Here is a 71792-nt window from a genome sequence, read left to right on the forward strand (position 1 = left end):
GGATCAAACTTGGGACATATTTTGGTTGACAAGAGGAGGAACAAGCTTCACATCAGCATAATAAATGGGATTAGTAGATCATTTACACAAGTCTTAGTCTTATACCACTTTCTTATTTTAGCAATTTGTAGTGCCAACTTAAGGCATCATATGAGACTTAGGTTGGTCCTTAGAGTAATTCTTGCATTTTTATTAGCCATTTTGGCAATCTTTGTAAAGACTCCTTAATTGTTGTTTTCTTAAAAATTTATAAAATTAGCCCTAGGCCCACAAGCCTAGTGGAATTAAAAAAAAAAAAAAAAAAACTCCATTAACACAAACCAAACCAAATTCAGATTGCAACTCTCGAACCTCATAGATTAACTCTGATCACTTTGGCCTAACAACTACTCAACTGTTGCAAGCCCCTTCAGTTAACTCAAACTTAGCTTAAAGGAAATTGTTCTCAAAAGAATACCTTACAAAGTACTTTTGAATTAAGCAGAATAAGGTTATATATCGGTTTCTAAAGCAGTGAAATTAAACTAGACTCAACTAACTTGACAGCTTTGAAAAGGAAAAGGTAGTCAACCTGTTTCTGGGCATGAATAGTACCTACAGGAGTCCATTGTGAACAATTAGAATCCTTCTAGAACTCACCATAAAACTATTTCATCAATGCGAGCATAAATTAATCCTAAGCTTATACGAGTCCATAGTGAATCACCAGATTTTCCACGACAACGAAACACGTTCTTCACTTGTTCTACTTATTACATTACAAGTATGTTTGTTAATCATCAAAACTCAAATAACTCAACAGAAGGAATGACGGTGATCGATACTTTTTCTTTCTTCCTAATTATATTAATATTCACAGTCGTATAACAATGGAAATTTCATTTAATTTATACATTGTACAAGAAAGATCAATGAGAAGTTACAAACAGTACCAAAAGTTGATATGAAACGTTATTGTTTCACAATTTATTTATATCACAATACATATATAAGGATTCTACTCAACTGGCTCAAAGAGCACTTTGGATATATGAAAATTGAGTACTTCCTCTGTGACATGTGCAGTATAGTAGAAGGTCTTTGCAACTGCAAGAAATGTTTTCTTTATTTCTTTATTTATGCAGCACGAGGAATTATCGAACACTAATTTTACAAGTTCTTTCATGTCCGATTCAACCTCATTCGTGTGAGGGCTCCCATTGTGATTCCCGTTGCAGTTGATACTAGACACCTGAGATTTATCATATTTGACACAAAAGTATTAATAATCCCCTATCAATTTAGAAAAAATAAAGAAAAAAAGAAGTAAAAAGAGGCCATATAGGTTAATATCGCACATGGTCACTAAATTTTGTAATGTTTGTCGCACTCAAAAACATCTCCTGGATAAGCTTTATGGTTGGGCGGTCTTCATACTAGAAGAAATATATGGCGATAAGCTTGTGCTTGTTTGGAGGGATTATGACAAATGATTAAAGTTAGTCTTTCATGATACATAAAATATTCGGACAGAGTTGTTCCCGTATAACAAGCATGATATTCACTACAACATTAGGCATTTGTAGCTACGGATTCTCAGCTATGAATTTGAAAATTGTGGCTAATACTTAACAATAGCCACAAAAACAAAAATTTCATGTCTAATTACAATTTCGTAAAATTTCTTAGCTACAAAACTCACATGGCAAAGCTAATTCCTCATTTTTGCTATAGTTTCCAACCATCGTGGCAATAATTACCCAAGTAGCTACGAATCTATTGCTACAATAGAGCGTCGTAGCTAAATCACATGTTTTTGCCACGCGTTTGAAATTACTGTAGCAATAACAATCTTATAGCCACAAAAAATTACTTGAAACAAAATATTATAGCTAAATAGATATTTTTGCTTCAAGTTATAAAAATTCGTGGCAATAATTACCCAAATAGCTTCAAATTTATTGCTACAATAAAACATCGTAGCTAAATAGTATGTTTTTGCCACGTGTTTGAAGTTACTGAAGCAATAGTAATCTTATAGCCACAAAAATTACTTGAAACAAAATATTATAGCTAAAAAGATATATTTTTGCTTCAAGTTATAAAAATAAGTGGCAATAATTACCCAAATAGCTACAAATTTATATTGCTATAATAAAACGTCATAGCCAAATCATATGTTTTTGCCACGCGTTTGAAGTTACTGTAGCAATATAATCTTATAGCCACAAAAAATACTTGAAAAAAATTATTATAGCTAAAAAGATATTTTTTTATTTAAGCTACAAAAATACATGGCAATAACTATCCTAATAGCTACAAACTTATTGCTACAATAAATTTTCATAACAAATAATATATTTTTGCCACGTATTTGAAGTTACTGTAGCAACAGTAAGTTTTTAGCTACAAATATTTACTTGAAATAAAATAATACAGTTAAATTGATATTTTTGCTTCAAGTTGTAAAGATCAGTGGCAATAATTAGCTTAATAGCTACAAACTTCTTCATAAAACTTTATAGCTAAATATAAGTTTTTGTTACGCTTTTAAAGTTATTATTGCTAAATATGTTTACGTCATGTTATAAAAAAGTAGAAATAGTTGGATAACAGCTACAATTATTTTGTATGACAAAATGATATATCCACAAAATCATAAAGACAATAAGTTTTCATGGCAAGTATAACTTTCCTTCGTGCACTTGAAGTTACTATCATATCATATCATATCATATTATTTTAATCATAATAAATTAATTGAACAAATATTTTTGCTTTGGTTATATTATGACAACAATTTATCCACCAACAATGGTTGCGGTGTAGTGGTTGGTATTGCTCCATCTTCAACCAAGTTCTCGAGTTCGAGTCCCCTTGAGTACGTAAAATGAAATTTGTCGCCAATTTTGGCGCTAACAATTACCATGAGATCTCCTTGCTAACAATACCATAATATTTCAAATTATATATATATGTGTGTGTGTGTTTTCTAATTATGTAGAAAATAAGAATATATTTTGCTTATATCTTGTTGCACTAAAAATTAAGACTTTAATACGGTTAATATTTAAGTCCATGACCAAAAAAAAAAAAAAATTGTTGTACAGTAATTTTTTATTAAGTTACCTATGAGTTAAAATCACAATTAAAAGAACAATTGAATTATATCTAATTAATGTGCAAATAAATAATTATATAAAATTTAAACACCTATAAGCTCGTGTTTGATTACATGCAAAATTAGTTACATTTATTTAATATAGACAAATAAAAAAAAATTACAATGGGCTTGGTCCTTTTCAAGTTTAATAATTTATTCATTATCATATAACTCATAGCCCATTTATTAGATCATAACTATTACATCATAATTTATATCAAATAGAGTATTACTTGTAAGATTCAACCTAATTTAAGTAACTATTTAAATTTATTTAATTAAATTTGAATATCTTATTATATCACATTTAAACAAATATGTGCTTGTATCTAATTATATTCAATTTAAATAAGCATACAAGTTATTGAGGTATAATATATTATGATTTTAATAAATTGATACACAACAACAACGTACCAAGTGTAGTTCCATAAGTGGAATTTGGGAGGGTAGAGTGTACGCAGACAGTACCTATACCGTGGTAGGTACAGAACCTGTTTCCGATAGACCCTCGGCTAAAAGAAAGCATATCAATTTCAATAACTTGATAATTATGATAAATCTAAGCAAATATTAAAATTACTAATTTAATATAATTAATCTAGGAGAATATGACCCAGCAAACGATATTATTCAGTATAAAAAATATTACATGTTAGTTTTAATATTAATTAATTTAAATAATTATATAATTATAATTTTTTTTTTCATGAATTATATAATTATAATCATCCCTAAATTCGCGAATTTAATCTTTGTTAATATTTTATTGGATTATGTGATACTTGAAAGATATATTTTAGAATGTCATTTTTCATGAAAAGAGTTAATTTATTCTATTCTATTTATTGTAACTTATACTTTTACAATTCTTTGTTGAGTTAATTATATTAAACACTCCTATAATATGATTGGGTTTCAGATTCATTCCTTCTATTTTAAATCAAAAATTTATACCCCTTATATTATATAAATACTACACTTACACTCCCTATGAGGTATATCTGAACCTAAATATTTGAATATAATTATCAAAAATTAAATTAAATTTACAAATAAGAAGTATTTATGTATTTATTTTTTAAGAAATTTAATAGAGAAGATAAGACTTCTTTTTAATATCTTTATTCAAGCATTTGATTAAATAGAGAACTACACATATATATTCTGAAACATGTATCTTTCGAACTTATAAATAAGAAAAGAACACTGATTACTTAATACGATATTCGACTAATACTAATAACTTTCCTACACTTTAAACATGTAACTTATTTTCATTTATTTTAATTATAATATTTTATTATATAGGAATTTCTCATCTTTATTTTAGTTTATTTATTTATTTATTCTTCCACTTCAAAATATCTTAAAATTACATAAAAAAAATCATTTATAATTCTAATTAGTCTTTGAATAATTATATTTTATTATGCTTAGTTTTGGATAAACCACATAATGAGTGCAAGTGTAGAATTTTCGTGATCTAGCGAGTCTAAGTATTTTATTTTAAAATACCAAAAGTATATTTGAAATGAATTGTATCACATGAGAGTTTAGTGTAATTAACCCTTCCTCCTTTTTAATAGGCTTTTTTTTAAAAAAAAAAAAAAAAAAAAACTATATCTGTTATTACATTTATAGTGTTGTATCCAAAAAGTTAAACAATAATAATATAAAACCAGAATAGGGTGCAAGGCCAAGCGGCCAATTCCAATCCCCAAAACCTAAATCCTTTTTCATCCCCAGCCGTCACACCTCCCACCCGCTTCCCCCTTTGCTTTGTCAATCAAAATATCTAATTTGTAGTTGTTCACAAGTATTTTACTTTCTTCTTTAAGTTGCGGTAACAGTAGACATTGAAACAATTTTCTTATTTATTTATTTATTTATTTATTTATTTATTTATTTATTTATATAGATTGGTTCTCATCGATTTAAGGTGAGCAATGGTGATTCCATTTATATTGAGAGTGAAGTCATGTGAAGTCGACAACACAGTAAGTTGAGATTTTGCTTTTTGAATGTTGTGGACAAAGTTGATATTTTTTTTTGGGGGGGTTATACATACTCTAACAGAAGCTAAGTTAGTCTATGGTTGTGTCGTATAAATATTTATGTTTCAGAAGTTGTTTGACAGTTATAATGTAATTAAAATCAAATGCTTATTATTATTGTAAATGTTAATATCTGTTCGGAAGGTTTTCTTGTTATGGATCTATAATTCTTCCGTGAAGGATAATGTAGTGTTGTATATATGCTTGTTCCTTGATTAATAGTACTTTGTTAAAAAACGCTTTTAGTGCAAACGATTGAATTGCTTGGAGCTTGCGATCCATTTTAAGATTATTGAGTTTCATTGTCTTACAAAAACTGGTCATATAGGAATGTTAAGAGGATTTTAGTAACGATAATGCTTTTCTATAAATTATATGATTATATTTACCTGTTAAAGTTTTTTTTTTTTTTTTGGAACATCTACATGTTAAAGTTATATAGTGCATGATATAATTATTTTTATGCTTTTTGGTATTAATTTGCTTTATTGAAATTGATAGGCAAATTTGTGGAATTATTGGAGCAACAATGATAAGTGATCGATATTGATCAAGCTACTATACAATTGGAGACAATGAAAAAAAGGAGAAGACTATGCAGCTTGTATCTCAAGCATGACACTTCCATTGTAATTGTTGTCATAGAAAAATTATGTATTGTGAATATTTTAAAATTTAACTATGTAATTATGTGTAACTCGAAACCCATTTCAAATCTAACTTTTTTGATTTCTCGCCCGCATTATCAAAATTCTTGAGTTAAATATGCTTATGGCGTATTCTTCAATTTGTGGCAATGGAGTTTGTGTTATCATGACTAAACCTATATATAATTGCTAAAATTATGGTTATACGTTCTCACCATTCGTAGCAAAACTAAAAAGAATTGGCTATAATTTTATGTACTTTGTGGCAAAAAGTATAAATTCTTAGCTATGTACAAAAATGTTTGTGGCAAATACTTCAACTCATTAGCTACGAATTTTGAACTTGTAGCTAAATATAAATATTATTGCCACGAGACTAAAATATAAAATAGCTACAAAGTTTGAATTTTCATAGCAAACAAATTAAGTGATTTGACACGATGAATTTTCATAGCAAGCAAATTAAGTCTTTTGCCACAATAGAATATATTGTGGCTACAATATAAAGATTGCTACAAATTTTATTTGCCGTGACAAAAGAGTAAAACTATTTGCTACAAGTATATATTTCGTGGCAAGAATGATTTACTATCATAGCTACAACACAAAAAAAATTCGTAGCAATAAGTACTAGTCCTTAGCCACGGATCATGTAAAGTTTGTAGCTAACTTTTAGCTACGCTACTTCCAGCTACGAATGCTACGGCAAAAAATTTTTTTAGCTAAAGTGTTTAGCCACGAAAATTTTCATATTTAGCTATAGTGTGTTTCGTAGCTATATGTACTATGTGTTGTAGTGATTGTAATATATATGGGATATCTGACGTTCCTAGCTTAGCCTACCCATTTTAACAGTGAAGTTGTATTATTTTAGGTAACATTAAAGTAATTGAACCGTATGTAAATCCAACGACCATAAGGGCGAATTTCAGGCTCAGAAAATACAATTTAGATTACAGATTAAAACGTGTAAATTTCTAATTACCTTTCCACTTTGAAGCTTGTAACAGACTTTATTGGTAATGTTGGATATATATTTGTAGTCTATACTGGATATTATCTCATCATCTACCACATGGCCAGCACAAAGATTAATTGTGCGGACTAACAACTCGGCTTCTTCTTGGCGTGCAGTTTTCTCCTCTCCAACAGACATCAACCACGTCCCCCACTGCATTAACAAAAATAAAAACAGTGAATGCATATATAACTTCAAGAAATTAAGCTACATTATTTAAAGATAACAATTAGTTACATATCTTCCTCATATTAATTAGTTGATATATCTGTTTGCTTTGTGTGATGCAAAGGAATTGAATACTAAAGCAGCAATATATACAAGGATACTAATTTAACTTTACAATTCAAAAATTAATTTGCTCGATGCGTGAAAAGAAATACAAAACATACTGTTATTAAGTTATGAAATTCATTGCTAATCGATTTGTCCCTATAATAGCTCGTAGGTAAAATTTATTTTTTCATAATTCGTCGCTAATCCATTGTTAAATAAGATAAGCGAAAAACTTTTATTATTTAGGGACAGATTTTGTTGTTTAGCGACAAAAAGTATTCGTCGCTAATTTCTGTTTTTTTTTTTTTTGTGTGTGTGTTTTGTAGTTAAGTCATAAGCTATTCAATAAAGCATAATTAGTGTTAGATACTTACTGCAGAGTGTAATTGGAGGTGGATGTCTTTGCCTAAGGTCTCTCATAAGTCTCTTCTGAAATTTGGTGCAAAAACTGAAGAAGATTGTTGAGAAGTATCTGTCTTGTTTCATTACTGCAACAAAAGAGGGGGGAAGGAGCGGGGGGGGGGGGGGGGGGGGGGGGGGGCATAAATTAAAGTTGTCAAATACTTCAATCTTTTCAATTTTTCAATTTCTTTTAATTTTTCACATCGTTTGCTCTTTTTAGGGTAAAGTTAAGTGTAACAAAAAAACCACTTGCAGGTACTCCCTCTATCCCATAATAAGTGTCATCTTAGCCAAAAAAAATTGTTCCTTAATAAGTGTCACCTTAGGAAACCAAGACATAAATTGCTAGTTTTTTCTAGTTCTACCCTTAGACAATAAAGTAACATCTAAATGATGATTGGAAAAGGCACATATAACTTGGTATTGTTGGATTCCCAATGTCAAAAGGTTTACTTCTTATGCATGCTCTAATCAAAAGGTAAAAGTAGTTTAATTTTATTATATAAGGGTAATTTAGTAAATTTCACAATGCATTATTGGTTTCTTAATATGTGTGTTTTTGGCTAAGGTGACACTTATTATGAGACCGAGGGAGTAATTATGAGCAAAATCGATATAAAGTTGTTTAAAAGATATCTATGACCAATGAAAAATAAATACGTATGCCTATCAAATAGTAACAAATTCGATAGACATATATATAGCACAAACCTGTTTTTAGAAGAAGTGGTAGGTTCTTCAGTGAAGTAAGATGTAATCATCTTACACATTATAAGAGATTTAGCCCATGCAAGTCTTTCCGTTGACCTCTCTACTTCAAATAAACTTGCTGCACCTAAGAAATAACCTTCCAATAGCTCCTTTTTGCTTATTCCAAAGTGTTCAAAATTGCACAGGGTAAACCAGCTATTCACAGAAAAAAGAAAGAAGAAAAATTAGAAAAAGGGGACTTGAACTTTGTCTTTTTCCCACACTTCTAAATTAATAATTGAAGGAACTTGAATAATCGTCCATTCAAATTGATGTTGACTTTGGCACTTGTTGTAATCTAATTTTGCGGCCTCAAGATACACATTATTGCTCACTTCGGGCATTCTACATTAAAAATTACAAAGATTAAGACTGCATGCTGTAGTTCAAGAAGAATTCAAAGTATATGTACTCAGGCAAATATTGAGAATTTTTTTCTATATATAGAAAGGATATAATGCACCAAACTTTTGCTTGCCAAATAAGGCAGGGCATGGTGATAATGACATATAGTGAGAGAAAGACATTATTGTTGATGTCGGACATTCTACATTGAAAATTCCAAAGATTAAGACTGCATACTAATCGGAAATTGAGTTCTTTTTTCTAGATACAGAAATTTAAAGAAAATAAATGCACCAAACGTTTGCATGCCAAAAAAGGCAGGGCATGGTGATAATGTCATGTATTGAGATCTAGAAAGAATAGTTAACAACTCTTGTACCATGTTAAATCAATTGACCTTCTTCTCTAAAAGTTTAAATTGTTTGAGAGAATTCATATTAGATAATTATCTTTTCAAAGCGCTAAAGATACCTGTATAACGTCTTGCCAATCCAAATATCATTTGATCCGCCATATTGTTCTATGTATAACCGAGCTTCCACCCTGGGTAGGCTAGCATACCATGGAATATCCAATGCATATCGTATCTGTAACCAAATATATATCCGATAATATGATCTTAATTTGGAAATGTCGTTAATTTCTATACACGGAAAGCATATATAAAAAGAATATTATTAGATCACCTAAAAGATAACTGCACTGCAGATAACCAATTATTTACTTTTCAATAGTTATAAATGTACCTCTCCAGGTAGATCCTTAGCTATTAACCATTTGTCTAAGGATTGATTGTTTAACAAACATTCTTGCAAGAAATTGTAGGTAAACTTGTTTGCATCATCAAGAATCTTCTCTCCCGGGAACGAAACTTGAGAGCATCTATAGAGATTGTACATAGCTGTTGGTGACTTGTCCGTTTCACCCTTTAGGCAAAAAAAATTATCACCATCTTTGAATTTGTTGAGCACATCTGTGGCAGATAAAACATTGGTTAAATCAATTTTGTAGGAAGTTCTTAGTACTTAAGCATATAATTTATTTCTATTGACTTGCCTGGATTAACATTATATCCATGTAATCTTAGCAGTCTAATAGCCATGCATGTGTCATCAATGTCACATACGTTTGAATTCCTTCCGCTAAAAATTCCAATCTCTTCATTCCAGTATCTGTAATTAGTTTTAAAAATGATCAGTATATGTAGTATCATCGGAAGAGAAAACAATATGAGATATTAATGTACATCATTAATACCTTTGCACATGATCTAACATGTCTTTGAATTCTTCTTCAAAGTAATCTGAAATTCCAAGGTGTTGTAATCGATCAATCGCCCATAGTAGTGCTTGCATATCGACTGGGCAGCTATGTGGAGCTGAAAGTGTGATGAAATAATTTGAAACATATGGATACATGTTAGAATGAAATTAACCTCAATTTGCAACTATGATCATAGGAATTTTGCATCTGGTTTGCTCTAGTGAAGTTGATCTTTCATATAACTGTATATTTTTCCTTATTATGTAAAAGAATTTAACTTATAATTGTGACAACTCACCCCCTTCTTTTAAGTTTTTATGCTCCAAATTGTGTTATGATACCTTGTATAAGTCAACATTACTATTTGGGACTTGTTGGCATCGATTGGATTGGGATCCGAAAAGCTCAGGGTGAATTTCAGCACATTTGGAGCAACTTGAAAGTTGCGAACTAGAGCTAGTCATATGAATTCATCTTGCATTCAGGGGCGGCTCAAGCACATTACGGGCCTAAAGCCATAATTTAATGGAAGGCCTTGATTTTTTATTTTTTTTAAAAAAAAACTTTAATATATATTTTCATTTAAAGTCTATTCTTCTAGTTTTTAGAGATGCAAAAATATTAATATTCTCTTTATAATCAATTCATTCTAATAATTCTTTTTTAATTAATAACATAGCCAATCCATTAAATCTTTATGAGGCACTATTGAACTTAGGTAAGATCATCGATTGTAATTTTGAAAAACATATTTCCGCCGAGGCAACTATTACAAAATTATTAACATTATTCTATAAGCAATATAAGCATTTGAAAAGAAGCAAATCTTTTTATTTGATCGAGTTTATCAATTAGAATATTATCTTGTAATTGTATGATTTCTCTTTAACATTTTTAATTCAGAAAATGTGATTACTATGTTTTATAAAACATCCAAGGTTAAGGCAATATTTTAAAATTCTTGTCATCTAATGATCTCAATTTTTTACCGCCATACAATTTTTTTTTATGGTAAACTTTTGCAAACTAAATTAACAAAAAATAATATCTCGTACTAAATAGCCATACCGAATAAAAACTCAAAATTTTTGATTTCGTATGTTGCTAAACAATTAGTTTTTGGTTCCTCACTAACTTATACAGTACTAATTTCAATAAAAGCATCTCTTATTGGTGGAGTTTAAAATGATACTTCCTCCGTTTCAATTTATGTGAACCCATTTGACTGGGCACGACATTTAAGAAAGGGTGAAGACTTTTGAAACTTATGGTTCAAAATAAGTTTTGAGTATTTGTGTGGCTGTAAATCATTTCATAAAGTGAATTTGTTTCCAAATTAGGAAAGAGGTCATTCATTTTGGCACAGACTAAAAAGGAAATAGGTTCACATAAATTGAAACAGAGGGAATATTACTTTAATACTTTAATTACGACTTTTCCGACATGTTTATGGAAATGATTTAAGAATTAGAACGAACACGCTATTGACAATCGAAAAAATTATATTCACGGTCAAAAATTAACTTTTCTTTTATATAAAACTTTTTTAAAGAAAACTTATAAACCTACCATCACTAAAAATGGGGCCCCCAAAAATTGGGGGCCTAAAGCACCTGCTTCGTTAGCTTTACCTTAGAGCCGGCCATGCTTGCATCTAGTCCGCTCTAATGATGGAGAATATTTTTGCCTTCTATAATTAATTAGCAATGAAATTGCTCTTTCATGACACTATCAAACACTATAGAACTACATATACTACGTTATTATACAAAATAAATTCACGGTATCGATATATTTTAACATATTCTCGCAAGTAACCTGTCTTACTTCTTAGGTTAATAATTTCACTTATTATGATTGTTAATATTGGAATTATCTTTTAGTTAATCTGATAGTTTAAAAATTACTTTTACATGTCAGTGTATAGCGGTTAAATTCTACACAAAATGAGAAACAGTAGTCTTCAACTAAAAAATATTATACTCCATATTAACAAAGGGAGAAAAGAATTACCTCCTCCGTTATACTTTTGAACAACCCTTTGAAGATATCTCAAACAATTTTCATCATTTGTTTCCATAAATGCAAAGGCAGTGGAGGCAATGGATGTTAAGAATGAGCCATCTGGCATTTGAAGCTTCAGAAGCCTTTCCCAATCCAAGTCACGAAATCCTTCTAGTGAAAACAATAGCGTTGTTGGAATTGTATGCACAAGATCTTTAGGAATTCTGTAAAATTAAAATGTATTATCATGTAATTAGTAATTGGTTAACCATTGTAATTAAGTGCCAAACAGAAAATTAAAGTAGTGACTTAATTACCTCTTAAATTTCATCTCTCTCCATGCACATATATTCTTCAAGACTGGAGCATCGTAGGGAATATCAATGTCCAAAGGTTGAGCTTTCTCGAGGAGAGCAGGAAATACAATTTCAAATCCACAAGTCATGTTTTCAACATTCCCTGTTTCTAACTTGGATATGTTTTCCTTTATAAACGATACACCTAATATTTAACAAAAGAAAATCAGCATGAGATTGAAAAAATGCAATATTGATAATGCCATTTATTAACAATAACTACGCTTCAATATTGAACTAATCGGGGTCGGATCGACTATATAAATCCTAATTGACCATACTTCTTCAATTAAATTCCTCTCAAACTCTCTGTATCGTGAGAATCATCAAGGGTTAATTAGTTCTACGACGATAAGAAATTGACTCTGGACCTAACTCAACCCCAAAAGTAGGCTCAAGAAGTGAGATTATCCAAGATCATATAAGAAATCTAATATATTCAATCCCACCTGATGTAGAAAACTCAACAACCCCCCTCCCCCCCCCCCCCCCCCCCCCCCCCCCCCCCCCCCCTCCCCCTCCCAGATACTAAAGACTGACATCTGTTGCGTGTAAAACATAATACAGCAACCCAACATGAGGTAAACTAACTATTGGGATGAATCTAGCTCTAATATGTGGTATGATAAAAAAAGGGTCATTGAGCCTAACTCAACTCTAAAAGATAACTCAAATAGTAAGGATAGTCCAAAATCATAGGAGCCTAATATATTTAATTCTACTGTGAAAAACTCGATATCTATTGATTGTCAACCTACTGCAACTCTCTTCCTTTATCTAGTTAGTTCGGCTTATCTGACAAGCTTGTTAAAGGAAAAAAATAGTCTTAATTATTACCCAACGAGCTTGCTGATAAAAGTCTTTTAAGATGCATATATGGGTATTATCTTTTGAAGAAACAAAACCTTTTAAGTCAACTTTTCAATATGTACGGAGATGTCAACTCAAAGTGTTTACCTTTGTTTCTCTTCTCAATGCCTGTGTTCCAGGTTGTTAATGCAACAACAGATGCAAGTGTGTTCAATAGGCGGTCGTAAATGTTGAACAAAGACTCCTCTCCCCATGAACCATCAGAAAGTTGATTGTTTACTATCCATTGAAGACAAGATGGAAATTGTGGCCTATCACTTCCATTTGTATCTCTAATTAGGGCAACCCATGCTGTGTCATAGGGTGACACACTTGAACTTCCATCTTTCATGCTACTCAACATATGTTTGATCTTCTCTACCAACTTCCTTTTCTTGATTGTTGTAGTTACCTATGGGGAAAAATTGTTAATTACACGTACGAATCAGATTACTCATTAGTTACAAGTAAATCTCTATGATAAGATCTAATCAGTAATTATCTGATCTTGTTGAGACATAATGAAATTAAGTAATTAAAGAGTTTTGTTTTGATAAAAGTTTTAGTTTTTAGATACCAGAGCAGATAAAGATCCTAGGTTCAATTCTCCGCCACTCAAAAATCAATAAAATATTTCCACGTGTTTGACCCATGAAAATGAAGTATCTATAACTTAAATCTTTAACCAAAAGCAAGACTTAGCTTGCTCAGAGTATGATTTATTAAACACAGAGAATGTAAAATGATTGATCACTTTATAACGAATTAAAGATAATTAACTTCACACTTCTATACAAGTGTATAATTTTTATTGAGGTTTTCTTTATTACTACATTCAAATCAATAAGCTGGTAAACACAATTAAATGAAGTTGAAGCAAAAAAATAGAGAATTATTTTGTAACCTGAATGCTTTCCCCATCTAGGTATTTCGTATCCTCAATTTGCAACTCATCAGTGTAACCTGCGAAAAATGTATACATCATGAGTCCAAGTTTAGAATTCGAACACACATCTACTCTATTTATTGGGTTCGAAAATCTATTATTATATTGAATTTTCTATACATGTACAAAGGCTGATCCAATAATTATTGAGTTTGGATGAACCCATAACATATATATTAACTACATCCGCCTTTGTCTATTAACTTGTCAAAATGCATTATGATATATTGTTTTTTGTAAATAATTTGTATCTTCATTGTCCAATACTTATAGCAAAACTTATCGATCGAATGTTCATACCTAGGGAATTTCCAGCATTAGGCACATGTCTGCAGCAAATTTTCTTATAAACAACTGAGCCTTCAGTTTGGAATTGGCAATTTGCTGAAATGTTAACAACAGAAAAATATTATCAGTATTTACTATTTTAGTGGTTTAAGAGTAGAGGGGTTGTGGGGTCTAAAAATAAATATTAATTGACTTTATTTTTTGTGGAAAGAAATACTCTTTGGGGAATGCGGGAGGTTAAAATTTAAGCCTGTCAATTGGGCCAGGTCGGCCCGGGAGTGGCCCACCTAACCCGGCCCATAACCGACCCAGCCCCCCAATCTGGTAAGAGGGTGGTGGGCTAGGCTAGTGAAAAAAATTAGGGGGCTGGGCCGGACATGCCATTTAGCCCGGTATCCCGGCCCACCAACAGCTCTGGTTCTGGCCCACCGAGGGCCCGGCCCGGCCCACTTCGAATTAATTTTTTTTTAAAATAAATTATTTAAGTGGTATATTTGTGTATATCTTGTATATGTTAATGGTATATTTGTGTATATCTTGTATATGTTAATGGTATATTTGTGTATATCTTGAATATGTTGTTGGAATGAAGACTCCCAACGGCTATTTAAGTGCTAAAAATTATAAAAAGTTGAGAATGTGATACAAGACTACATAAGTAATTTAAAATAAAACTTCAAACTTAAATTGATAACATTGCAAATTCAAAACATACAAACCTGAGCGGTTAACTTATTACAAATGAAAAGTTCAAAACGCTAGCATCGATGGAGAAATTTAAAGAAGAAATAAACTTCAAAGTTCAATTTTGTGCCTTTTGTCCAAGTGCCTACATAATGGACCGGTACCCCCAAAAACCGGTTCGGACTTATGGAGATATATTTGACCACAATGTTGACATTTAACATGTTCCTCGTCTACTCGCTCAAAATGTAACCACACCGGACTTGAAATTGATCTTTAGACTGGAGGAGGAGGTGGAGGATTATCATTATCCATTAAATTTAAATTTTGAAATTTGAACTTGGAAGTTGGAAGAGCGAGAGAGATTTAGATGAGTAGGAAATTTAGGGAAAGAGGAGAGTAGGGAATTGTGAGACAATATGGAGAAGAATGAATGGTATTTATAGATTGAAAATAGGGCCAAAGTATAATTTAAGGAACTTGATGGTTAAAATAAAGTTGACAACAAATAGACTTTAAAGTATCAAACTTAATAAATTTTAGTATTATAATTTTTTTTTAAAATAATTAAAATCCTGCCCGGCCCACTAAAACCCGATCCGGCCCACTTAGCCCACTATGTACCCTACCCGGGTAAGGGGCTGGGCCGGACACCCCTTTCCCTCCTCCAATCCGGCCCACTAACTATGGCCCGGCCCGGCCCACTTGACAGACTTAGGTTAAATTGAGGGTGTACCATATATGTTATTGATTTACTATTATACTATTAAAATATTTAATTTGGTATTACGAAAAATAGAAAAAACTAAATTATTCTTAACATTAGAGAAGTTCATACCTGACATTTATTTATTTTTTGAAATTCTCTTGTGAGAACATTTGTCTTCACCATGAGAGTGATGTAATCGTTCTAAGCGATTTATAAGTTAATTTTCACCTTTTTCCTTTTAATTTTTTGCTATAAAATGTGGTCCTGATAAGAGAGACTAGTGGATCCTACTTAGCCCTAGTAACTGAGAATTAAACTATTGTGATTAGACGCATCCTGCAAATTGGAATACTTTGTAAAATTCTCAATAATAGTCACACTAAAATATTATCCAATAATATTTTATAAAAATATATTATGTATAAAATAAAATTTTAAAATATTTATGGTAATCATCATTAATGTGATGCACATAATAAATTTCAAAAAACAGCGGATGCAAAAGATGAAAACGAAAGTGTTCATGAAGATCCTCAAACTACTGCTATTTGAGATGAATAAGATGAATCAATGTTAAGCTCTTAGAAAAATTTCAAGGGAAAGCTATTGAATTCCTTTTTGCTGAAAGTTTAGACAAAATTTTCGTCAATTCAATCGTTATGTTATCACTGAGAGACTGAAATTTACGTAACAACCTACAATTGTAGAATTCTTACGTCAAACTTGAAATATTTAAATTCTCAATTAATTTAATGCATATGTGCTTTAGATTTTAATTCTTTATCGATACGATACAACTAGTTATGGATTTTCATTAATTTTTAATTAATGAGGTATCAAAATCAATTGAGATTTTAAAATTAACAAGTATATTGTTTTCGCTTATAATATAAAAGGTACATAAAATTCACTGTTTGCGTACTTTTGTTTATAACAGCCAAATGAGATCTAAATATCAAATGTTAGTATACATACATAACAACATCTCACTATTGCAGCCATGAAATTTCTGGACACTGCCATTATAGAGAGGTTTGACTGTACATTATTGGAAAGTGATAGACAAGTCGACGATACTCTATTTTTAATTAAAAAATGAAAAAAATAATTCTACCTGTTCACAAGCTAAGCTAAGTAGTAAGAATCTAGTAACTTTTGTTCATACCCTATACTTTTATTAAGATATTGACAAAATATTGTATAAACGGTTGTTTGCGAACCCAATTAGTATTATTTTATGTGAACTTAATATCATAATTGTAAGAACCCATAAACTTTAATATTTGGATCCACCTCTGGCCGAGAGATACTAGATATGTAAAAATAAGTGCTCTATGTAAATAATACTCTTTCTGCTTCAATTTGTTTGCCTTACTTTTTTTTTTAGTTCATCTAAAAAAGAATGCTCTTTCCTTTTTTGACAACGCTTTAATTCAAACTTTCCACATGATATGTCTGAAATCACAAGATTAAAGGGCATTTTGTTATATATTATATATCTTTAATTTAAAACCAAAAGATTCAAAAGTCTTTTTTACCTTTTTAACTTGGTGTCAAACTAAAACCAGACAAAGAAATTGAAATGGAGGGAGTAATTAGGAAGAAAACTAAAACTACTCACTTGTTACATGTTTGCAAAATAGACGGACGTTGGGCGCAGACAATAAGGTTTGGACATTGATTGCTGGAAGATGGCAGGGAGATTTGAGGTTGGATAGGGCATGCATTTTCTTTTAGTGAAGAGGGATCGGTGAAGTTAAGAACATAGCTATCAGTGGGAATATTTTCTTAGCTCCCTACTACTCCAGATGAGACAACTTATATATAGCGCATCCTGCTGAACAATTTTCTCTCTCTTATACTTTTAAACCTAATGTTATCTTACGTGTATACTGGATTATAATTAACTAATATTATTGCAAAAGAATTCTGCCTACAGTTGTCCTTCACAACGCAACTTCGATCTCTAAAAAATAAAATGCCGGCCTCCATTTTAATTCAAAGTCTTGTGTTCTCCTCGACAGTCAATCTAGCCAAAGTATGGAGATAAGGAAATTAAATTTGTTCTTTCTTTTAACTCTCAAATTATATTTTAATAAGAGTATAATTTTTTTTTTTTTTGATACACTGGAATTATATTACTACACTATAACGCCCATAAGGGAGGGTGGACTAGTGAAGCCGACCGGTGGGTCAAGATAAGCCTGTCAATTGGGCCGGGTCAGCCCTGGCTCACCTAACCCGGCCCATAACCGACCCGGCCCCCCAACCCGGTAAGAGGGTGGTGGGCTGGGCTAGAGGAAAAAATTAGGGGGTTGGGCCGGACATGCCATTTAGCCCGGTAGCCCAGCCCACCAATAGCCCGGGTTCTGGCCCACTTCAAATTATTTTTTTTTAATTTTTTTTAAATTTAAGTGGTATATTTGTGTATATCTTGTATATGTTAATGGTATATTTGTGTATTTCTTGAATTTGTTGTTGGAATGAAGACTCCCAACGGCTATATAAGTGCTAAAAATTATAAAAAGTTGAGAATGTGATACAAGACTACATAAGTAATTTAAAATAAAACTTCAAACTTAAATTGATAACATTGCAAATTCAAAACGTACAAACTTGAACGGTTAACTTATTACAAATGAAAAGTTCAAAACGCTCACATCGATGGAGAAATTTAAAGAAGATATAAACTTCAAAGTTCAATTTTGTGCCTTTTGTCCAAGTGCCTACGTAACAGACCGGTACCCTCAAAAACCGGTTCGGACTTATGGAGATATATTTGACCACAATGTTGACATTTAACATGTTCCTCGTCTACTCGCTCAAAATGCAACCACACGGACTTGAAATTGATCTTCGGACTGTAGGAGGAGGTGGAGGATTATTATTATCCATTAAATTTAAATTTTGAAATTTGAACTTGGAAGTTGAAAGAGAGAGAGAGAGAGAGAGAGAGAGAGAGAAATTTAGATGAGTAGGAAATTTAGAGAAAGAGGAGAGTAGGGAATTGTGAGACAATATGGAGAAGAATGAATGGTATGTATAGATTGAAAATAGGGCCAAAGTATAATTTAAGAAACTTCATGGTTAAAATAAAGTTGACAACACTAGATTTTAAAGTATCAAACTTAATAAATTTTAATATTATATATATATATTTTTAAATAATTAAAATTCGACCCGACCCACTTAGCCCATTATGTACCCCTATCCGGATAGGGGGTTGGGCCGGGCACCCCTTAGGCCCACTAACTATGGCCCGCCCTGGCCCACTTGACAGACTTAGGTCAAGAGGGGAACATATAGACTTCTAGCCTATGGTGTTTCCAGGAATATGACATTAATTTTAGACAAATTCTACATTGAAAATAGATGTAAAAATAAAGTGTTATACTATAAGACAAAACAAAAGTTTAAATGGTAAGCATATTTTGGGCTCGATTTGACGTAAACAAAGAAGAGAAATCTCTGTGATCTCTTGGCTCAAGCGGACAGTATGTGTGTTATGGATTTGAACAGTAGAAAATATAGTATTAGAGCTAGACTCCTGTTGTGACATAGTGGGGCGATCCTTAGTAAGGATATGTTGACGTCCATGACAAGAGCGGATTGACGAACGGGATGCATGAGATATTTTGAGCAAATCTCACGTCAAAAATTAAGGGAGAGAAATAGTTAAATAATATAATAATTAAAACATGCAATAACTTTAACATGGTACACGCGTTTTTTGCCTCAACAGTGTGATCCCACAATTGGGGTCTAGGAAGGGTGGGGTGTACGTAGACCTTAGAGACGCATTGTTTCCGATAGATCCTCGGCTCAAGAATTTTGCCTCAATATAATCCAGAGGGACGAAGCTAAAATGAATAAATGAAATATAGCACAAGTGTTTTATGAGCTTAAAGTATGTCATGACTAAATACACTTTTGATATGTCAATCTTCATTACCTATTATGTTACCTAGGTTAACTTGCAGGAACCAAAAAAACTTGTATTTCAAATTATTATAAGAATCATTTAAATAAGGGATTATTAATTAATTAAAGATACGTTGTCGTCTACTCAAAATTGTCACTTAGCTGGACAAACTTCTCAACAAGCTAATTAGTAAAGAAATACAACATTGGACAAAATAATGCACGATATGTAGTCTAGTCAAGCAGCCACTTTTGAAAGTACTTATAATGCGATAGCAAGTTTTGACTGTAGTTTTTGTGGCAGGAAAATTTGGTTTTTGGTGGTGAAAAGGGCATGAATTATTTTTCTTTTACTTTCTTTATGTGTAAGTTTTGCCTAAACTTTGGTCTCATCTGGAATTCATCCACTTGAAACAAAGTGTGGAGAAAATAATGCTATGCTAATTATTTCTTTAAAGTTATCCTTTTGCTCTTGGAAAATGTCGTACAAGACTTTTAGCTTTTTGTGTATTTGCGTTTGTGTATTTATTTATTCTCGTTTTCCAATTACCACGAAGATCATATTTTGAGAAGAAACGTGAAAGTTTTGCGTTAGTCTCAAATCTCAATATCAAAAACAAAAAAAATCAATTTTATTCCACCTAGGCTGCAGTTGTTAAAAGAAACGTTATTTGTGAAAACTATTTACAGCAGTTTCTCTTTTTAATCAATTTTTAGTATTTTATCACGCACAGAGATAAATCTTTTTTCTGCCGTACTAAACATATTTTGAAATTATATGTGTAGTTTTCAAAGATAAATTTTTTTGTGCCCTAAATATATTTAATTTCTCATTTAGTAGTATAGTGAACATAAAATATATCTCCAGCTGGGCTAGCCATATGGCAAACGGAAAAAGGCCTAAATGTCCTCGAACTATGGGATTTGCTGTAAAAATGGGAAAAGGACACTGTGTGCCCACTCAGCCAAACTAATCTTACATTTAATCATTGTTTGGGTTTAATTCCACAAGGTCTCCGTTCGGCCCAAAATAATGCCAAAAAATGACCAATCGGCCCAAAATAATGTCAAGGCTGACCGGCCCAACAGCCCAGACGCTTAGAAAAAAAAGACTTTTTGTGCCGACTAAGTCGCCACTAAAGGGCTGCTACAGCATAAATACATATGTTGGAATTATATATACATTTTATATACAAGAATTATATAGTTTATATGCATATGCTGGAATTAATCATACATTTATTTTACATAAATTATACGTTAATTATACACATATTATACAATAATGGTATTATATTTTTTTTTTTTTACATATACAATAGTGATACATGTTATATACCACAATGATACGGTTTCTATTATACATTTTTTTATACGTGTGATACACTTTCTATACAAGACTGATATAATTTATATACACATGCTGGAATTATATATACACTTTATATACAAAAAATGATACATATTATATAAAAAATGATACAATGTTCTATTCTATACAGGGCAGTTTCACTGTGCTAATACACATTATTTACACAAATGATACATATTATATACAAAAATGATACATAACTTAGTGATTCATATTTTATACAGTTTCTATACATTAGAGATAGGTACTGATACATATTTTATACACAAATGACACATATTATATATAAAAATCGCCTCAAACATTTTTGTGTTTGGGTTTTTATTTGAAAATTGTCTTATTTAAGTTTTGGCTAATGGATGGGATTAGTTTGGTGGGTATAATTTGGGTTTGGGAAAAATTTGGTTAGAGAGTGGGATTAGTTTCACCCCCACCGGCCATTTGTGTCCTTTTCCCTATAAAAATGTCATCCGTTTACCTTTGCGCTCTAAAATGCCCCTGCCGTCAACCTATTGGGCCTAAATTGCCCTTATTTTTAACGGTGGGGGCATTTTTGACCCAATAGATGGACGGAGGGCAATATTGTACCAAATCCCATAGTTCAGGGGCATTTTAGGCCCTTTTTCGAAAAAATAATTAAATTTATTATTTATTACGTGGCAAACATAGTTTACCATATAAATATCATTTTAGCTTTAATCTAACACTAGAAGAAACTATAGAACATTTTAAAAAATGTGAGCATAGAACATATAATTGGGGATACAGAGCAGAGAGTATGTCACAAAAGAAATCAGACAATTTTGATAAAATTCTAGCTGAAATGCAAGACAGTGATGAAGAAACAGAACTAGACTCAATAATAAGCCAAAAAGAATTAATGGAATCCACTTCAACTAGTTCTAGCCCATTCCAAAGAACAACTGAGCAACAATTTACAGTAGATACTAGCACAGGAAATGTACCAAGACGAAGAGTTTTTAGAGTAGGAGAAGTACCTACAGAAAATATAAGACCTTCAGGAAAAAGAATGCCTATAGAAGAACCAATTAAGTTACAAGAAGGAGGTAGTAAAGGAAAAATACTAAATATAGCAGCCCACGATTCACAAATGTAGAACTCAGTAATAGACATATGGAAAGGTATAGTAGTAGCAGATTATATAAAAAGCTATACAGATACAGACACAGAAATAATGTATAAATATTTAGAGACTTTCTTAGGAGAATCAACAAAAGGATTATGGGAAGCCTATAAGTCAGAATTCCCTCATGAATTTCAAGCCTTAATTGCCATGGGAGCAAACCCCTATAATTTTACAAACAAGATACATACTGTAATTACAGGAGAAGACCCAAATAACGGATTAGTTATATTACAAAGAAATGCACTAATAAAATTAGAACAATTAAGTATAAGTAGTTGGTTTCATATTAAGAAATTCTTAAATGATTATTTCTATTATTGTACTATTAGTGGAAATGCTTTTGATCAAGACTTAGGTAAAAAATTATTTAACAAATTACCAGGAGCTTTAGGAAGAGAAATCGAAGATAGATGGTATAAACGAGAAGGAGTAATACAACATCCTAATGCAAGATGGTCCATAGGACATAAAATACAACATATAATGGAAATATTACAAGAAAAGTGTACGCATATACTAATACAAAAACAGTTAAAACAAAATGAAATGAGTTTTTGCAAAAATGTAATATACACAACTCAAAGTTATGATAAGGATAATTATAGAAAGAAAAAATATAGAAAGCATAGACCACAATACAATAGAGGCTATAATAAAAAGAAATATTATCTTAGAAAGTCATCAGCAAGAAAGCCATATTTAGATAGAAATAGACATGTTAGAAAATATAGAACAGAAAGAAATTACAAAAATAGACTAGAATGTTTTACTTGTGGAAGTGTAGAACATTTAGCTAATACATGTCCAAAAAGAATAAATACTAAGACAAGAAATTCACAGTTAATAGAAGATTTTCAGGAAACCTTAATAAATGTAGATTAATATATGTCGAATAATGAAAGTATTTATTCTATAGTAAGTGTAGACGCCGAAGAAAAAGCTAAAACAGACTCATCAAACTCAGAAGAAGAAGAACTAATAAATGATTTAGGATTAGAAAAATTAGATTTAGAAGCCATCCAAGCAAGCACGTTAGCAAATATATCTGAAAACTGTAATCATGACTTTCAAAGAAATAAAGGATTAGATAGTAACGCATGTTTATTTTGTAAATGGTACCCTAGTAAGGATAAAAGAGTTAAATGTAAAAAATGTTATGTAGAAGGATGTATTATGTGTATAGAAAAAGAATATAATACAAAGGTAAATAAAGAAGAAAAACGTAAAGAAATAAATGATCCTACCATAAATCTAAGAGTAATGACATTAGAAACAAGAATAAATGAATTAGAAAAAAGATTACAAAATTAGAAAAAGGAAAACAAATAGAAGAATGTGAAGAAACTGAAGAAATAGTTTCATCTGACACAAGACCAATAATTAGACCTCTTAATCCAATACCAGAAAACTATCAAGAAGAATTAATGAGTATAGAAGATTATGAGGCACTAGTATGTAATGAAGATAAGAAATTAGGAACAATAAAAATACTCACAAGAATAAAAATAGATGACTATGAAATAGAAAAGCTAGCATTAGTAGTTTCGGGGTGTACAAGTGTATAATAAATAAAAGAGTAGTCCCACCAAACTTAATAAAAATCTTAGAAAAACCAGTTGCAGCCATGCAAATGCATGAAACACATAATATATATAGACATTATGTTCATAAAGCATACATTTGCTTTGTAAATACATGCTCAGAATTTTACAAGCCTAGCAACAAAATGGATAAATTATGGGTAAGAGATTAATATATAAATGTAGACTTTGTCATAGGATTAGATTTCATGTTACATAATAATGGTAGTTGTATGATTACAAAAGATGGAGTGATTTTCTTGAAAAATATCACTCATACACCAGTACAAACTAATAAAGCTGAAACTAGAATATGACATAAGAAAATCCAGATTGCAGATCAAGTAAACCTGCAAAAGAAAAAAGATAGTTGCTGTAAAGAATGTGAAGGAACTAATACATGTTTTAAAGAAAAGATAAAGCCAAAAAATTTAATTCTAGAAGAAAACGAAGATAATGATTTATTAGAAAATAGAGATCTATTAGAAAAATACTACACTTTAATTTATGTAGAAACAGAATTATATAATTTCAAGACAGGAATAGAAAGAATAGGAGTTATAAAAAATCAAAAAGATCTAGATAATATAGTAAAAATATTAGATGAGATAGAAATAATATGATAAAAACCTTTAAAACATTGGGAAAATAACAAAGTTGTATGTAGGCTAGATATAATAAACCCAGAATATGTAATTAAAACAGCCTCAATAGAAGCCACTAATCAAGACTTAGAAGATTTCAAAATACAGAGATTAAAGAATTAATAAATATAGGAGTAATAAGAAGATCTACTTCTAAACATAGATCAACAACATTTATGGTAAGAAATCATAGTGAGATAGTAAGAGGAAAAGCTAGAATGGTAATAAATTATCAAAGACTTAATGATAGTACTAGAACTAATGGATATAAATTACCAAATAAAACAGAATTAATAAATAGAATACAAGGAAAGAAAGTATTTAGAGCCTGTTTGGATGGGCTTAAAAAAAAAAAACAGCTTATAAGCCAAAAAAAAAAAAAAATTGGGGTAGCCCAATTTTTTTTTTTGTAATTTTTACTTGGCATAACTTACTATGTTACATATTTATGTAACATAACTATACTTTTTAATAATTAAGTTTAGTAGCTATAATATTATATTTTTGCAACTTATAGCTACCCACTTTTCTACCATTAACTTACCACTCCCCACACCCCTATTTTTTAGCTGCACACTTTCTCTCTCCCCCCTTTTCCTAAATATACACGTTTCTAACTCCCCATCTCCCCTAATTTCGTGCTTTTTAAATCAGTTTCTGATTTCTTTCACTTCCTTTTTTTACTCTACATTAACTGCTCATTAATTTCAACCTTTTACCCCCAAAATTCAACTCTATTTCCTAAAATATGTAAGATTCTCTGTTATTTTTGCGTTTTAAACGACGAATATATATTTGAATTCATCTGTTGAAATATCGAATTCAAGTTGAGTTCATAATTGAGGTAACAACGTTTTCACTGCAACTTTTTTTTTCTGAAATTTTGAAAAATATAGTCAAAATATATGAAAAATATATCTGAAATATAGTCAACAGAAACCAGAATAAGTAATATTGAACATATTAATCAAAATATAATTAAAAAATATGGCCAAAATATAGTCATAATTGAGTTCATAATTGAGGTAACAATGTTTTCACTGCAACTTTTTTTTTCTGAATTTTTTCTAAATATAGTCAAAATATATGAAAAATGTATCTTAAATATAGTCAACAGAAACCAAAATAAGTAATATTGAACATAATAATCAAAATAAAATTAAAAATATAGCCAAAATATATATATATGAAAAACAACTAAAAAGTTCAGAAAAATATAAAAAATAAAAAAGTTGCAATTACATGGTGAAACGTGTAATTCAGTTGATGAACAAATCAAGCTTTGCATGATTTATGGAACATTAAAAAGAGATTTTTTTTAGTTATATTTTGGGAAAAAATATGAAGAGAGTTTTTGAATTCAAATTTTATGTGAATGATTAGATGTTGAATGAGATATGTGATTAGATATGGAAGAGAATACGATTTGCGTGATTTATGGAACATTAAAAACAGATTTCTGTTTAGTTTGAAAAAAATTTCTTTTCCTTAAATAGAGGCATTATATGCTCAACAGTTCCGTGTATTTAGTCTATATTTTAGCTATATTTATGCGACGCGTCCAGGACCAAAATATAGGAAAAACTAGCTACGAATTATAAATAATGAACTCGTAGTTATAGCTTGTTAGAAGCAGCTTAAAGGTAGCTATTTGTGAAAATTTAACTTTTTTTTTTTAGCTTATTGGCTGCTTTAGATAAGCTAAGTCAAACAGGCTCAATTATTTTTTTAGGCTTATTTGAAGCACAAAATGACTTTAAGCTAGCCAGCCAAACACTCAAAAAAGCTGAAAACAGCTTATAAGCCAATCCAAACGGGCTCTTAGTAAGTTTGACTGTAAATCAGGATACTGGCAAGTAAGAATGCATGAAGATAGTATAGACTGGACTGCATTCACCTGTCCTGAAGGACATTTCGAATGGTTAGTAATGCAATTTGAATTAAAAACAGCTCCACCAATTTTTCAACGAAAAATGGATAGTATATTTGGAGAATGCAAAAGGTTTGTATTAGTTTATGTAGATGACATATTAGTATTTAGTAGAGATATAAAAGAACATTTAGGACATCTGTAGACGGTATTTAGACTATTTGTAGAAAATGGAATAATAATTAGTAAGAAGAAGATGTAATTATGTAAAAATTATATAAATTTCTTAGGAGTAGTACTAGGAGATGGTAAAATTAAATTACAACCCCATATTCCTAAAAAAAGCCTTAGAAATGCCAAACAAACTAGATAATACTAAAGAACTACAAAAATTCTTAGGAATAGTAAATTATGCTAGAAATTTTATTAAAGACTTAGGAAAAATAGCAGGACCTTTATACTCTAAGACAGGTTCTAAAGGACAAAAACATTTTAATACAGAAGATATCAAATTAGTACAGAAAATTAAAGAAAAAATAAAGAATATCCCTGACCTAAATATGCCATTGGAAACAGATTATTTAATTATAGAAACAGATGGTAGTTTTGAAGGATGGAGAGCAGTGTTAAAAGCAAAACCTAATAAATATAGTAGTAAAAATGAAGAAAAAATATGTGCTTACCAAAGTGGAAAGTACAAAGAAAAAGGTAATATGAGTAGCATAGACGCAAAAATTTTAGCTGTAATATACGGATTAAATAGTTTCAAATTATATATTTTAAATAAAATGGAAATATTAATTAGAACAGATTGTGAAGCCATAGTTAAATTCCATCAAAAGATAAATGATAAAAATAGTAGTCGAAGAAGACGGTTAAATTTTATAGATACTATTTCAATATAAAATTTAATTTTTGAACATATTAAAGGAAAGGATAATAACCTAGCAGACCAATTAAGTAGGTTAAAATCACTGTCAACTAATAACATTGTTTCATTATTGACAGCATGAGACCAACAATCCCAAAGACTGCAGACAAGGGAAAGGGCATTCAAGCCTCACCCCCAGACATTTACAGACAGACAGTATTAGGTAATCTTCATTTTAGACCACAAGCTTCACTAGGAAGTAATGTTTTAGAAAGAATACAGTTCGGGACAAAGCATAATTTAATATCTTTTCCACCGTCAAACATGACATTTAGAAAATTACCAGAATGTATAATAGATAGACCACAAACATGCTTGGTAGACAATCTATGGATATCATACAATAAAAAAGACACAGCATTTTATAGCAACCTTAAATGCTTTATGTCAATATTTTACAGACAAAAATCAAGACAAAAAATTTAAATATTATGTTGTAATGCATGGCAAGACAAATGGTATTTTTCAAACTTGGCCTGAAGTTATCGATTCAATAAAAGATATGGAAAAACCATTTTTCAAAGGTTTTCATGATTTTACTGAAGTATTAGACTATGCTAGAGGAATATTGGGTCCAAATTACTATATTTCTCCGGCACTTACACAAAATCCAGAAAAAAATTCCTCAATACAATATCCAAAAAGATACAGATAAAGTAATTTTTTGTGACCATTGTTCTTCCATGACTGAGGCATTCAAAAGACTAAACCAGAAAAATGAGACATTGATCAAAGCAAAAGCAAGACTCATGGAACAAGTGAGAGTGCTAGAACACAGACTTCAAGTGGTCAAATTCGAATTGGTTCAATCACAGAGTTTTCCATCTCAAGACAAAATGGATGAGACGGGTGTGCATTCCTCAATGAATGCAGTAAATCCACTGTGTCGGATAAGGATACAGCTAATCCGGTTGAAACGGTAGCCGGTAATGACTTATCAAATCCGATAATGACTGTCACTTTGCCAAAAAGTGAAGATGAAGGTTGTTCATCACTCCAGACAAGGCAAAGACTCCCAAAAAACTTAACAATAGGAGACAATTCAAAAAAGAAAAATGTATTGTCAAAAAAGAAAAAAATGAGAAAATAGAAGATATAGTAAAACAAACATTAGAAAAAAAATTCCAAGACAAAGAAAATCAAGACAAAAACATAATAAAAAATCCTAGTCCGGAACTATCTCCAAGTCCAGAAATGTCTCCAGTACCTAGTTTAGACCTTGAAAGAGATATGGTAGATTTTCAGAATAGTGCATTTCAAGATTCACAAGATCCAAACAACGTAGATTCAGGGATGAGTTTTGACTCGGTTGCACTACACAATCTAGACACGTAAAAATGACTGATAGACATAATATAATCATAACAACAAAGACAAAGCAAAAGCAGATTCTTTGAAGAAAGCAACAAAGACGGATAAGACAACTTTTGTTTGTCTTGGTACGGAGGAAATGGCAGTGCTATATTTACGATTTATTTGCTTTGGTATTAACTGTTACGCCCTATTTTGAACTGGGTCCAAGATAGTTTGCAACTTCCCGGTTCTTCTAACTGGTTTAAAAGGGTTAGAGTCGCTACCTAATTTTTAAGGGAAATCAGGAAACCTATATGTATTTATGTGTCTACTCAATTTTTAGTCCATGAAACCTATGAGATTCTAGATAAGGGTTTTATTTACCCCAAGGGGAAGGTATCAAGCATCCCTCAGAGCCTGTCCGAAGACAGTCCTTAAACTTAGTTTAACTGAACACTAGAGGGGGTTATCTATCTGTTTATCATTATTATTATATGTTTTCAAAATGTTATGACTTCATGAAAAACTACACTAGGTGATAATATACTAAGTATATACAGTGTATAAAAAATATAGTTATATCAAGTATCAAGTATTCATAAAGAATGTATAGTAAAAAAGAATATATAAAAGAGTATAAAGAGAATGGACCTCGTAAGTATAAAAGTATATCTGTTAGTACAAAGAGTGTATATATATGTTAGTGTAAAGAATGTGTAACTACATTAAGAATATAACAAAAATGTAAGACTAAAAAAAGAAATGGTATCAAGGATATAAAGAATGTGCGTCTATGTAATGTGCGTTTATGTATATAAAAAGAATGTATGTTTATTAAACATATAAAGAACATATTTCAAGTGTAAAAGAGTGTACGTCAAACCTAAAATGTACAAAGAATTGTATAACTAGGTAAATTAGTGCATAAAGAATGTAAAAAAATAAATTACGAATATTCATTGGTGTAAAGATTTTATATAACGAAATTATTCAAAAAAGTGAAGTTTATTTGACTTGTTCCTACCGTTTAGTTAAAAAGAGTGTTTGTTTAATGAATATCCTATCAAAAGAATAAGGAAGAAAAAAATTGTAAAAAGTATTGGTAAAAAATAAGTATAAGGAATTGTGGATAAAAAATGATTGAAAATAAGTAATGCCACTAGAGAATAAAAGATTTGTAAATAGACGACTTAATATTTGCCTAGCGTCAAAATGTGGATTTAACTTAATTAAAATGTGTATTAGTGTACACGAAACAATATAAAATGTAAGTTGTATTAAGAGTGTATAAAGAATATAAAATAAAGGATGGACTAATATTTTTGCCTAAACGTCAAAAGTGTGAATTTATTTAACAAAGTATTTATACCAAGTCAATTTAATCTAGTTATAAAAGTATTGAAGGCCTAAGTCTTACCTAAAGCGAATGACAATTTTAAGTTTAACAAACAAGGCGACAAGTAAATAAATATATCAACCCGTCATTCCAAAAATAAAGTTTCCACTATACTATGAGTTTATGTTTTGTACAGTTATATAAAAAAAATGCGGAAAGTAAATACAAACAGTGATTCGATGAAGTCTTCGGGTTCCTTCTGAGTGTCGTCTTCGGGACGTATCTCTGGGTACCTGTATAAACACTTAGTAAAAGTGTTAGTAAGAGAATAAATAACTATCGAATGAATTAAAGAAATAATGAATAAACTTAAAATAAAATAAAAACCCATCTTTTGTACATGGGAGGCCTTGGAAATCGACAGAAATTTCTTCATCGGCCATTTGGGTTTAGTATTCGCCCAAATGAATTTAACTAAATGCGATAAAAAAGTTAACAGTACCATTGATCGCCAAAAATATTTTTTTCGGGCACAAAGCCAATATTTATTTAGTAATAGAAATGTAAAATCAGTCCGACTGCAACGTAACAGGGATGAATGTAGTACAAAACCAATAGCAAAATTAGCTATAGCTAGATTACAACAGCAGCAATAACTAAAAAAAAAAATGAACTTGCAGAATACGCCCGACAAATGCAAAGACAGCGCCAATGATTTTCCAAAACAGTTAAGGCAACACAAAAATTATTAAAAGACAATAATAAACATAGCAATGGTTTAATGTAACATAGCAGTGATAGCAAACGTAGTAAAAAACGGGCAGCCATGGTCGTCGGAGCACGACAACTCCGTCCAGATCTGAACTTAGCGCACACACACACACACAAAAATCGTTAGAGGAGGAAGGAAGGTAGCAGCGACTGGTGGTGGTGTCGTTTGGCTGTTGGCTGCTCCGGTTCACCGGAGCAGCGAAGGAGACGAGGACGAGAGGGAGGGTTTGGCAGTGATGATGTTGTGGAGATAGAGCAGTAGTCGCTGGGGATGGTGGTGGTGATTTGGTTGGAGTTCACCGGAGATGAAAGAAAGGGGCAGTGGTGTTGTGGCTGGACGGGGCTGGGGTGGTGGTCGGCGGCGATGGGAAGGGAGAGAGGGAGACGAAGTGGGGCAGCGGGGGTGGTTTGGAGGTGTTGTCGTGGTGGTGTGGTTGGGAGACGAAGAAGGAGATGTGGGGGTGGTTTGGTGCGTCGCCGGAGCTCGGAGCTCCGGCGTGGTGGCGGCAGCGGCGGCTGGAAAGAGGAGTGAGGGGAGAGAAAAAAAATGTTTAGAGAGAGGAAGGCAAAAATCTGAAAATTCAAGTGTTGTGTGGAATAAAATGCCCCTCCCTTTTCTTTATAGTATATAATAACACCTACTATTGTCCAAAATAAAAGAATGCACCCCTTTGTCCCTTTTAAAAATGTATTAACCAATGGATCAATAACCCAACCCATCACCTCAAATGTCAACTTTTAAAATGGTGACGAGACCTTGACTTGATCGAATTTTTGCTCTGCATTTAAAAATTAATTGCTCCGGTTTTCTCTGCACTGACGGACTGTACTAAAATGTAGTTAATTAATACATGTATAAATAATAATGTAAGTGTAAAATATAAATATTAATGTATAAGATATAAAAATTAACAAATAATTATTGATTGCACAAAATGGTAGTATTCGCTGTACATGTGCAAAAATAATGATTCTTGAAAAATGACAATAAATTGATAAAATTCCTAAAATAAGGATAATCATCAATAAATTATCGAAAAATGTAAAAATGTGTAAAAAAAAAATGTATTTCGCGCTCTTTAACGAATCAGAGCCCCCCAAAACGTTAATTTTAAGCACGTCGAGCCAAAATTAGGTGTCATCAGCTTGTCCCTCTTCGACCGGAGACGATGAAAGAGTTTTCGGATGAAGACGTTGACGTGTAGCCTATTTTGGCTCAGCAGAGAATCACTAAAAGGATATGTACGGAGAAATGAGCCAAACGTTGATAGAACTTTGACAATACTCTCAGTCTGTCGGCAGGGTTGTGATAAAAAGAAGAATGATAAAAAGGGAAGGATTGTTCAGGGCCGAAAAATATTCGCGTACCCACGTTGTCGCTTCCAAAATTTCCCCAGTGTCGAGCTACGAGACACTGGGAGGGTGCAAGATTGTATACTTGCTGGGGAAAGAATGATTCTCTCCCCGATGTGACTGAACTCTGCATAGACCTTCCTACATATCTCGTCAATCACGAGAATCAGGTCAATGTAGTTCGAAAGGTGGTAACTAATGGATGTTGTGGCAAATTTTGATCGTCCAATCAAAATTTTGCCCCAGTGTTGTTAGAATGGTCCTAGCAAGTGTAGGACGAAGAACGGTCGTGCTCGAATTTGAGCTAGCTACATATCCCTGAGACGGGAGTCAGACCGATTGTAGTTCGGGAAAACTTGTTGGGGAGGAAAATGATTCAGTGCTAGAGGGGCGACCGAACTCAGAGCCATGGATTGAAATGGACTACAAAGTTGCATGTCGGGACCCTGATGAAAACATCGGGTGGTATGCCGAAACTTTGAATGGGGAGGAGTCCTGGATCGTGTGTGAGGACCTTAATACATACTCCGGTTTGTGTGCCGGAGCCTTGAAATGAAATGAAATCTTATGTTGTGTGTCGAGATCCTGATGCATACTCTGCTTTGTGTACCAGAGCTTTGAAATGGAATACCCGCATTTGAAGGTGGGCGCCTGACTGAAATTAAAATGCCCGCATTAGAAGGTGGACGCCAGACTGAAATTAAAATACCCGCATTAGAAGGTGGGTGCCTTGACTAAAATTAAAATACCTGCAATAGAAGGTCGGTGCCTTGACTGAAATTAAAATATCCGCATTAGAAGGTGGGCGCCTGACTGAAATTAAAATACCTGCATTAGAAGGTGGGTGCTTGAACTGAAATTTAAAATACCCGCATTAGAAGGTGGGAGCCTGGCTAAAATTAATAATACCCGCATTAGAAGGTGGGCGCCTGAACTGAAATTTAAAATACCTGCATTAGAAGGTGGGCGCCTGAACTGAAATTAAAATACCCGCATTAGAAGGTGGGTGCCTAACTGAAATTAAAATACCCGTATTAGAAGGTGGGTGCATGACTGAAATTAAAATACCCGCATTAGAAGGTGGGAGCCTGAACTGGAATTTAAAATACTCGCATTAGAAGGAGGGCGCCTGAACAGAAATTAAAATTTTCGCATTAGAAGGTGGGTGCCTGACTGAAATTAAAATACTCGCATTAGAAGGTGGGCGCCTGGACTGAAATTTAAAATACTCGCATTAGAAGGTGGGCGCCTGAACTGAAATTTAAAATACCCGCATTAGAAGGTGGGCGCCTATAATTTTATTTTATTTTTGTAAAGAATATTTGAAAATGAAAAAGTGAATAGAATCATGTCTGGACTTCAGTTGATACCAACAATTAGTTTTGCGCATAAGAATTCTATCAATTTCTTCCCAGCTAACCGAGATTGACTTCGGGATAATTCCTAAAGCTTCAAGTGGTACCTCAGACATACCTAAGTATTGACAAGATTTGTTCATCTTTCTTTAAGCAAAGGTTTTGAACTATACCTATTCTCATGTTTCAAGTGCCCTCACCAGAAAGAAAGTCCCATTTTCACACATATTCAGTCTTTTTTTAACTTTAGGACTTCTAGAGAAGTACACTCATACTCAGAAAGATGTTCAATGCATGCAATTGCAATACCATAAGCTTGGCCGTCATGTAAGTATCCACTAATGTGAGAACCCTTGGCCTAGGATCACTTAGGACTTGTTATCGGGTTGTAATGTAGGCTTGGGAAAAGGGTAGGATATTATTTGGGTAAGGAGTGACTAATCCTTCCCTGAGCGTTGCACTATGTCTGTGCTTGGTATTTGTGTGCTCTGACGCTGATCTGCTTCATTTAGTTGTCCCTTTCTTTTGTACTTGTGCGACTTCTTTTGCAAGTTGGAGCCCTTTTTTTTTTTTTTGGAGTTTGGGTTGTATGCTGAGACTCTTCGGGGATTAAGAGAATGAACCTGGGTTGTATGCCCGAAGTCCTGATGTTAATTCCGGGTTGTATGCCGGAATGTGAAAAATAAAGAGGAATGACGGGTTGTATGCCCGAGATCCTGAATGATGTCTGTTTTTTTTTTTTTTGGCTCTTCTTGCTTTGGAGGTCATTGTTCGTCTTTGTTTTTATGGGAATTTTGTATGTTTTCGTCGTTGGCAACTTCAGCTTGGATCTTTATCCACGGTTGCACGTTTATAGTACACTCAGGGAGGTTGGGCCAAGAGAGGGATAGTGCATGTAAGCACTCATAAATGGTATAGGCTTATGATGTGATTGTTAAAGAAAAGGCTTTAGGCTCGAAGGGGCAATGCTAGAGATAATGTCATTTGGTAGGCTAGAAAGGATCAAACGGGTCAAAGAAGGCCCACGATCCTTTCCTATACCAAGTGTTACTCATAATTTCGCCTCAACAGACATCAGGCCAAGTTCTAGATCACAATGCAATGCAATTGAACGTTGTCTAAAGCTCACCACACAATGCACATGAAACAATGAGGTTGGTTTTGTTCTTGTCTTACAAGCATGCAAGAGAATTTTTCAAGTGTCACTTAAGGTGTGAATGAGAGGTGGCAAAAGAATCTATGGTTTACCACGAAGTCAGTCCTCTCCATCATATCGATTGTCACTTGTTTCTTTCCTATGCACATTCCTAAATGTGTTGGTACCAACCAAGTCAAAGATATGAATCTAAATTTTTATTTTTATTTTGTATTTTCTAAATAAGGGGTACCGAACCCGAGAAGGGTTGCCTACGTATCTCATCTTTGATGAGAATCAGGTGCGCGTAGTTCTTTCGGAGAGGTAAGAACAAAGATTTTTTTTTATTTTCAAATAATTTTCGGACTTTTTTTTCTATTGTTTTTAATAATGAATACCGAACCCAAAAGGACTGCCTACGTATCCTATCAAAGAAGAGAATCAGGTGTGCGTAGTTCTTGCAGAGAGGTAAAAACAAAGAATATTTTTTTTTTGTGATTTACAAATAATTTTCAGACTTCTCTTTTTTTTTTTGTTTTTTTTTTGAATAATGAATACCGAATCCAAAAGGGTTGCCTACGTATCTCATCAAAAAAGAGAATCAGGTGTGCGTAATTCTTGCAAATAAGATATAAGAAGAGGTGTCAATTGAAGGCGGAGTTTTGCAAGTACTCCGACAGACGGCAGAAGGGTGTGTCCATCGTAGGCACAGGCCTTTGAAAATTATCCAGGAAGGGATCAATCATAGGCTCAGAGCTTGGACAGTACTATAGTAGGCGGTCAGAAAAATGAGCCGATCGCAGCCAGAGTATTGAAAATACTCTAACAGGCAGCCGAGAAGAAGGAGGTCAACTGTAGATGGAGCCTTGACATTACTCCAGTACGTTGACAAGATTGTGATGGAGGAAAAGGTTGGACGTTGTGATAACGTCCAAATACACTCCTCAAAGAGAAAGTGTACACGGTCGTATGCAATATATTTACCCAACTATGAGTCGGGGTCGATCCTATAGGGAACAATATGCTAGGCGATTAAGAAAGTAAGGAACTTTCACCAACTAAGCTAAAGCCAAACGATAGATAATATTTTGGGTTTTTGTTTGAGAAAATTATGACTAATGCGGAAATGTAAACTAACCTAGAAAGCAAGTAAAATGATCAATGGCCACAAGCATGGATACAAAGGAAATTACACTCAAGTAACGATCCAATATATTTCATGATTTTACAACTAAGAGCGGGTTTATGTCAATAGATAATGATTTCTAAATTCTCATTGAAAGTCTTCCAACCAAATCAATGAATTTCACTCTAAGCTTTTCCAAGCCTTAGAGTGTGATATTAGGCACAATCAATTTAACCTCAAGTAACTATCCTCTTCCGAGCTCAAGTTATTAGATAGATTTAATGACCCAAATTCTTGTTAATTAATCTTTCCCAACCTAGATTTCCTCTTCCGAGCTCAATCTAAGTAAATGGGTGAGCCCTAGGGTTAGCTAATCCCTTTGGAAACATTCAAGAACGAGATTAATTAAATCAACAATAACCCACTTCATTAGAAATAAAAATCATTCAATACATAAGCAAAACAAGAGTTTCAATCCAAACTTTAATCCTAGAATACTTCCATAAACAAGGTTCAAGTATAGAAATGAAATACTACTACACACTAAAATATTCAATACAAAACAAGGAATTGAAGAAAGGTTTAAGATTTATCTCATTAAAGTGCTCCAATCTTCTCCTCCAATGGTGTAGGTGAAACCCTAGCCTCCAAAACTTGCAAAATGACCAAAGATGTTAATGTTTTGCCCTAAGCCTCTTTTGTAGCTCCTCTAATTCTTCCAAATTCAAAAGAATGTCAAAATCTGCCCCCATATTTCTGTTTTTGCAAAACTTTCCACTTTTGACAGTAGTGGACAGTTTTGCAAATCTGTCCCGTTTTTGCAAAACTGTCCAGTTTTGACAGTTTTGCAAAAATGTCCAGTTTGACCTCTTTTTGACTTTCTTTTCACTTGGTTTCTTCCGATCACTCATTTCAGCTACTTGGCTTGTTTTGCTCTATTTTGTTCCATTTTGGTCCATTTTGATCCATTTTGCTCTTTTATGCTCTCCGGGCATCTTTCCTACAAAACAACATAAAAACACAAAAAGTAACAACAAAAGTGCTTAAAGAGTCGCAAAAACTTAAGGAATTAGCATCGAATATCGCGTAATTTCACGACTCATCAACACCCCCAACTTAAAGTCTTTGCTTGTCCTCAAGCAAATCAAAACAAAAATCTCAATGAGGAACCACTTTAAGCACAAAAACATGACTTTGGTTGGTACCAACAATTAGGCTACAAGCATGTGAAGCTTCAACCAAATAACTCCCTCATTCAAAATACAATTTCAAGAATGCAATAGAGATATAAAACTATCAAGCAACAACACTCAAGTCTCAATAAGTGACTCAAAACCACTAGTTTACTAGATATGCTCAATTGACTCAACTTGGAATTTTTGAACATCACTACTCTATCATAATTCATATGCCCTCACAAGAAAGAAAGTCCCAAAATCACTATATTCACAACAACGACACAAGGGACAAATACACAAAGTCACTCACACTCAACAAAGAAATTCTAGTGCTAACAAATATCACACCATAAGCTTGCCCTTATTTTCAATCATCGCTAACTCAAGAACATTCAGTTGGAGATCACATAGGGACTTTTTAAGCTTGTAATGTAGGCTTAGGGAAGGGTAGGATAAGTATTTGGGATACAAGTGACTACGCCCTCCTTGAACACTACACAAAACCTTTCGTCCACTTTCCTCTTCATTTCAAAACAACACTTCTTCCTTTGCATACTAGTTTCCCCAATTATTCCAACTTCCTTTATAAAGTTCCAAAATATAATGTGCTAGCACATGCCACCCCCAACTATAAATGTTGCAGTGTCCTCGCTGCACATAATCAAAACAAAACATAAAAATAGAAAAGGAAAGCGAGTCGCAGGTGATGTCACCTGCCAATTTTTTTTTTTTTTTTTTTTTTTTTTTTTTTTACAAAGATACATTTGTTTTTGCACAAAAAAGTTTGCAACCTTTTTGTATTTTTCAAATTTTCTTCCTTTCTTTTGACTTTTTCACAACACCAACCTTCACCACTCTCAAGCAACACTAACACCCCAACTTAGGCTTTTGGCCTTAAATTCACAATTTCATGTTTAAGGAGGGAAACGTTCAAAAGAGAGACTTTTCATCAAACATGGTAAAGGCTTGTAATGTGGCAATCAAAGAAAAGGTCATAAGCTCAAATGGGGTTACTAGTGATATTATTTATGCAATGGTAGGCTAGAAAGGCTAAAGAGGCTTTTCAAACATCACAAAGATAGCCCAAGGTCATCTCTCCAACCAATATGATCAAAATTAATATTGAAAGACTAACCGGGCAAGTTCTACATGATAAAAGTAAACACAAGATTTATTCAACAAACACTCACACACATGGCATATGAACTAGTCAAGATGGATTAATTTCACTTCCCAAGCAAGAACAACTAGTGTAATATCTCATAATCCAAAGTCAACACACTAGTAGGTAAAGAGTCACAAAATGAGCCAAAAAGTTATCACAAAATTTTTTTTTCCCATGCACCTTGCTTTTTAACTTTCACAACAATTTGGAGAGGTATTCACATTTCAATTTCACATGCAAGAGACTAACTCTATTAGTACCAAACAAGCCAAGAGTTTTCACATTTTTCCTCAAAGGAGAACCTACACCTAAACTTACAAGACTAATGAAAGAAAATAAAATAATAAGAGTGACTAATCCACAACATGTCAAAAGAACAAAATTTTCAGAAATTTTGAACAAGTTTCAAAATATAATGCGCTACCACGTGCCACCCCCAACTATAAACATTGCAGTGTCCTCGCTGCACGTAATCAAAACAAAACATAAAAATAGAAAAGGAAAAAATTTTTTTTTTTTTTTTACTCGCTGTCATCACATGCGACGCGACATGCGATTCGCATGTATGACATGCGAGTCGCATGTGATGTCACCCGTAATTTTTTTTTAAAAAAAAAAAACTCTCTGTCACCACATGCGACGCGACATACGAATCGCATGTTATGACACCAGAAAATATTTTTTTGCAGCTTTTACTGGTTTTGGGGGCTGTCCGGGTATCCGATATGCTCAAAATAACTCCAAAATTTTTGACACTTTGCAGATTAGTCAAAAACCATAAACTAAACTATTCTAAAAAATAAAATTTCAAAAAAAGATTTAAATTTTTTTTAAAACGATGGGTTACCTCCCACTAAGCGCTTGATTTAACATCGCTGCACGACGGTTACCTTTACCACTTTTCCTTCCATTTGGAAGATATGAATTTGCGCCCCAACTTTGAATCAAGATCATGATGATGCTCATGGGGCGGTGGTAGAAAAACAAGGAGGCCAACTCTCGGGTGTCGCATTTTGCACTTCTTGGCCCTTAAGTGAGGCATGTCATTTTGTCTTCTTGGCATAGCAAACTTCAAAATGAAAACGCTTTCTTCTTCATTTCCACAATTCTCCATAGGCTCGGTTAGTTCAACTTCCATATCATCAACCAAGCACAATGTTGAAAAATGGTTGGAATGTGGTCCAATGCGCTTCAATTTCAAATTTGCTTCATTTTTGACATCCTTGCCCAAAAATGAACTAGAATCTTCAAAAATTATTTCATGAACTTTTTTATGCAACTCTAGTATCATTTCTTCAAACTCGGCATCTTGCATTATTTTTGGATTGGTCAGTTGGCAATTCATCATTAGCTCTTGAAAATCAATGTTGACCACTTTTTCATTGGAAACCAACTCAAAACTACAATCCATGGCCCTTTGATATTGAGCATCACATGCCTCAATCTTTGCATTCAATTTGGCCTCCAATTTTTGGATAGTAATTTCAAGTAGCTCCACTTCTTGACTTTGCTCAACATGTATTTTTAGAAATTCTTCCATCATCCATGAAATGCCTTCACGGTGATTTCCATAGGCTTCAAGTTGTTGAGCTTGATTCATTAGCCAATCTTGGCTCAAAATTTCCATTTTGTCAAGGCTTTCTTCAAGTTGAGGGTCATTCAAAGCTTGTACAAATCCACCCTTGGAGACATTCATGTTTTGGCCCCTTTCTTGTCTACTTTCAACACCCTCAAGTTGTTGAGCATTATGAGTATGAACCAATGATTTCATTTGATCCTCCAAGATGTGAATAGCTTTGTCATTGCAATTAATTGCTTGCCTCAAGTCATCAAGTGGTTGCCTCAAGTCCTTAACCGCTAAGTCCTGTTTTTCAACTTTTTCAAGGATGGTCTCCAACATGAGCATTATCCTCTCATTTTGAGCATTTGAGGCTTCTTCCATTTCCATATCCCTACTATCATCAAAATCAAAACTAGAATAGTCATAGTGGGGGTTCGGGGAAAGGAAGGACAAATAAGCACAATTATCCCAATGACCATTTTGACCACCACACCTATCACAAATACTCCACTCATAGGTTTGGGATTGTGCGCACAATCCGCCCCCGGGAGAATTCAAACAGTTTTGCCATGAGTGTGGTCCTCCACAATAAAGACAAGGGTCATCAAAGTATGAACAACTACCAGCCGACCAATTATCATTATATGATGCCATTTTTTTTTTTAGAACTGGACAGTTTCTGCAGAAGCAAAAACTGGACAGTTTTTCAGAACTGGACAGTTTCTGCAGAAATAAAAACTGGACAGTTTTTCAGAACTGGACAGTTTCTGCAAAAGCAAAAACTGAGCAGTTTTTCAGAATTGGACAGTTTTGCAAAAACTGGTCAGTTTTTTTTTTTTTTTTTTATATATAAAAATAAAATCAAGCAAAGAAAACAACTACACTAATATTTACGAATTTTGACCAAAGCAAGCAAGCTTAAATCCCAAACTAACCTAAATACGCCAAATTGTTCCCCGGCAATGGCGCCATTTTTGATAACGTCCAAATACACTCCTCAAAGAGAAAGTGTATGATAACGTCCAAATACACACCTCAAAGAGAAAGTGTACACGGTCGTATGCAATATATTTACCCAACTATGAGTCGGGGTCGATCCCACAGGGAACAATATGCTAGGCGATTAAGAAAGTAAGGAACTTTCACCAACTACGCTAAAGCCAAACGATGGATAATATTTTGGGTTTTTGAGAAAATTATGACTAATGCGGAAATGTAAACTAACCTAGAAAGTAAGTAAAATGATCAATGGCCACAAGTTTGGATACAAAGGAAATTACACTCAAGTAACGATCCAATGTATTTCACGATTTTACAACTAAGAACGGGTTTATGTCAATAGATAATGATATCTAAAATCTCATTGAAAGTCTTCCAACCAAATCAATGAATTTCACTCTAAGCTTTTCCAAGCCTTAGAGTGTGATATTAGACACAATCAATTTAACCTCAAGTAACTATCCTCTTCCGAGCTCAAGTTATTAGATGAGTTTAATGACCCAAATTCTTGTTAATTAATCTTTCCCAACCTAGATTTCCTTTTCCAAGCTCAATCTAAGTAAATGGGTGAGTCCTAGGGTTAGCTAATCCCTTTGGAAACATTCAAGAACGAGATTAATTAAATCAACAAAGACCCACTTCAATAGCAATAAGAATCATTCAATACATAAGCATAACAAGAGTTTCAAACCAAACTTTAATCAAGAATACTTTCATAAACGAGATTCAAGTCTAGAAATGAAATACTACACACTAAAATATTCAATACAAAACAAGGAATTGAAGAAAGGTTTAAGAATTATCTCATTAAAGTGCTCCAATCTTCTCTTCCAATTGTGTAGGTGAAACCCTAGCCTCCAAAACTTGCAAAATGACCAAAGATGAAAATGATATGCCCCAAATCTCTCTTTTGTAGCTGCCCTCTATTTTTCCAAGTCCAAAAAATGTCAAAATCTGTCCCCATATTTCTGTTTTTGCAATTCTGCCCGTTTTTGCAAAACTGTCCACTTTTGACAGTTTTGCAAATCTGTCCCGTTTTTGCAAAACTGTCCAGTTTTGACAGTTTTGCAAAATGGTCCAGTTTGGTCTCTTTTTGACTTTCTTTTTACTTGGTTTCTTCCGATCACTCATTTCAGCTACTTGGCTTGTTTTGCTCTATTTTGTTCCATTTTGGTCAATTTTGATCCATTTTGCTCTTTTATGCTCTCTGGGCATCTTTTCTTACAAAACAACATAAAAACACAAAAAGTAACAACAAAAGTGCTTAAGGAGTCACAAAAGCTTAAGGAATTAGCGTCGAATATCGCGTAATTTCACGACTCATCAACACCCCCAACTTAAAGTCTTTGCTTGTCCTCAAGCAAACTAAAACAAAAAATCTCAATGAGGATCCATTTTAAGCACAAAAACATGACTTTGGTTGGTACCAATAATTAGGCTACAAGCATGTGAAGCTTCAACGAAATAACTCCCTCGTTTCAAAATACAATTTCAAGAATGCATTAGAGATTTAAAATAATCAAGCAACAACACTCAAGTCTCAATAAGTGACTCAAAACCACTAGTTTGCTAGATATGCTCAATTGACTCAACTTGGAATTTTTGAACATCACCACTCTATCGTAATCCATATGCCCTCACAAGAAAGAAAGTCCCAAAATCACAATATTCACAGCAACGACACAAGGGACAAATACACAAAAGTCGCTCACACTCAACAAAGAAGTTCTAGTGCTAACAAATATCACACCATAAGCTTGCCCTTATTTTCGTTTATCACTAACTCAAGAACATTCGGTTGGAGATCACATAGGCGCTTTTTAAGCTTGTAATGTAGGCTTAGGGAAGGATAGGATAAGTATTTGCGATACAAGTGACTACGCCCTCCTTGAACACTACACATACTTTATGTCCACTTTCCTCTTCATTTCGAAATATCACTCCTTCCTTTGCATACCAGTTTCCCCAATTATTCACACTTCCTTTATAAAGTTTCAAAATATAATGTGCTAGCACATTCCACCCCCAACTATAAATATTGCAGTGTCCTCACTGCACATAATCAAAATAAAACCGAGAAGAAAAAATTTTTTTTTTTTTTTTTTTACACACTGGCACGACCTGCGACCCCACATGCGAATCGCATGTCTGAAATGCGAGTCGCAGGTGATGCCAGCTGCAATTTTTTTTTTTTTTTTAAAGATACATTTTTTTGCACAAAAAGTTTGCAACCTTTTTGTATTTTCAAATTTTCTTCTTTTCTTTTGATTTTTTCACAACACCAACCTTCACCACTCTCAAGCAACACTAACACCCCCAACTTAGGCTTTTGGCCTCAAATTCACAATTTCATGTTCAAGGAGGGAAAGGTTCAAAAGAGAGACTTTTCATCGAACAGGGTAAAGGCTTGTAATGGGGCAATCAAAGAAAAGGTCATAAGCTCAAATGAGGTTACTAGTGATATTATTTATGCAATGGTAGGCTAGAAAGGCTAAAGAGGTTTTTTCAAAAATCACAAAGATATCCCAAGGTCATCTCTCCAACCAACATAATCAAAATTAGCAATGAACGACTAAACGGGCAAGTTCTAGATGATAAAAGTAAACACAAGAATTATTCAACAAACACTCACACACATGGCATATGAACTAGTCAAGATGGATCAATTTCACTTCCCAAGCAAGAACAACTAGCGTAATATCTCATAATCCAAAGTCAACACACTAGTAGGTAAAGAGTCACAAAATGAGCCAAAAGGTTGTCACAAAGATCATTCTTTCCTATGCACCTTGCTTTTAACTTTCACAACAATTTGGAGAGGTATTCACATTTCAATTTCACATGCAAGAGACTAATTCTATTAGTACCAAACAAGCCAAGAGTTTTCACATTTTTCCTCAAACGAGAACCTACACCTAAACTTACATGACTAATGAAAGAAGTTAAGAAAGAAAATAAAATAATAAGAGTGACTAATCCACAACATGTCAAAAGAACAAAATTTTCAGAAATTTTGAACAAATTTCAAAATATAATGCGCTACCACGTGCCACCCCCAACTATAAACATTACAGTGTCCTCGCTGCACATAATCGAAACAAAACATAAAAATAGAAAAAGAAGAAATTTTTTTTTTTTTTTTACTGGCATGACATGCGACCCCACATGCGATTCGCATGTGATGTCACCAGAAAAAAAAAAGTTTTTTTTTTTTTTTTTAGTGTTTGTCACCACATGCGACGCAACATGCGATTCGCATGTATGACATGCGAATCGCATGTTGTGACACCAGAAAATATTTTTTTGCAGCTTTTACTGGTTTTGGGGGCTGTCCGGGTATCCGATATGCTCAAAATAACTCCAAAAATTTTGAAACTTTGCAGATTAGTCAAAAACCATAAACTAAACTATTCTAAAAAATAAAATTTCAAAAACGATTAAAAACTTTTAAAACGATGGGTTACCTCCCACCAAGCGCTTGATTTAACGTCGCGGCACGACGGTTACCTTTACCACTTTTCCTTCCATTTGGAAGATATGAATTTGCGCCCCAACTTTGAATCAAGATCATGATGACGCTCATGGGGCGGTGGCAGAAAAACGAGGCCAACTTTCGGATATCGCATTTTGCACTTCTTGGCCCTTAAGTGAGGCATGCCATTTTGTCTTCTTGGCATAGCAAACTTTAAAATGAAAACGCTTTCTTCTTCATGTCCAAAATTCTCCATTGGCTTGGTTAGTTCAACTTCCATATCATCAACCAAGCACAATGTTGAAAAATGGTTAGAATGTGGTCCAGCGCGCTCAAATTTCAAATTTGCATGAGTTTTGACATCCTCACCAAAAAATGAACTAGAGTCTTCAAAAACCATTTCATGAACTTTTTTATGCAACTCTAGTATCATTTCTTCAATATTGGCATCTTGCATTATTTTTGGATTGGTCGGTTGGCAATTTACCATGAGCTCATGAAAATCAATCTTGACCTCTTCTTCATTGGAAACTAACTCAAAACTACAATCCATGGCCCTTTGATATTGAGCATCACATGCCTCAATCTTTGCATTCAATTCGGCCTCCAATTTTTGGATAGTAATTTCAAGCAGCTCCACTTCTTGACTTTGCTCAACATGTATTTTTAGAAATTCTTCCATCATCCATGAAATGCCTTCACGGTGATTTCCATAGGCTTCAAGTTGTTGAGCTTGGTTCATTAGCCAATCTTGGCTCAAAATTTCCATTTTGTCAAGATTTTCTTCATTGTGAGAGTCGTCCAACTCCTGTAAAAATCCATCGATGGTGAGATATACCTTTTGGACAGTTTCATCATCTCCATGTTGAACTTCTTCCCACAATTTGGTCAAGACTTGCCCATATTGTTCATTCCTCCCCATTATGCTTTTCAAAATTTCCTCAACTTTTTTTTTTTTTGAGAATTGGAGATTTCTTCTTCAAGATTATGCTCTTCTTCTTCAAGTTGAACCATTTCTTCAATTTCACAACTTTCGTCGTGGTCACAAGAATTTTCGGGTTCATCTTGTAAACTTGAAATCTCTTCTTCAACTATTTCATTTTGAGGAGTCGACACTTCCATGACAATTGAGGAACTGACATCCTCAAATGAATCATTCATTCTTTTCATGGCTTCTCCATTTTCTAAAATGGATTGTTGGAGGAGCTTTCGCTCTTCCTCCATTTTAGCTTCTCGATCTAAGTATGTTTGGAGCATTGCCATGATGCCTTCATATCTGACACTTTGTCCTTCATTTGTCATGTTGTTGTCCCTGTCAAACTCAAAAGCACAACTAGCATTTTCGTTAGAACAACTTGGGGGAGGGGAAGCAAAATAATTGGGACAATCACCCCAATGTCCACCTTGACCACCACATATATTACAAACACTCTCATCATAGGATTGAGACGGTGCACACATCTCTCTCCCGGGAGCATATTCACAATCTTGCCAAAAGTGGGGTCCTTTACAATATGGACATGGGTCATCAAAATATGGATTGCAACCATCAAACCCATTTTCATTCCAAGATGCCATGTTTTTTTTTTTTTTTTTTTAGAACTGGACAGTTTCTGTAGAAGCAAAAACTGGACAGTTTTTCAGAACTGGTCAGTTTTGCAAAAACTGGTCAGTTTTTTTTTTCCAGATAAAATAAAGCAATGAAAGTTTGAACCAAAGCAAATTAGCTTAAATCCCAAACTAACTCAAATACGCCAAATTGTTCCCCGGCAACAGCGCCATTTTTGATAACGTCCAAATACACACCTCAAAGAGAAAGTGTACACGGTCGTATGCAATATATTTACCCAACTATGAGTCGGGGTCGATCCCACAGGGAACAATATGCTAGGCGATTAAGAAAGTAAGGAACTTTCACCAACTACGCTAAAGCCAAACGATGGATAATATTTTGGGTTTTTGAGAAAATTATGACTAATGCGGAAATGTAAACTAACCTAGAAAGTAAGTAAAATGATCAATGGCCACAAGTTTGGATACAAAGGAAATTACACTCAAGTAACGATCCAATGTATTTCACGATTTTACAACTAAGAACGAGTTTATGTCAATAGATAATGATATCTAAAATCTCATTGAAAGTCTTCCAACCAAATCAATGAATTTCACTCTAAGCTTTTCCAAGCCTTAGAGTGTGATATTAGGCACAATCAATTTAATCTCAAGTAACTATCCTCTTCCGAGCTCAAGTTATTAGATGAGTTTAATGACCCAAATTCTTGTTAATTAATCTTTCCCAACCAAGATTTCCTTTTCCAAGCTCAATCTAAGTAAATGGGTGAGTCCTAGGGTTAGCTAATCCCTTTGGAAACATTCAAGAACGAGATTAATTAAATCAACAAAGACCCACTTTAATAGCAATAAGAATCATTCAATACATAAGCATAACAAGAGTTTCAAACCAAACTTTAATCAAGAATACTTTCATAAACGAGATTCAAGTCTAGAAATGAAATACTACACACTAAAATATTCAATACAAAACAAGGAATTGAAGAAAGGTTTAAGAATTATCGCATTAAAGTGCTCCAATCTTCTCTTCCAATTGTGTAGGTGAAACCCTAGCCTCCAAAACTTGCAAAATGACCAAAGATGAAAATGATATGCCCCAAATCTCTCTTTTGTAGCTGCCCTCTATTTTTCCAAGTCCAAAAAATGTCAAAATCTGTCCCCATATTTCTGTTTTTGCAATTCTGCCCGTTTTTGCAAAACTGTCCACTTTTGACAGTTTTGCAAATCTGTCCCGTTTTTGCAAAACTGTCCAGTTTTGACAGTTTTGCAAAATGGTCCAGTTTGGTCTCTTTTTGACTTTCTTTTTACTTGGTTTCTTCCGATCACTCATTTCAGCTACTTGGCTTGTTTTGCTCTATTTTGTTCCATTTTGGTCCATTTTGATCCATTTTGCTCTTTTATGCTCTCCGGGCATCTTTTCCTACAAAACAACATAAAAACACAAAAAGTAACAACAAAAGTGCTTAAGGAGTCACAAAAGCTTAAGGAATTAGCGTCGAATATCGCGTAATTTCACGACTCATCAGTGTACACGGTCGTATGCAATATATTTACTCAACTATGAGTCGGGGTCGATCCCACAGGGAACAATATGCTAAGCGATTAAGAAAGTAAGGAACTTTCACCAACTAAGCTAAAGCCAAACGATAGATAATATTTTGGGTTTTTGTTTGAGAAAATTATGACTAATGCGGAAATGTAAACTAACCTAGAAAGCAAGTAAAATGATCAATGGCCACAAGCATGGATACAAAGGAAATTACACTCAACTTACGATCCAATATATTTCATGATTTTACAACTAAGAGCGGGTTTATGTCAATAGATTATGATTTCTAAATTCTCATTGAAAGTCTTCCAACCAAATCAATGAATTTCACTCTAAGCTTTTCCAAGCCTTAGAGTGTGATATTAGGCACAATCAATTTAATCTCAAGTAACTATCCTCTTCCGAGCTCAAGTTATTAGATGAGTTTAATGACCCAAATTCTTGTTAATTAATCTTTCCCAACCAAGATTTCCTTTTCCAAGCTCAATCTAAGTAAATGGGTGAGTCCTAGGGTTAGCTAATCCCTTTGGAAACATTCAAGAACGAGATTAATTAAATCAACAAAGACCCACTTTAATAGCAATAAGAATCATTCAATACATAAGCATAACAAGAGTTTGAAACCAAACTTTAATCAAGAATACTTTCATAAACGAGATTCAAGTCTAGAAATGAAATACTACACACTAAAATATTCAATACAAAACAAGGAATTGAAGAAAGGTTTAAGAATTATCGCATTAAAGTGCTCCAATCTTCTCTTCCAATTGTGTAGGTGAAACCCTAGCCTCCAAAACTTGCAAAATGACCAAAGATGAAAATGATATACCCCAAATCTCTCTTTTGTAGCTGCCCTCTATTTTTCCAAGTCCAAAAAATGTCAAAATCTGTCCCCATATTTCTGTTTTTGCAATTCTGCCCGTTTTTGCAAAACTGTCCACTTTTGACAGTTTTGCAAATCTGTCCCGTTTTTGCAAAACTGTCCAGTTTTGACAGTTTTGCAAAATGGTCCAGTTTGGTCTCTTTTTGACTTTCTTTTTACTTGGTTTCTTCCGATCACTCATTTCAGCTACTTGGCTTGTTTTGCTCTATTTTGTTCCATTTTGGTCCATTTTGATCCATTTTGCTCTTTTATGCTCTCCGGGCATCTTTTCCTACAAAACAACATAAAAACACAAAAAGTAACAACAAAAGTGCTTAAGGAGTCACAAAAGCTTAAGGAATTAGCGTCGAATATCGCGTAATTTCACGACTCATCAGTGTACACGGTCGTATGCAATATATTTACTCAACTATGAGTCGGGGTCGATCCCACAGGGAACAATATGCTAAGCGATTAAGAAAGTAAGGAACTTTCACCAACTAAGCTAAAGCCAAACGATAGATAATATTTTGGGTTTTTGTTTGAGAAAATTATGACTAATGCGGAAATGTAAACTAACCTAGAAAGCAAGTAAAATGATCAATGGCCACAAGCATGGATACAAAGGAAATTACACTCAACTTACGATCCAATATATTTCATGATTTTACAACTAAGAGCGGGTTTATGTCAATAGATAATGATTTCTAAATTCTCATTGAAAGTCTTCCAACCAAATCAATGAATTTCACTCTAAGCTTTTCCAAGCCTTAGAGTGTGATATTAGGCACAATCAATTTAACCTCAAGTAACTATCCTCTTCCGAGCTCAAGTTATTAGATGGATTTAATGACCCAAATTCTTGTTAATTAATCTTTCCCAACCTAGATTTCCTCTTCCGAGCTCAATCTAAGTAAATGGGTGAGTCCTAGGGTTAGCTAATCCCTTTGGAAACATTCAAGAACGAGATTAATTAAATCAACAATAACCCACTTCATTAGAAATAAAAATCATTCAATACATAAGCAAAACAAGAGTTTCAATCCAAACTTTAATCCTAGAATACTTCCATAAACAAGGTTCAAGTATAGAAATGAAATACCACTACACACTAAAATATTCAATACAAAACAAGGAATTGAAGAAAGGTTTAAGAATTATCTCATTAAAGTGCTCCAATCTTCTCCTCCAATGGTGTAGGTGAAACCCTAGCCTCCAAAACTTGCAAAATGACCAAAGATGTTAATGTTTTGCCCTAAGCCTCTCTTTTGTAGCTCCTCTAATTCTTCCAAGTTCAAAAGAATGTCAAAATCTGCCCCCATATTTCTGTTTTTGCAATTCTGCCCATTTTTGCAAAACTGTCCACTTTTGACAGTTTTGCAAATCTGTCCCGTTTTTGCAAAAATGTCCAGTTTGACCTCTTTTTGACTTTCTTTTCACTTGGTTTTTTCCGATCACTCATTTCAGCTACTTGGCTTGTTTTGCTCCATTTTGTTCCATTTTGGTCCATTTTGATCCATTTTGCTCTTTTATGCTCTTCGGGCATCTTTACCTACAAAACAACATAAAAACACAAAAAAGTAACAACAAAAGTGCTTAAAGAGTCGCAAAAACTTAAGGAATTAGCATCGAATATCGCGTAATTTCATGACTCATCACGTTGGCAGAGCTTTTGGTACTACTCTGCATTTATTGGCATGGTCGGGCTATGAGGGAATGTCAACGTCGGCGGAGCTTTAAAAACAATCTGCGTATGCTGGCAAGGTGGTAAGAGGGGATTCTGAACTTTACAGAGTTTCTAAAAATACTCTGCGCTCATCGGTAAGATTGCAATGATTGGGTACCCAACTGTTTGCGGAACTTTAACATTACTCCTTGTCAGTCGGCACGATTATTGTATAGTTGAGGGGGGGAAATTTACTTGTGTTGAACCTTTGGGGTTGGATAATAAGTACCGACAAGCCAAAATTTCACGGCCTGCGATGCTTGGGAGAAGAAGAAAAGCTTATATCCCATATTTTGGGACCAAAGCCGAGTGATGGTTGGGATAAGCCAGGTATTGGCGTTGTTGGATTTTGAATTTCAAGGGGTTAATTGACGCTCTTAGAAGCCTCTTTGGAAGAGCGTCTTTTAACTGCTCCAAAAGTAATTATCACAGTTTTTTATTCCGGTGAATTGTTTTGAACCCTTATGTAGGGTTGCCTACATATCTTGCCAGGACAAGAATCAGGTCAGACGTAGTTCGGGCAGATACGGTTTTGTATGTGATTTATATGATTTCTATGAATTGGTGGTTGTATTGAAAATAAGTGAGGCTATGAACAAGAGTTCGAATCTGGAAAAACTGTGTTCCAGAGAGGGAAAGAATGTACAAGGCCGTTTTGTATTAAAAACAAGAATGGTAAAGTCAAAATAATGGTACAAAGACCGGAAATGGGTATGAAAAATAATATGGCTATGACGGTGGTCGTAAAGACCAAAAAATAGGTGTGAGGGTTGGAAAGGTTCCAAGCTCAACACAAGTCAACCAAAATTATCTGATAAAGCAGACGAGGCGGAAGAAGATATGTCTAGTATATATGTACAACTAAAGAATGTCTAATAAATACAGTATGTGAAACAAATAAAGAATATGTACTATGTAAAGAGCATGTAGCAAATAAGAATGTGTGGAAAATAAAGAATGAAATTAATCCGGCTAGAGTAATATCAAAATTATACGTACAACGGCCTAAGAATTCTAAGAGTAGATTCACCTAAGTTGATAAAGAATATTCGGACAACTGCGAGATGACAAGTAGTAAGACTAGCCCACCAATCTCTGAAACTAAGGAGTTTAAAGAAGGTTCCGAGGAGCGCAAAGCACAACTCGCGTGCATAATGTGTGTATGTATATGGCCAAAGACTCAATTGAAAGTGCGATGACAGTATAAAGAAAGTAGTAACATGTAGTGTCTTCAAACAATTACGCAACACAAGTTTGGCTTTGGCTTGCGTCCTTTCAAAGATATTATTGTAGCAGTTCACGATATATATAACAAGTAATAATAATAAAAATAGATAAATAATCACATATCCCTCAAGTGTTCACTTAAACTATGTCTGTTAAGGTCAAAACCTATGTAATCTCCCCAGTAGAGTCGTCATTCTGTTACGCCCTATTTTGAACTGGGTCCAAGATAGTTTGCAACTTTTCGGTTCTTCTAACTGGTTTAAAAGGGTTAAAGTCGCCACCTAATTTTTAAGGGAAATCAGGAAACCTATATGTATTTATGTGTCTACTCCATTTTTAGTCCACGAAACCTATGAGATTCTAGATAAGGTTTTTATTTACCCCGAGGGGAAGGTATCAAGCATCCCTCAGAGCCTATCCGAAGACAGTCCTTAAACTTAGTTTAACTGAATACTAGAGGGGGTTATCTATCTGTTTATCATTATTATTACATGTTTTCAAAATGTTATGACTTCATGAAAAACTACACTAGGTGATAATATACTAAGTTTATACAGTGTATAAAAAATGTATTTATATCAAGTATCAAGTATTCAAAAAGAATGTATAGTAAAAAAGAATATATAAAAGAGTATAAAGAGAATGGACCTCGTAAGTATAAAAGTATATTTGTTAGTACAAAGAGTGTATATATATGTTAGTGTAAAGAATGTGTAACTATATTAAGAATATAAAAAAAATGTAAGACTAAAAAAAGAAATATATCAAGGATATAAAGAATGTACGTCTATGTATATAAAAAGAATGTATGTTCATTAAACATATAAAGAACATATTTCAAGTGTAAAAGAGTGTACGTCAAACCTAAAATGTACAAAGAATTGTATAACTAGGCATATTAGTGCATAAAGAATGTAAAAAAATAATTTACGAATATTCATTGGTGTAAAGATTTTATATAACGAAATTATTAAAGTGAAGTTTATTTGACTTGTTTCTACCGTTAGTTAAAAAGAGTGTTTGTTTAATGAATATCCTATCAAAAGAATAAGGAACAAAATAATTGTAAAAAGTATTGGTAAAAAATAAGTATAAGGAATTGTGGATAGTGAAAATATGTAATGCCACTAGAGAATAAAAGATTTGTAAATGGACGACTTAATATTTGCCTACCGTCAAAATGTGGATTTAACTTAATTAAAATGTGTATTAGTGTACACGAAACAATATAAAATGTAAGTTGTATTAAGAGTGTATAAAGAATATAAAATAAAGGATGGACTAGTATTTTTGCCTAAACGTCAAAAGTGTGAATTTATTTAACAAAGTATTTATACTAAGTCAATTTAATCTAGTTATGAAAGTATTGACGGCCTAAGTCTTACCTAAAGCGAATGACAATTTTAAGTTTAACAAACAAGGCGACAAGTAAATAAATATATCAACCCGTCATTCCAAAAATAAAGTTTCCACTATACTATGAGTTTATGTTTTGTACAGTTATATAAAAAAATGCGGAAAGTAAATACAAACAGTGATTCGATGAAGTCTTCGGGTTCCTTCTGAGTGTCGTCTTCGGGACGTATCTCCGGGTACCTGTATAAACACTTAGTAAAAGTGTTAGTAAGAGAATAAATAACTATCGAATGAATTAAAGAAATAATGAATAAACTTAAAATAAAATAAAAACCCGTCTTTTGTACATGGGAGGCCTTGGAAATCGACGGAAATTTCTTCATCGGCCATTTGGGTTTAGTATTCGCCCAAATGAATTTAACTAAATGCGATAAAAAAAGTTAACAGTACCATTGATCGCCATAAATATTTTTTTCAGGCACAAAGCCAATATTTATTTAGTAAAAGAAATGTAAAATCAGTCCGACTGCAACGTAACAGGGATGAATGTAGTACAAAACCAATAGCAAAATTAGCTATAGCTAGATTACAACAGCAGCAATAACTAAAAAAAAAATGAACTCGCAGAATACGCCCGACAAATGCAAAGACAACGCCAATGATTTTCCGAAACAGTTAAGGAAACACAAAAATTATTAAAAGACAATAATAAACATAGCAATGGTTTAATGTAACATAGCAGTGATAGCAAACGTAGTAAAAAATGGGCAGCCATGGTCGTCGGAAAACACCCAGTCGTCGGAGCACGACAACTCCGTCCAGATCTGAACTGAGCGCACACACACACACACAAAAATCGTTAGAGGAGGAAGGAAGGTAGCAACGACTGGTGGTGGTGTCATTTGGCTGCTGGCTGCTCCGGTTCACCAGAGCAGCGAAGGAGACGAGGACAAGAGGGAGGGTTTGGCAGTGATGATGTTGTGGAGATAGAGCAGTAGTCGCTGGGGATGGTGGTGGTGATTGGTTAGAGTTCACCGGAGATGAAAGAAAGGGGCAATGGTGTTGTGGCTGGACGGAGCTGGGGTGGTGGTCGGCGGCAATGGGAAGAGAGAGAGGGAGACGAAGTGGGCCAGCGGGGGTGGTTTGGAGGTGCTGTCGTGGTGGTGTGGTTGGGAGACGAAGAAGGAGGTGTGGGGTGGTTTGGTGCGTCGCCGGAGCTCCAAGCTCCAGTGTGGTGGCGGCAGCGGCCGTTGGAAAGAGGAGCAAGGGGAGAGAAAAAAAATGTTTAGAGAGAGGAAGGCAAAAATCTGAAAATTCAAGTGTTGTGTGGAATAAAACGCCCCTCCCTTTTCTTTTTAGTATAACTAGATGGCAGCACGGACCCAACACTTCGGATTATAGTGTAATATATATATATATATATATACTATGTTTAAAATACGATTAATATAACATTGTAATTTGTGCTCCATATCTAAAACTTTATTATATTCGTGTTTGCTATGAAAATTTATTAATACTTTTTAAAAGAGAAGACTTGTTTAAAAGAAAACTATTTTCCTCTCTTTGAGATAAAATAATAGCAATATTTAAGCATCAGTTGATACTTTCAATTTTAATTCGATTAATTTAAAGGTGTAAAATACTTATTATTTTTTATCAAATTTTGATTTGGATAATTATAATTCAAATTATTAAATTAATTTTACATGTTTAAAACGAAACAAAGTAGAAATTGATTTTCTATTTAAACGAAAAAATGCTATTTTTTAAATTTTGGTAAATATTCTCGGTTTAGCTCATTTTACTTGTAGAAAAATAGAAGTATAATAAAGTATTTCTATCTACTTTTTAGAAGAGTTGGTAATATAAAGTATAAAACGTCATTTTTTTGGCCTTAAATAAAAAAGTGGGTGGGACCACAAAGGGTTTTTTCCCCTTAAATAAAAAAGTAGGATCGAACACGGACGACGATCTTGTCTCTATAAACCGGCTCTTCTATATAGTAGTAATGGTAAAATAATACATATAATTTTTTTATCAAATTTTGATTTGGATAATTTTAATTCAAATTATTATATTAATTTTACATGTTTAAAATGAAACAAAGTAGAAATTTGATTTTCTTTTAAATGAAGAACTTCTATTTTTAATTTTTAGTAAATATTTTTTGTTTAACTCATTTTACTTTTCATGTTGTTTTTTACACGGTTTTTTAAGAAAACGTCAATTAGAATTATAATTTCACCAATTTACCTTATTAATTATTTCATCTCCATTTAATAGTATTTTTTCTTTTATGACATTAATCTCATTTATTAGAGTAAGGAAAAATGAAAAAGTAATTAAATTCTATCTTATTTTTTCTTTTCTCATTTATTAGAGTAAGGAAAAAATGAAAAAGTAATTAAATTCTATCTTATTTTAATATATAAGTATTTTAAGTATGTTGCTGTACAATAATTTCATTTGCTCCCATTAATGGGTTGATACGCATGTGGCAACGAATCCATCATTATTGATTTAATTGTTTGATTTTCTAAACACTTTTTTTTTAAACATTGTTTGTTTTTTGAATATGGGATTCACTTTTTTTTTTAATATTGCTTAATTTTGTTAATATGGGGTTCACTTTTTTTTCCCGTGAGTTTGGACGTGGTGGGTTCCACTTTTTTTTCTTCTCTTTTTTTTTTTAAAATAGCGGTTGGTGTTTAATATGGGGCCCACAATTTTTTTTTAATACTGGTTGGTGTTTAATATGGGGCCATGAAGAACTTCTATTTTTTAATTTTTAATAAATATTTTTTTAACTCATTTTACTTGTCATGTTGTTTTTTACATGGTTTTTTAAGGAAACGCCAATTAGAATTATAATTTCACTAATTTACCTTATTAATTATTTGATCTCGATTTAATATTTTTTTATGACATTAATCTCTTTTCACATTTATTAGAGTAAGGAAAAAATGGAAAAGTAATTAAATTTTATTCCACTTTTTTTTTCCCGTGAGTTTGGATGTGGTGGGTTCCACTTTTTTTCTTCTCTTTTTTTTTAATACTGGTTGGTGTTTAATATGGTGCCCAATATTTTTTTTAATATTAGTTGTTGTTTAATATATATGGGGCCCACAATTTTTAACATTGTTTTTTTTTAATATGGGATTCACCTTTTTTTTTTTTTTAATATTGCTTGATTTTCTTTATATGGGATCCAGTTTTTTTTTTCCCGTGAGTTTGGATGTGATGGGTTCCACTTTTTTTCTTTTTTTTAATACTGGTTGGTGTTTAATATGGTGCCCAATATTTTTTTTTAATATTAGTTGTTGTTGGGGCCCACAATTGTTTTTCCACTTTTTTTTTTTACATTGTTTGTTTTTTTAATATAGGATTCACTTATATATATATATAAATATATATATATTGCTTGATTTTGTCAATACGGGATACTCTGTTCAAAACACGATTAATATAACATTGTAGTTTGTGCTCCGTATTTAAAAATTTATTATATTAGTGGTTGCTACGAATACGCACGTGACAATGAATCCATCATTATTGACTTAATGAGATACTTTGGAAATTACATGAATATTGTTTGATTTTTAATATGGGGTGTACTTTTTTTTTTGACATTATTAATTTGCACTATTTTTTTAATATTAGTTGTTGTTTAATATATATGGGGCCCACAATTTTTTTTTGTGTGGGAGAATTAAAATTATGGGGCCCACAATTTTTTTGGTGTTTAATATGGGGCCATGAAGAACTTCTATTTTTTATTTTTTAATAAATATTTGTTTAACTCATTTTACTTGTCATGTTGTTTTTTACTTGGTTTTTTAAGGAAACGTCAATTAGAATTAGAATTTCACTAATTTACCTCATTAATTATTTGATCTCCATTTAATATTTTTTTATGACATTAATCTCTTTTCACATTTATTAGAGTAAGGAAAAAATGGAAAAGTAATTAAATTTTATTCCACTTTTTTTTTTCCCTTGAGTTTGGATGTGGTGGGTTCCACTTTTTTTTTTTAATACTGGTTGATGTTTAATATAGTGTCCAATATTTGTTTTTTAATATTAGTTGTTGTTTAATATATATGGGGGCCCACAATTTTTAACATTGTTTTTTTTTAATATGGGATTCACCTTTTTTTTTTTTTTTTTAATATTGCTTGATTTTGTTAATATGGGATCCAGTTTTTTTTTTCCCGTGAGTTTGGATGTGGTGGGTTCCACTTTTTTTCTCTTTTTTTTTTTAATACTGGTTGGTGTTTAATATGGTGCCCAATATTTTTTTAAAATATTAGTTGTTGTTGAGGCCCACAATTTTTTTTCCACTTTTTTTTACATTGTTTGTTTTTTTAATATGGGATTCACTTCTTTTATATATATATATATATATATATATATATATATATATATATATATATTGCTTGATTTTGTCAATACGGAATGTTCTGTTCAAAATACGATTACTATAACATTGCAGTTTGTGCTCCGTATTTAAAAATTTATTATATTAGTGTTTGCTACGAATACGCATGTGGCAATGAATCCATCATTATTGACTTAATGAGATACTTTGAAAATTACATGAATATTGTTTGATTTTTTAATATGGGGTGCACTTTTTTTTTGACATTATTAATTTGCACTATGTTTTTAATATTAGTTGTTGTTTAATATGGGGCCCACAATTTTTTTTTAATATTAGTTTTACACTATATAGAAGAGATGGGGCCCACAATTTTTTTGAACGGACGACGAAAACATGAGCCCCAACTGGCTCTTCTATATAGTGTAAAAATAGCCCCTACTATTGTCCAAAATAAAAGAATGCACCCCCTTGTCCCCTTTAAAAATGTATTAACCAATGGATCAAGAACCCAACCCATCACCTCAAATGTCAACTTTTAAAAAGGTGACGAGACCTGGACTTGATCGAATTTTTGCTCTGCATTTAAAAATTAATTGCTCCGGTTTTATCTGCACTGACGGACTGTACTAAAATATAGTTAATTAATACATGTATAAATAATAATGTAAGTGTAAAATATAAATATTAATGTATAAGATATAAAAATTAACAAATAATTATTGATTGCACAAAATGGTAGTATTCGTTGTACATGTGCAAAAATAATGATTCTTGAAAAATGATAATAAATTGATAAAATTCCTAAAATAAGGATAATCATCAATAAATTATCGAAAAATGTAAAAATGTGTAAAAAATGTATTTTGCGCTCTTTAACGAATCAGGGCCCCCCAAAACGTTAATTTTAAGCACGTCGAGCCAAAATTAGGTGTCAACATTAACTGATTGTTAAACACAAAATTCCTCGTAAGTTCATCAGTTGAAGTGGAATTTTTGTTTCTCCATTAGGGTTGCCTCTTTCTGGACGATAGCATCTTAATGAGGAAACAATAGTGGGTTATGGATGAGGCGTTGAGTATTAATGATCAGTGCAGTTGTGATCTTGTTGTTTCATTTGATGCACTTCATCGCCAATATTTGGCGTTAAAAAAAACGTGATATTCCTAAACCAAGAAAGAGAGAAGGCAGTCGCTTTGATTTTGATATGAAAAGGTGTTCATATGATCAAAGCAATGGATCAAGAAGGAATTGGCGAAAATCGAGTTCGACGTTCTTAATTTGCTTATTATTTAATTATCATTATTTACCCATTGAGATTTTGTGAAATTCTCATTCATAAATGTTAGGGTAGATAATTCGCTCATGATGATCTTGAAATGCATTCTAATAAGTTGAGGAATAACATATGTTATTTGCTTATTATAATTTATTATTCCATGTTAAACCATAAAATGGTATAAATTGATATAACCATGGGCGAAAATCGGGTTCGACTTTCTTAACTTGCTTATTATTTAACTATCATTATTTACCCATTGAGAATTTGATATTTTGTGAAATTCTCATTTATAAATGTTAGGGTAGATAATTCGCTCATGATGATCTTGAAATGCATTCTAATAAGTTAAGGAATAACATATGTTATTTGCTTATTATAATTTATTATTCCATGTTAAACCATAAAATGGTCATAAATTGATATAACCATTATGTTTTCCTATTTTTCTAATAGTGGGTTGGGATAGAGCGGTGGTAAAAAAGAGTACGTGTTGAGATTATAGAGATAAAATTTAAACTCATTTTATTCTTCACCTAAAAAGGAAACAAAGAAAAATGGAAGTTCACATAAGGCTTTTGAAAGATCGTCCTGTTCTATATATCTATATTTGTATGTATAGTTAAAGGATAATTTTAACGAAGAGGTGAATATTTGAACCAAAAGTATAACGACAGAGATATATTTGAACCCAAAGTATAACGAGGGGTATATTTATACCACATGTCTAGAAATATCGTAACATGTTTAAACCACAAAATCTAAAGGGTGTGCCAAAAGTCTATTCTTTCTTAAATTTCATGCAGCCACGTTATATAAAATGAAACGTAATGATGAGTAACTCAATTCTTCTTCGAACGACTAACATATTCTAATTTGAATGATGTAACAGGACATGCTGGAACAGATACTTCGGCTACAACTGTTGATTGAGCAATGGCAGAAATGATGAAGAACACAAGTGCCTTAGAGAAAGCACAAGAAAAAGTCAGGAGAGTTTTTAGTGAAAAAGGTTATGTGGATGAATCAAACTTTGATGAATTGAAATACTTAAGAGCAGTCATCAAAGAGACCCTCAGGTTACATCCACCTGCCCCGTTGTTACTCCCAAGAGTAAGTACAGAAAAATGTAAACTTGATGGTTATGAAATACCACAAAACACTCAAGTTATTGTGAATGCTTGGACAACTGGAAAAGATCCAAGATGATGCAGAGTGCTTGAAAGCAGAGAGATGTCTTGATATCTCCATTGATTTCAATGGGAATAATTTTGAGTACATACCATTTGGAGTTGGAAGAAGGATGTGTCCTGGCATGTCATTTGGTTTAGCAAATGGAGAGCTTCCATTTGCTCTTTTTCTTTACCATTTTGATTGGAAGCTGCCCAATGGGATGAAACATGAAGAATTGGATACGAGTGAGGTATACTTTGGCGTGACAGTGAGAAGAGAACTCAATATGCATGTAATTCCTATTGTCTCCAAGTCTGTATAACAATAATAAAAGCATCTATGTATCTTGCTCTTTCTAATAAAGCTTAATCATTGGTGATATTATTGTACCATTAGTTGGCCATAAGGAAACTGTTAGATTATTCGTGCACTTATAACTCAAGTTGGATAACTTTAAATAGTTTCTCAAAGGAAATCTTTCCTCCTTTTTTGTTTTTCTAGTTTAGTCATTCGTGGCTCCGGTGGCAACTAGATCAACACGTTATTGCTTCAAGAGTAACTCCCATCGAAGTTCACTATGAATCTTTAGGTGAGCATCAGCCTAAACCGTGAAAACTAGGTCGTGGGTGAGCAATACAAGCGTCGTGCTGCCAAGCAAAGTAGTCTTGTCAAATTTGCATTTAGAACTTGTACACTTTTTAATTTGTCAAACTGACCCGGCCCTCTACTTAGATTTGTTTTCATTTAGAACCTCTACTTATTAACATATTCGGTGATAACACATGTTGGTACTAGCTTGACTATGTTTATGTGACATCGAAGTTAAGGATTGGATTTGACTTAAAGTTTAAGCATCGTAAGTGGTGAAAAAATGCACATCTCATAATGTTTAAAACGAGTAACATGTTGTGAAAAAAGATGATAATTTCAAAAGTTAAGAGATATATACCAAGTGCTTCCCTCACAGGGTCTTAGTCCTTCAACCATGTTTACGCTATATGCCAAGCCCATATCAATGAAAATTGAATCGAAGTTCAACATTGATCAATCTACTAAATGAGTGACATGTTGTCATATCTATCAGCTCTATATCTGCTTAGCCAATTTTGTTAAACCAAAATAGTTAATGCAAGTTTAATTCAACCCAGAATTCCAAAGTTACACCTGTGGGTTAGAAAGTAACCTTCAAGGACCTCGCGACGAGGAAAGCTTAATTACTTGTCATTATGTTGACCCATTTTAATTGCGGAGGATTAGCTATAAGTGCTAGCATATCACACAAAATTGCAGATGGACGCACACTCTGTAACTTCCTAAGTGATTGGGCTGCTATTGCTCGTGATCACAACGCGAGAATCCTCGTCTCCTGAAATGATCGGATCGTCCTTTTTTCAGCATCCGCGCTGATACACATGGACACTATGGTTGATGATATTGATAACCAATCCCTCAGTAAAGAAAAAGGTATGCATTTTCCGATTCGAAACTGAAGTTACTAACCGCTTAAGTGGCATAAGAAACAGGAGTGCAAAATCCAACCCGACTCGAAGTTGTGAATTTACGTCCAATATTTGATCCACCGCTATTTTTCCCATATTTTTGTGGTATTCCAGTGGCAACGACTAGCGAATAAGATATGACAATCGCCACAGTGGTTCGTGAGGTTGGGAAAGCTAAAGAAGAACTCAACACCGGCAATTGAGCCATATTTTTCGTATTCGCCTCGCTCTTTGGATTTTATTTTGTATTTTGAGACTTACACTTTATTGAAAAACCGCGTTTAAACTTAATTTGAATCTCGTATGGTTTACACATATTCTAATGGGCAAAAAACATATATGTACATGGTAAGGGGGTATATTTACAAAACATGACTATATTTTTCAGTTTACAAAATATATCAATAGACTTATTACAAAATCTATACGAATTAGGTAAATTAAAAAGAAGCAACTAAACACATTAAATAAGGTAAGGAAATCGTTTTACTTATTTTATCCTCTTTTCTCTCTCCATTCAAAATTTAGAGATATAATTCTCTGATTTTCTCCAACTTTTGCTTCCTTATTTAATTCACTTTTCTCTCCCCATTCAAAATTAAGAGATATTGTTACCTAATTTTCTCCAACTTTTACTCAAAAAGTCCATTATAATCGGTAATTTTTATGTACAAAGTTCATACACCAAAAAACATATATGTATAATTTTCGTATGCAATATGTATAACTGTATAGATTCTTATAATTTTTATATATGAAATATGTATAAAAATTATATGAGTATTTTGATTATTATAAAGTACACATAAATTGTATAAAATCTAATCAAAGTATGTATAAATTTTGAGAAAAATATGTATAATAAACTTGTAAGTGATACAAACCAGATTTCATACAAAGTCCATACACCAGAAAATAAATATATATTAATTTTTGTATGCAATATGTATAAATGTATAAATTCGTTATAATTTCTACGTATGAAATATGTATAAAAGTTGTATGTATATTGTGATTATGATAAAGTACATATAAATTATACAAAATCTGATCAAAGTATGTATAGATTATGAGAAAGTATATATGTACAATAAGTTTTTTGATTGATACAAATCAAATTCCATCCACATTTCATACACATATCAGTTTTCAACATTTTAAAGACTAATTGATATCGAATTTGTTCACATTTCATACACATTGTGCCGCATATATCTAAAAAATGACACATAGCAGACTCCATATACATTTCATACATATATTAGTTTTCATTTTTTTTTAAAACTACAGTTTATATAATTTATACAGATTTTCAAAACACACAATGATCATATATATCTCAAAACGATACAAATCAATTTTTATATACAATTAATACACAAGTTAGTAATCAAAGATACTTTGTAATATTGGTTTGAAAAATTAGACTAAGAGAGAAAATGGACTTTAGGTATGAAAATGGTGTCTATCATAGAGGGAGAGATAGAGAGGGAATGTTTTTTAAAAGAAGAAGAAGTTGAATGGTAACTATCCTAGAATTAAGTCAACATTTAAAATCAGATTTTCTTCCTTAAAAAAAGCCTAAAATCGTGGGTATCCCATTAAGCAAAAATTTGGTATACTTTGTAATTTTGTTGGTATATTTTATAAATAAGGAAAAGTATCCTTATGTTTTGTTATATAGAGTCTTAAATAGGTATTACGAGGTCATTTTCCCTATTCTTCTAATTATTTAGAAGAGTGAGTTTCCTCACTTCTTCGTCGTCAGGTTTCATCGTCCGTTTGTGGGCCCAAAAACAAAATGTGGGCCCACATATTTTAAACAACTACTAATATTTAAAAACAACTACTAATATTTTTTTTTTAAATTGTGGGCCCCATATTAAACACCAACCAGTAATAAAATTAGAATATATATATATATATATATATATATATTATATGCATAAAAATAGTGCAAACTAATAATGTCCAAAAGGGTGGGCCCCATACTAAACAACACCAAGCAATAAAAAAAACTATATAAAGCATGGGTTTAAACCCTTGCTTCGTCGTCCGTTTTCCCTTAAAAAAAAAGAGGGGGGGGGGGGGGGGGGGGCATACTAAATAACACCGAGCAATAAAAAAAATGGAACTCACCATCTCCAAACTCATGGGAAAAAAAAAAGTGGACCCCATATTATCAAAATCAAGCAATATAAAAGAAAAAAAAGTGAACCCCATATTAAAAAAAATATAATGTTAAAAAAAAAAAGTGCAGACTTTATATTCGTAGCAAACACTAATATAATAAAGTTTTAGATACAGAGCACAAACTACAATGTTATAGTAATCGTGTTTTGAACATAGTATATATGCATAAAAATAGTACAAACTAATAATGTTCAAAAAAAAAAAGTGTACCCCATAAAGGGTGGGCCCCATACTAAACGACATCAAGCAATATAAAAAAAAAAAAAAGTGGATCCCACCATCTCCAAACTCACGGTCAAAAAAAGTGGATCCCATATTAACAAAATCAAGTAATATCAAAAAAAAAAAAAAGTGAACCCCATATTAAAAAAAAAATAATGTCAAAAAAAAAGTGCAGACTTTGTATTCGTAGTAAACACTAATATAATAAAGTTTTAGATACGGAGTACAAACTACAATGTTATATTAATCGTGTTTTGAACATAGTATATATATATGCATAAAAATAGTGCAAATTAATAATGTCCAAAAAAAAAAGTGCACCCCCTATTAAAAAATCAAACAATATTCATGTAATTTTCAATGTATCTCATTAAGTCAATAATGATGAATTCATTACCACATGCATGTCAATCCAATAAATTGCTTTTCTTCAAAAGGTTAAGTAGTCAAACCATACAATTTTCTTTCTTTTTTTATATTAGCCTGAGATCTAATCTAGCTATTAAGCTGTTGTATTTGCTATTCCGCCATGTCATTTATTTGTTATGTTTACTAAAATAAATATACTTAAAATATTTATATTTTAAAATAAGATAGAATTTAATTACTTTTTTATTTTTATTCTTACTCTAATAAATGTGAAAAGAAATTAATGTTGTAAAAACAAATATCAAATGCAGATCAAATAATGAATAAGGTAAATTAGTCAAATTATAATTCTAATTGACGTTTTCTTAAAAAACCATGCAAAAAACAACATGACAAGTAAAATGAGCTAAACCGAGAATATTTACTAAAAATTAAAAAATAGTATTTCTTCGTTTAAATAAAAAATCAACTTCTACTTTGTTTCGTTTTAAACATGTAAAATTAATTTAATAATTTGAATTAGAATTGTCCAAATCAAAATTTGATAAAAAATAATAAGTATTTTACACCTTTAAATTAATCAAATTAAAATTGAAAATATCAACTGATGCTTAAATATTACTATTGTTTTATCTCAAAGAGAAGAAAATAGTTTCCTTTTAATCAAGTCTTCTCTTTTAAAAAATATTAATAAATTTTCCAATTTTGTGTTCATAGCGAACATTAATATAATAAAATTTTAGATACGGAACACAAACTACAATGTTATATTAATCGTGTTTTGAACATAATATATACTCTTTATATATATATATATATATATATATATATATTATCACTATTCAAAAACAACTACATACACATAAATGCACTATAATCTAAAGTGTTGGGCCCGTGCGCAGCACGGGCATAGGCCGTCTAGTCTTGTAAAAATAGCTTTATTCCGTGTGAGTTAGCCTATTGAGTAATATATAGCTTTGTTGGAACCTATCACAACCTTGGATTTGGATTCTTGACAAACTTAGTAAGCTTAGGCTTTCAAGTCATGTGAGTCGAGAAGCAGTATCTTAGTAGAGTCTTTGTTATGAATATGTTATCGAACAAACTTATAAACGGGAGGCTACAGGGCATGTTAAAAAAAATTCACTTCTTTCATTCCTATATCGTGGGAATCATGAGTTGAGTTAATCATCAAAACTCACGTAATTTATATTAGTAGAAGGAATAAAGGTAATCATTACTTGTTCTTGCTTTTTGATTAAATCAATGAGTTTAATTATCACTATAATAACGGAAATTGCATTTATATATAGAGAAAATGGATAAAATGATGCCTTTACTATACCCGAATTTGTTGTAACACACTCTTACTTTGTGGGAGTCCTATTACCCCGTTAACTTTGTAAAAGTGAAATAAACACATCCTTCAAATGCCACGTGGCACATAGAGTGTATTCAAACTCCTAGAGAACGTGAGAGGCCACCAATACATTAGAAATTTATATTTTAACATTTTCTTTTATCAAATACGTTTTTTTTACTTTTCATTTTACTATTATATTTTTCTTTTTCTTTATCTTTCCTATTCTTTTCTCCTTCATCAGTGCCATCGCCGGCACTGAGACCTCCACCACTGTACTGAAACTCGATCTCTTAAATTTGGAGGAAGTACCAGACAATTTAATTGGCAATAACATAAGAAATACCAAATGAAAGGCATCTACAACATGGACTTAGGATAAGACATGAAAAGGTAGGCAAAATTCTTGCCGGAGGTGGATAAAGGGGATATGTCGGCTAATGGAACAAAATAAATGAAATGACCAAGAAAAAGAAAATAAAAAATTGAATAGAATAAGAAAGAAAAAGAGGAAAAGATTAAAAAAATTAAAAATCTATGAAATTTACACGCAGCAGCGAGTGTGTATCACGCTTAACATAGATTTGGTTGTGACTATTTAAGGGTGTATATATTTTGTTCTAAAATTTATAGAACCTCCGCAAAGAATAAGTGTATTGCAGCAAATTGAGGAATAGTATGTGTGTGTTTTTTTTTAATTAATATTACAATACACCTACTCAACTGGCTCAAAGAGCACTTTGGATATATGAAAATTGAGTACTTCCTCTGTGACATGTGCAGTATAGACTCAGAGACGGAGCAAGGATTTGAAGACTGCGGGGGCACCATTATCTTAAGTCTTAACATAGACACTAGCTAAACTACCAATGACTACTGAGGTCTAATACCTAGACGTTAACAGTACTGTAGTCTGTTGAACCAACTTACAGTGGTAGATCAGTGGTCAAAGTTGTGCAAACTATATGAATGGTTGCAGGATCGATCCTGGGTATCTCATTTGTGCATACTAATTTTTTGGGGTAAAAGCACCAAATGCTGGGTATGGGCTGTGGGAAGTGAAGGCTTCAGCCAGTGCGCCAAATGCTCTTATGTGTATAGTTGTACACAGTTACATATATATACTAATTTTTTAAGGTATATCAAATATTTCCCGAAGTTACCGAGTGCACGTGCCCTCCATCCTTACCATGTGGGTCCGCCTCTGAGTATATTAGAAGGTCTTTGCCACTGCTAAAAATGTTTTCTTCACATCTTTATTTATGCCGCACGAGGAATTATCTAACACTAATTTTACAAGTTCTTCCATGTCCGATTCAACCTCATTGGGCACCCATTGTGATTCCAAGTGTCGTTGATACCAGACACCTATAACATGTAAATGGCGGAGCCACATGTGCACCTCTTCCTACAGGTGATTGCAGATTAACAAAAGATGAAGAGGGCAGCTTCAGATAGTGGGGGCGCTAAGAAGGACCCTAGAGTATCTCCAGAGCCGAGTAAGGGGAGCCTCGGCTATTCGATTGAGACTGATCCGTCGGAGGACCCAGCAACAATTCCTCCAGAGTTTCTGACCCCCAGAGCAGAGGATCCCACGGAGGGCAGCTATGATACAGATCCCTCGGATGATTCGGCAACGATTCCTCCAAAGTTTCTTACCTCTAGGGAGGAGGATAGTTATGATACAGACCCATCAGAGCATTCTTCTGGGACACCGGAGAATGAGATTTCCGGGGACATGCCAGTTGCCCCTGTGATGGAGCACTATGTCAGACAGGCCTCCCCGGAGAGTGTTACGGACTACTCCAGTCCTTTGTCCTGGTCATAAGTAAACCAGGAATTGCCTGGTTATCTATACTCCTCCGATTCGGATGCGAGAAATGACGGGAGTCAAATGAGCGGAGGGCAGACAGATAAGGATGACGAGCACACTTCACATGGCAGCTCCCCGGACCAAGCCCAAGATTGATCGGCTACAGGTATATGAGTTTTCTTTGGAACTTTCTATGTATACGTAACCTCTGCAAAGTACTATTTAATGACGGCAGACGAAAATTCAAAAGGGGTCAAAGACTTAGCGGTTATGAGTAATGGCGACTGAGATGTCTCCGCCACCAGTGTGAATTTAGAAACCCCGGATGAAAGATAATCATATGTATAGATGGGAGTAAATAGTGAAGATTTAAAAAGAGGCAATATGGTAATTGTATGGTCAGAAAAGTGAAAATCGAGGTGGGACCCGCTGCGAGGACGTTTTGGAAGTTTTTAGAACCCCGACTTACCTTAAATTATGTGACAAAGGTTGTGTGGGGCAGTCGATATAATTATACCAACATTCACGCATCTAAATGCACTAAAGTTTTGAGGCTAAGCGTGCTAAGGTGGGAAGATGGGTGACCCCCTGGGAAATACGCTGAAAATTTCATAAATGTAAATACAGGAGACGAATGTGAAATTAGGTCAACCTAAGGTAAATTAGAGTGTGTGGAGTGGTTAGAAACCTTATAGAGGTCGCGTAGGCTGAGACGAACCAGATTAGCGGAAAGGAAGAAAACACGATACAGTTTCAGGATTAAAATAAGTTCGATTAGCGTTGGGAAATGTTAGTAAATAAAAATAGTAGTGATATATATATATATATATATATATATATATATGTATGTGACATATCATTGTGACTGTTAAGTCCCAGAAGTAATGTTGCGATATATAGAAAATATTAGTCGGACGGAATTTAAGAGACGGAGTGAAAGCCATAAGTACAGATGTAACAGGGTAGGATTGATATTGGATCCACGCTAGTTAAGGCCAGAAATTCCTAAAATAAGTAGTATACAAAAACTTAGTTAGGGGACGTGATAGACTCCACAACGAAGGAATGACAATTGTAAAAAGGATCGCGGGAGGCGACGATTATATAAAGGGCATAGGCGCGTGTATAGACCCTCTGAATAAAGGGGGGGGGGGAGATCGTGCTAAGACCCAAAACGAACTACGACGGTTTAAGCTTCATAAAAAAAAGGGACCTATTAACTCAGTGCCGGAGTTTGGAGTATGTCGGCATAGTGTGAAGGTTACGAAAGGACGTAAAAACAAGTGGGCAGCGGGTGTAATATGAGGTAAATATAGGGAGAACATACGGAAGATGTCTGGTGAGGTCAACAAGTATAAAGAGAATAACTGAGACGACACCATATGGGGCTAGGAATAGCAGGGAGTATAAGTCACGAATCGGTTGGTTCGGAGTTGACAAAACTAAGTTAGTTGGCCCACGACCTGCAGGTAACTCGAGCTTCTAAAATGGATATGCTAAAGTGATCGTATGTGACAATTATAAATTAGACCTCCCCAAAAGTGTCACAATACGCCATGAGGTCAATTCAACATTCGAGGACGAATGTTCTAAAGGGGGGGAGGATGTTATATCCCGCATTTTGTGCGTTCGGATAATTCACGATAATCGCGGGAGGATAACAAGTAAGGCCATGTTTTTATTTTGTTTGGCATACAAGTTGCTTATGAAAATCTTGAAGTGAAAATATTAAGAAAGGCTAGGGGCAAAAAGGTAAATTCGCAATATGACTCGTGGAAATATGGGGGAAGGCGAAGGGCAAATTTGGAATTTGGAAAAAAAATTAATTTTTCATGAAGTGCAAAATAAAACAAAAAAAAAAGTTGGGCTTGGAATTTAAGGGGCACTTGGCCATCCATGTGGATGGGCCAAGCCCATATGGGGGTAAAATTAATAAACCCAAAAGATGACTTATAAGTCATCTTATTCACCTTATTTCTCTAGAAATTTCAAGAAACAAAGAACAAGAGAAAAGGAGGAGAAACTTCAAGGGTCATTCGGCTACAACAAGTCCCACAAAAACCTTGGAAAATTCTCCATAAAAAATTATTCCTTCCTAGCCAAACAACTAATTGAAGGGTCCTTAGCAAAGTGAAGTGGTTAGTGGAGCAAGAAAAACCTATATTCATACAAGTGGCAAATTCTAGCCAAGTGAAGAATTGAGGAGAAAGGTAAGGTTTAATTCTTTCTTGTATGTTAAGGATGATTTTGTATGTTGTAGTATGTAAAAGTAGATGAAATTCATGGAAGAGTGAAAGCATGTTGTGGCCGTGCACCTACGTGTGTGTGTAGGAGTGATGATTTAATTATTTTATCTAGTATTTGGTTGTTGTTGTAGGTGTTATGTTAATAATGGAAGTTGGATGATTTTTGTGAGGTTGTAGCCATGTGTGCATGATGTTGGCCGTGAGTTGTATATTATATGTATAGCCGTGTATATTTGGTGAATTATGAAGGAATGGTGAGCAAGTTTTATTTAGTGTTTTGGTTGTTATGTTGTGGATTTTATGTTGCAAATAAAAGCTTAATGAGCTTAGTGAAGTTTAGTAGTTGGAGGCTTGTTTTGGAAGTGTAGGTAAATTGAATATGATGTTCTTGCATGTATGGAATATAATATTATTAGTATGATGTTGTTAGTGCGTAAATTATTAAGTTGTTATTGTTTTTATTGGGGTTGGAAGGTCTTGAAGGAAGTAGTATATTGATTGAGTTGTTAGAATGTATCTTGGGTTGATTATTGAAATTGTTAGTATGATTGTTGGCATTATTGTTGATAGTTTGGCCGGATTGCATTCCCGGATTGTTGTTGATTAAAATTGGCCAAGATAGATTCTTGGGGATGGTGTATTTACAGGGGAAGTGCTGCCGAATTTTCGGTAGACAAGTGTTACTTTAAGACTCAACTTCTACAATGCTCTAATTAATGTTTGGTAAATGTGACCAAATTGTAGATTTTGGCGAATTTGGAACTTGAGTTTGGAGTGGTGTAAGAGGTGGAAAAGGTATGTAATGCCTTACCCTTCCTTCTTTGGCATGTCTTAGACATAATAGGCTTGAATACGAGCCTCGGGGACTACTCTATCTCTAGAAATCTGAGTTTGAATTTGACCCTTATTCATTCAATAGGATTGAATTAGATGCTCTAGGTCTAATTGGAAAAGTAGTTTGAATATATGCAACTTTCACAAACGGAACTGGAATGTCCTAAAACTTTTGTAGGTAACTTCATCAAGTCTAGGATTCTAAGGTATAATTCTCTTTCTAATAATTCGTAATGTTTTCCAAAACGTCTATTCTTTTCCAAGACAAAGGGGTATAAGTTTGTAAGCTTTTATGACTATAATGATGATCATGCTTTTGTAATGATAACGATGATGTCAAAGAAGAGGATAAGTCTTAAAGGATTGTGATAAGAATGGTTTCATGTTAAAAAGTCTTGAGTTAAAGATTCAATACGAATATAAGAATAATGGGCTAGTTCTTGATTTTAATTCCAATCCTTTATTATGACTTTATTTTCTAAAAACTCCAAGGCCTAAGAGTCGATGTTTCAGGAGGCTTATGATCTTATTCTATGTTTTTCTCTTAGTGCTATCGTTCGTTGATAGTCTCATCTTATAACTATCGTTCCTTCAAGGTGAGACAAGCGGCCATGGTTATTCCATAATGTAATCGGAGGCTACCGACCTTACGTCACTCCGATGGATATATGACTTTCTTTGGGCTCTCATGCATGTTGTTATGTGTTATAAGCATATGTATATGTATATGGGGAAGATGGGAAAAGGGCAGAGCGCTATAGACGCTATCCACCTGATCAGTTGGCACTGTATGACATGATATCATCCCGGACGCGGGATACCCGGACGCGGGATATATGGGCGAGCCGACGTATTTCGGCGCTATGACATGAAATGATACGATATGATATGATATGATATGATATGATATGATATGATGATACGTTTACTCTCTATATATGGACATGAGATGTTTTTCAAAGGAAAGATAAGCATGCATGGCATTCGGCCTAAAAGGCTTTCATATGTACAGGTTACTCTTTTATCTCACTATATGTTCTACGATCCCATGAAATGGTTATTCATTCTTTACGTTTCTTATTATGATGTATTCTATGCCTTACATACTCGGTACATTATTCGTACTGACGTCCCTTCTCGCGGACGCTGCGTTTCATGCCACGCAGGTAAACAGGTAGACGGGCTTGACTCCTAGGAGCTTCATCAGTGGTACTTGAGGGTGCTCCAGTCGTTCCGGAGCTCCAGCCTATTGGTACTACTTTTGTGTACATGTTCGGGCTCGGCAATACCCGGCCCTCCTTGTTATCATATGTATTTTGTTTAGAGGCTCGCAGACAGATATGTATAGTCAGATGTTTTGTACTTATGTTGTCCTCGTCGCTGTATAATGTGCTAGCAAAGTTTATTAGTCCATGTTTATAATTATGCTATTAATGTTAGTTTTAAGTAACACAAAAAAAAAAGACACGGTATGGTTCATACGGCCCACTTAGTAGTAGAGGTAAAGCGATAGATAAGGAGTACTCGGTACAAGTATCGGGTACCCGTCGCGGCCCCTAGTTGGGTCGTGACAAACAAGTAGGGATCTTTATACTGCTTCTCTTTAACTTCAACGACTAAAGAGGAAAGGGCTATATTCTGAACAACTATACCGCCATCCTCGGAGTCTAAAAGTCGAACGCCAAAACAGGCCAAACGGTAAACTTCCTTAGTCATAATTTCTTTATTTGCATTAACTTGAGCTAAACTTCCTATGGAACGCCAACTGAGAGCATCGGCTACAACATTCGCCTTCCCTGGATGATAGAGAATATCCGCATCATAGTCCTTAAGCAATTCGAGCCATCTTCTCTGCCTAAGATTCAAATATCTTTGCTTGAAAATATATTGCAAGCTTTTATGATCGGTGAAATTATCCACATGCACTCCATACAAGTAGTGACGCCATAACTTAAGTGCAAAAACCACAGCTGCCAATTCTAGGTCATGAGTCGGATAATTCTTTTCATGAGCCTTAAGCTGTCTAGATACATAAGCCATAAATTTGCCATGCTGCATTAGAACACATCTGAGACCAATTCCTGAAGCATCACAATAATCAACGAACCCTTAGATTCCTTCTGGTAGCATATAAAATGGAGCAGAAGTCAATCTCTTCTTCAAATCTTCGAAACTCTGCTCACACG

General features: G+C 33.3%; 1 protein-coding gene and 1 pseudogene across 1 annotated transcript; one reads left to right on the plus strand and one right to left on the minus strand.

Annotated features, from left to right (window-relative positions):
- Positions 1-938: 938 nt before the first annotated feature.
- Positions 939-15872, minus strand: LOC132637245 (copal-8-ol diphosphate hydratase, chloroplastic-like). Its single transcript, XM_060354363.1, is given in 16 exon segments — positions 939-1231; positions 6832-7017; positions 7515-7556; positions 7559-7628; positions 8254-8450; positions 8541-8637; positions 9109-9224; positions 9384-9610; positions 9694-9809; positions 9895-10015; positions 11914-12128; positions 12222-12405; positions 13218-13521; positions 14014-14072; positions 14356-14439; positions 15866-15872. Coding segments are annotated over 16 exon segments (2259 nt in total). The 3' UTR covers positions 939-997.
- Positions 15873-21807: 5935 nt separating this feature from the next.
- LOC132637246 (salviol synthase-like) lies at positions 21808-59392 on the plus strand (annotated as a pseudogene).
- Positions 59393-71792: the final 12400 nt, after the last annotated feature.

Source organism: Lycium barbarum, chromosome 4 (genome assembly GCF_019175385.1).
Source record: "Lycium barbarum isolate Lr01 chromosome 4, ASM1917538v2, whole genome shotgun sequence".
Taxonomy (NCBI): Eukaryota; Viridiplantae; Streptophyta; class Magnoliopsida; order Solanales; family Solanaceae; genus Lycium; species Lycium barbarum.